Below are 72,089 nucleotides of genomic sequence, written 5' to 3'. Positions count from 1 at the left end.
AGCGAAGCATCGGGAGGACAAAGAGCAAATGGACAGACAAGAGAAAGAGCGTAGGCTACAAGTTTCGGGTCAATATGTTGTTCGCCAGCCGCTTTATCCTGTCCTTAATAATCCTGATGATGATTTTTATTTGCTAGATCGCTCTCCGCCCCCTTATGTTGGCGCATCCGCTCCGCGGCCGCAGGATTCTGACCCGGCTTCGGGTAAGGTAGACACACGGTCCATGTTGCCGGCCGAGCAAATGGCTGAGCTTCGGCAAATTTCCTTCCGTGCGCTTAAAGGCAAGGTATCTATGGAGGAATTATTTCAAATTTGGGGGCCATGGCAGGAGAGAGATAAAGTGTATTTTCTGGGTCATTTCGCGGATGAAGTGATTAATGCTTTCCGAAAATATTCTCATGTTTTTGAGCCTGACGAAGTGTCTTCGGATGCCAGAGCAATACGTAACGGTGCTTTTTCTCCCTCTAAGGCTCCTGAGGCGGCTCGGCGGCTGTTCGCCTTGCGGGACGAGGTGCTGGCCCTTCGAGAGAAAGCACGCCAACGGGTGGAGGAGGAGAAGCGGTCGGATTCAGTTGCGGCAGGGGGCCACTCATCCACCTCCCAGTCAGATAAGGATAATGTAGTGCATGCTAAACCGATGCGAGAGGCGGCACCTTTGTATGTCCCTCCGAAAGGAGCAGGGACTAGCTCGGACATTAACTCCGCCGATGCTAGGGGATATTTTGTGTATAATTGGGTTTATACTCCTTGGCATAGGGCCGATGTTATGGCATTAAAAAATGCATTGCCTGACCCCCGCAAGAATCCAGCGGCCTTCTATGAAGAAGTCGAGGGGGCCTTGAATTCTTGCATTATGACCTTAGCGGATATAGACCTGTTCTTTGGCCTTATCCTACCGCCGGATACATGGCGCTCTGTCCGAAAGGTAGATGATGCGGTTGCCTTCAAGGCCCGGTGGTCCGACCTTGAGGATGAGGATAGGGAACGGAAGCCCGCACAGAAACCACCCCAGAATATTTTAGATCTCCCTGCGGCTATTGTGGCTAAGTTGAAGACGATTATCCCCCCTAAAAAGATTGACTGGAATATGTTAGCTGCATGTAAACAGAAAGTTGACGAGTCAGTTGCGGACTTCTTTACGCGCTTTGAGGAGACGTTTCATGATTTTAGTGGCCAGTCGCTTACTGACGACACGGGCCGCCACCTTTTCGCGGACAAATATGTGGCCAATCTGCTGCCGGCAGTTGCGGCCCGGTTAAAAGCGAGTGAGAGTTCTTGGTCCTCTGCGACACCGACGGCCCTTCTGACCATCGCTCAGTATTATGAGCGTCAGGAGCACGAGGCGAAGGGCCAGGAGGAGAAGAAATCGAAAGATCTTAAAACAAAAGTGATGTTAGCACAAGTATATGGCCCGCCCCGACGGGGTAATAATAATAGAGGAAGGGGCGGATCTTATGGTCCCCCTTCGGGCCGATCTGATTTGAATAGGAACCAGTGTGCGTATTGCAAGCAGTTGGGCCATTGGGCCAGGGATTGCCCAGCGTTGCGTGCTTCGCGTCAGGGGCACACTCCGGGTGGGCCGAGAGGTAGAGGGGGCTTCTCGAACTTTAGAGGGAACTCCAACGATAATGCCCGTCTCGATACCGCTGGACAGCACCGAGATAGCTCAAATGTTTTTGATCGCCAGCATCAGTATCATGTATCGGACATCGATCACTCGGGATATCATGATTCTCCGCATGCATAGGAATGCGTAGGATGGGGGTCCGAATCAGTTGAGGTGCCGGTCGATCAGACGGGTCCTTATGTATCGGCTGAGGTTTTAGGTTCTACTGATCAGTTCCTAGTGGATACAGGAGCGACACGTAGTGCATTGTCTAGGTACTTGGTTCCGGGGGCTCCCCCATCCGGCTCAATAGTTACATCGGTAGGGTTTGACGGTACACTCTCCCGAAGCCCTCTTTCACAGCCCCTTGCGTTTAAAGTGGATTGTTTTTCTGCGCCTTGTCCATTTTTGCTTGCTCCGTACACACCGGATAACATTATGGGCCTTGATATGTTAAAGTACTTTAGGGCTACAATTCGTTGTTCCCCTGAGGGTGTGAGGGTGATTCTAAATGACAACTACCCCCGATCTGGGCGGATGTGTACGATCTCAGAGGATGCGTTGTTGGCTACCCTCCCCCAAGCTTTATGGGCGACTTCGGACACAGATGTCGGACAAATGGTGATTCCTCCGGTCCACATTAGTGTCCAGGAGGGGGCGGTGCTACCACGCCTCCCACAGTATCGTATTTCCCAGGAGGGCGAGGAGGCTCTCATACAGATTGTGCAAGACTTGATCGCAGTGGGGGTAGTGGAAGAAGTTCCCTATAATATCTGTAACAGTCCGATTCTCCCTATTCTGAAAAAGGACACGGATGCAAAGGTTTATCGGTTCATAATTGATTTGAGGGAGGTGAACAAGATCGTGATACCTCAGTACCCGGTGGTTTCTGATATCACGACGTTGCTTACCTTGGTCCCGCCTACGGCGACCGTGTTCTCGGTGATTGATTTGAAAAATGCCTTCTTCTCTATTCCCATTCACCCTGATAGCCGATTTCTTTTTGGGTTCACATTAAACAATAGATCTTATCGTTTTTGTAGAATTCCCCAAGGCTATACAGAAAGCCCTAGTATTTACAGTCAGGCTTTGAAACGACAGTTGGATTCCTTTGTCTTACTCGAGGGGGTCGCCCTCATTCAATATGTCGATGACATCCTGTTGGCGGCTGACACCCTGGAGTTGTGTGAGAAAAGTACGATAGCCTTACTTTCCTTTTTAGCATCCCACAATCACAAGGTCTTTAGGAAGAAATTGCAATTCTGTAGACCAAAGGTGACTTATTTGGGTCACCTTTTGTCTAAGGAGGGGCGTGCACTCACACCAGATCGTATACAAGTAATTTTGGACACACCGAGACCATCCACGCAGAAGGATGTGCGTGCATTTTTGGGTCTTGTTTCTTTTTGTAGACAGTGGATATTGGGGTTTTCACACATAGCTAAGCCATTACTAGCGCTCTTGACAAAAGACACGCCCATCCCGATCCCCTGGTCAGATGAATGTGACGCTGCTTTTCAGCAATTGCGACAGGCCCTTTGTTCAGCACCAGTGTTAGGGACCCCTGATTATGCAAAACCCTTTTCGTTGTATGTGCATGAGAAAGATGGATGTGCATTATCAGTTTTAGTACAGATGCATGGTGATAAGCAGCGCCCTTGTGCATACTTTTCGGCTGTACTTGATCCTGTCGCCCGAGCATTGCCGGGGTGTTTTCGCTCGGTTGCGGCGACAGCTGTGTCAATACGGCAGAGTGAAGGAATTGTATTGTCCCATAAACTGTTGGTGTTAGTTCCCCACGCTGTTGATGCCCTGCTTAATCAAACAAAGACGCAGCATTTGACCAGTGCCCGTTTAACGGGATATGAGTTGACGCTTTTAGCTCCTCATATTACGATAAAAAGGTGCGTGACATTAAACCCGGCCACATTGTTGCCATACCCCGAGACCCAGCCTGAGGCGCAGAAAGCGCATGATTGTATTCTTGTGACTGAGGAACAAACAAAGGGTCGTATTGATCTCCAGGATACGCCCTTTTCAGATGTAGATGGAGAGTTGTGGGTAGATGGATCATGCCTGAAGCTACCAGATGGTACGACTTCAGCAGCATATGCAATTACCACGTTACAGACGATAGTGGAGACAGCACGCATACCACAGAAATCAGCCCAAGCAGCGGAACTGATAGCGTTAACACGAGCGTGTGAGCTTAGTACAGGATTGTGTGTGAATGTTTACACAGACAGCCGCTATGCCTTCGGAGTAGCGCACGATTTCGGCCTACTCTGGAAGGAGAGAGGGTTTCTAACGTCACATGGGGTGCAGATAATGCATGGGGAGTTAGTCCACAATCTTTTAACTGCATGGACATACCCAAAGAAAATTGCCATTGTTAAGTGTAGCGCCCATAGGAAAGTGGTTGATAAGGTTGGAGAAGGGAATGCGTTAGCGGATCGAGTAGCACGGGAGACCGCGATGCAGCCCGGCACTACTGCCATGTATGTAGTGAAGTCACAGGTGGAGAGATGGCAGGATGCAAAGGAGCAAGTGCGAGAAATACAAAAGACCGCTTCTGACAAAGAGCGGGAACAATGGGTTAGCGAAGGAGAACTGGATGACGAGGGTTGCTGGAGAAATAAGCAGATGGATAGATGGAAGTTACCCACGGCTTTTGTACAACCTATGGTCCAGATGGCACATGGGCTAGCACATGTTGGAGCTTCCGCAATTGTGAAATTGCTTACCCAAGTCTGGGAGCATCCAGAGATTGCTAGCACAGCAAAGAGGGTGGTGCAGACCTGTATGATCTGTCTGAAGTATAACCCAGGGAAAGGTACGCGAACTCCAGCAGGAGGATTTGCGACACCCACTGCACCCTTTGAGGTTCTGCAGATGGATTACATCCAGCTTGAGCGCTGTAACAATTTGAAGTATGTTCTAGTAGTGGTTTGCGCCTTCAGTAAATGGGTTGAGGCGTACCCTGCGAAAGATAATACTGCAATGACTACAGCGAAGCTGTTGCTGAAAGAGTTTTTCCCCCGATACGGCGTCTGTAGACTTCTGTGGAGTGATAATGGCCCTCACTTTGTAGCAGATGTTATAAAGTATGTTTTGAAGGGCCTAGGCATCACCCAGAAGTTCCATGCCGTGTTCCACCCTCAGTCTGCAGGACTAGTCGAGAAATATAATGGTACACTGAAGCTTAAGATCGCCAAAATTCAAGCTTCAACATCTTTGACTTGGCCAGACGCCTTGCCACTGGCGTTATTGTCAATTAGGTCGGTGCCACACTCTCGAACCGGCCTTACACCTTATGAGATTGTATTTGGACGCCCAATGAATATTTGGGGTCCACCAAGGCCTAAGGCTGTGTATGATGTACCTTGTGTGATGATGAGTGATTATCTGGCACAGTTAACGGATAACTTGGTTTCCATTCATCAACAGGTCCGAGAGGCGCTCCCTGATCGGTCTACTGGCGAAGGACATGGTCTCCGGCCCGGAGATCATGTGATGATAAAGGTCTTCGACAGATCGAACAGTTTGGAGCCGAGATGGGTCGGACCTGAGCAAGTCCTTCTTGCAACGAGGACGGCAGTGCGAGTCTCGAACAGGAAGAATTGGATCCATTCCTTGCACTGTCGAAAGGTACCGCCCGGATTGGTGGAGTCTGTCGTGCTGACCGATCAACGAGAAGTCCTAGCGGCAGAGACAGGCTGTGCTGCGGGGCTAAACGACACTGAGGAGCTCTTTTCGGACCACACGACTTCTGGAGGAAGGCGATATCATCTGCGACCAAGGAAGTGAGGTTTCCAGTACCGGGACATACTGTCAGAACGGCCCTTGGGTTAGTGAAACGGAGAGCCGATGAGGCAAGGGGGGGGGATCAGCCCTGCATTAGTGTAGTGACACCCGTCTTGGCCCGCTGGTGAAGAAATCAACCGCTGCCCAAGGGGAAGAGTTCTGACAGACTTTTTTTTTAGTTTCAGGAAGATACCAGGGTATTGTTCTCCTTTGACATGGAGAAGAAGAAAATTCTTTGTGCACTGGGGTTCATGCTAACAGTAGCTATCATTGGTATAACCACATGGTTTGTGGAGGAGGCAACTCCTGCCCGAGAGACACTTGTGTTGACGACTCCAGTGCCTGCGGAGCACTACTTTTACACATTGCCATACCAAGAGTTGAAGCATCGACAATCCTATTTGAATAACACTTTCATTCAGATGCTGCATCACACCCACGTTGCTACAAATGCTACGAACTGTTGGATATGTGGGATGATGCCAGCCCATCAGAAGAAAGGAGGTACGCCATTCATACCCCTTCCTTTCTCTCACAATGGCTCTTGTAGAGCATGGTACACTCTGTTGTTTGCTACTCGAAAACCGACAGTGGGACGATTGCTTTTCAGACTTAATAAAGAATGCCATCAGGATAAGAGTGGATATCCACAAGCGAATGGAACAATTTGGGAATGGGAAGAGTACCGACCGGACAATGAATCCATTCCCTATATCTTCACGAATACCAGAGACACTGTGGGGAAGGAAAAATTTGTGATCCAAGTGGCCCAAGCCCAAGCGGACCTGTGTGTCCAGAGTGTGGGTTTTATCCCTGTCGGTGTCAGTGATTGTATAACCGTATTAAACATCGATGGGCTGAACAACAGCACCTTCCTAGCATCCCATAATACCTATTTCGTATGTGGAAATAAAGGTTATTACCGTTTGCCGGCTGGGTGGTCTGGAGTATGCTATGTATCATTCCTATTACCTCCTGTATTTCTAGCACCCGCGTCCTATCATAAGGATTTGAAGTTGTTGAATAATGTGACTGTAAATAGATATAAACGTACTTTATCGACTGATGATGTGGATCAGACTGATACTAGCTTGCAACAGTATATTGATTTCAACTTAGGACTGTTTTTCTTTGTTGGAGCTGCTTTGAATAGTAGGAAGATCCGAAGATTAACAAGAGTGGTAGAAGCTGTGACTAATCAGACTGCTGCTGCTCTTGGGAATATTACGGAAGAATTACAGGTTACCAGGATTGTTGCATTGCAGAATCGTATGGTGTTAGATGTAATGCTAGCTGATCGAGGAGGAGCCTGTAAAATTATTGGAAGTAGCTGCTGTGTGTTCATCCCTGATCATACGCCATCCGTTTATAACGCCATTAATAAGCTGCATAAAATAGCAGCTGAAATCCACACGGAAAACGGCACTTGGTCCTTTTCTGGATGGTTTTGGGCGTTGGTTACTGCCTGGGGATGGAAGGTCTTAACTGGTCTCTGCATTATTATAGCAGTTCTGTTCCTTTTCTGTATGTGTATTCAATGTGGACCATTGTGCTGTTCCGTATGCATTTCATTTTGCATTCCAGATAAGAAAGCTATTGCCGATGTTGCCCGCCAGAAGGGTCTAGCTAAAGAGGTTAAAGGAATGATGATAATTGACATATACGATGATTATTCTTGGAAACCGGATGTCTTCAGTAAATGCTGAAAGGGTCGTCTGTTGTAAATTAAGGCAGAATGTGATTAAGCATTCACTGAAAACATTAGTGTTTCCCTTTTATCGTGTCTTCCTCATTATGTTGGCCGAAGTCCGAACTCCATTTTGTATTGACATGCTGCCACGTGCTCACCACGAGGAGAGTCCGACCTCTGTGTTAGTTGCTCTTGTAATCTGCCTAGCAACAGTTATAAATAGCTCTCTCTCGTCCATCTGGCGCATGCCCAGACTTGACCACATCTGTTATAATTAGCTTTGCTTGACCATGTGTTTTCGCGGGCCCAAGGAGTGTGTTAGCTCCGCCCATGTATTGATTTGGTATCAAGAATGACCCTAAATGGTAATGTTCTTCGACTTCATGTGGTATCCACCCACTCATGAGCCCCTCTGTTGTGTATAAAAGGGGACAATGTACGCCAGTTCTGTGTGCTACTCCTTGCAATACTGAAGAGTGTTGTGTGGACTGTAGGACCACCCTTAAGGGTTAATAAACGTTGTTTTTGTACTTTGCAGTTTCCGTGCCAACTTCCTTATAGATTTCGTTACAGAAGAGCGAACCCTTGTCTCTTGCGGGCCTAGCTGGGGCTTGTATTCATCAGGATTCCCAAGACTACACCAATGCAGAAGAAACCTGAAGAGCACAACTCAGAATGTAATATGTTGGCACTGCATCCGAATCACCTTTGTAAGTACAGGTAGTGCAAATGCATGCCACAGGCAACCAGGCCAGCAGCCACTTACATGTCACAGCATCACACTACCAACATCACAGAGGCGAGCGCTGGCACAGGCTCTGTACACATACAGCCACTCCCAGCCAAAGTCAGACTCCCCAAATGCTCACCCCTGGCTTGCTGCTGATGCTCCTTAAAACGTGCATCCAGCTCAGGCTGTGTCACTGCCAAGATGCACCCCATTAGTGGTATCATACTGTGCTGTGTCAGACGCCCAGTGCGAGGAAGCAGCCCCAGGGTCATCTTCGCCACATTCTTTGCCAGCCGGCTGATGTTGTCCATCTCTTGTGGCAGTGGGTGCGCTGTCGGTTTGAGACCCCCAGGGCTCGCAACTTCTCTGCAATGGCCCTCCACACGGCCTTACGCTGGTGTACCTTGAGCTGCAGGCATGGGAGACAAAAGGGAGAAATGATCAGGGACACAGTGTCATGTACCGACATCTATCAGTATATCAGCAAGATACAAAATCATCACATATCCAACGATAGGTCAATCAGAGACTATAGTACAGCCCACATGGGACCCCTGCATGGGAAAAGCTGATGTTAAAGCATGCAGGTGTGAGTGGGAACACAGTCCCTGCACATCTCACACACATGCAGGATGCCAGCACTGAAACACCCAAATAGCCTGCCCACATCTCCAGTCCATTGTTGGCTTGAGCAACACATACATCACATGTCAACCTGTGTTTGGGGGTGGACTCACTGTGTCCAAGACTGCGCAGCCATCAATGTCCCTGTCCTGTGAATATTTGAATTTTTCATGGTGGTCACATGGATGGACATGATATCACAAATACAAAATGCCAATCACAAGGGCAGTTGTGTGCAAACCACAGTGCTGAGATGGACCATAGCTGGAGTGCAATGTGACAAGACTGATGTTCTACTCTGTAAGTTCAGTGAGTTGTCCTTGTCTTTGTAGGTGGGGACTGTGCAGGCCAGCTGGGCTCACACTGAGATGGACTACAGGGGCACACACAGCCATCCATCCAAGCAATCACTGTCCTGACTACAGCATAAACAAACTTTTGTGTCACTGTATGGCTGTCACCACAACACAGGTCACTCATACATAAATGTGCAGGGAGGGAAAGCTGTAGCATTGGGTACACACACCCTCCCACTGGAGACAGCATGTCAGGCAGTGCATGACACTACCCCACACTCCCAGCCACATACTGCATCAGTCCAACTACATGTGTGTCCCCCCTGCCCTACCCCACCACTGTTTAAGACTTACCATGACATATGGGGCACCATATAGCCTTGGGTACTGTGTGAGCACCTCATCCACCAGGACCTCCAGCTCCTTGCTCATGAAGGGACTGGCACGGATCTTCTCTGTCCTTGCCATCACTGTGGACAAGAGACAACAGCAGGGGATTTTGGTGGCGAGGGGCCTCAGGCAGCAGTCCCTGGAGGCAGCAGCAGGTGAGGGATCCCAGGCAGCAGTCTCTGGAGGCAGCAGCAGGTGAGGGGTCTCAGGCAGCAGTCCCTAGAGGCTGCAGCGGGTGAGGGGTCTCAGGCAGCAGTCCCTAGAAGCAGCAGCAGGTGATGGGTCACAGGCAGCAGTCCCTGGAGGCAGAAGCAGGTGAGGGGTCTCAGGCAGCAGGCTCTGTGAGCAATGGCAATGTGAGGCTCACTCCCACATCAATAGCCCTCTGGGGTCGTTTCAAAGGTGCCAAGCTGCAGCTATTGGTGGTCCAGGAGGGCCTCTTTCAAATGCATCCAATGACCGCCTCCGCGGTGGCGGAGCACGCCTACCGCGATCTTCAAAATTGCATCATGTCCCCACAATCATGGCTCCCATTGGCTGTAAGGGCATGCTCCATGGCGGTGATACAATGCTGGAGCCTGGGGTGCGCTACCGCGATGGTGCATCTTTCAAATCCAGCCAATGTACGCCTACGCGGTGGTGGAGCACGCCTACCGTGATCTTCAAAAATGCATCATGCTATCGAGCTTCGCATTGGCTCTAGGGCGTGCTCCATGGCAGTGAAACACCGCAGGGGCCCGGTGTGCGCTACCGTGATTTTAGTGGTGGAGCATGTCAACCGCCATCTCCACATGTCTCCATGCCTATGACTACCGCACTTGTGTGAATGGTGGTGCTGGTGACACACCGCCGGGGTCCGGCGGTAGCTACCGCGATATGGGTGCCATGCATTGACACAAGCCACAGCGATTTGGGTGGCGGAGCATGTCAACCGCCATTTCCACATGTCTCCATGCCTATGACTACCACACTTGTGTGAATGGGGTGATGGTGACACACCGCCGGGGCCAGGCGGTAGCTACTGTGATATGGGTGCCATGCATTGACACGAGGCACCACGATTTGTGTGGCAGAGCATGCCAACCGCCATTTCCACATGTCTCCATGCCTAAGACTACCGCACTTGTGTGAATAGGGGTGCTGGTGACACATCGCCGGGGCCATGCGATAGATACCACGATATGGGTACCATACAATGGCGATGGCCATCTGTCAAACATCACCAGTGCACAGTGCCAACAAGTTCAATGGCACATCATTGTGCACACGATGCCAATATTCAATTTACTCCACTGATGGCTACACATGCCATGTTTGTGTGTGTGTGACGTAGATTCGCCCCTACCCACTCACATGTCACTTAAGGATTTGATGTTGGTGTAGGCCGGACATTGTAATCCTGGACTGTACAATGTGTACACATGTCAATGTGTTGAGGTCCAGTGACAATCACAGCAATGTTTGTCTTGATGAATGATGATCTATTTAACATTGCCTCTCATGTCTGCTCATGAACACATTCGTCACTCCAGCGCCGGCTGTGGTCATTGTGTGGTGGATGTGTGCTAGCTTGTAATGACTCATTAGGTGTGACCAGTACAGCAACTAGGTATGAGACACTGGTTTTGATTAGCTACACATATGCTGGATGCTAGACTCCCAGGCGTGCACATGTGTACTGTGGCCATATCCCTATGTGCATTCACATTGCCCAAGGTGGTGTTTGAGGTACTTGTCTTGTGTAAGTTGACACGTGTGCCCTTTATCTAGCTGAAGGTGTCCCTCCATGTAAGCTGGTCTGTTAGTCACTATAGATGTCAGTCATTGTTGTCGTTGTGTCATCCAGAATGTGATATGTGGGGCACATCTCATGATGTATTGCATTTACATGTGTCCACTATCATCTCCACTAGGAGGAGGCTAAATTTGACTCGTCACTTGACGGTGCTGGAAGACATGGAGGATGTTGCGATCATACGGAAATGCCGCCTGGACAGAGCCACCCTGAAAACTCTTTGTGATCTGTTGGAGCCCCACCTGCAGCCACATAGGACATATCCAACAGCTTTCACCCCTACTTATAAGGTGATGGCATCCCTGCATTTTTTTCCACTGGATCATACCAGGAGACTGTGGCCAGCGCTGGTGGGATGTCACAACCGATGTTCAGCATGGTGCTGCGTTATGTACTGTCCGCCATGATGCTCTACAAGGACAGATACATCCATTTCCCCAGGGGTGCTGAATTGCCAGCTGTGAAGGGAGAGTTCTATCCCCTTGGACACATTCCCAATGTTGTTGGGGCCATTGATTGCACCCTTGTCGGTCTTGTGCCACCACAGGCAAGTGAGCACATCTATCGCAATCACAAGCATAACCGCTCCATCAATGTGCAGGTGGTGTGCCTGACAGATATGACCATCTCGCAGGTGTGTGCCAAATTCCCAGGCTCGCCCCCCACGACTCCTACATCCTGCGGAACAGCATAGTGACCCAGCTGATGGCTAATCTTCGTCCAGAGCGTGCATGGATTGTGGGTGACTATGCCTAGTCGTGTGGCGTGCTGTGTGTGTGACCTGCTGCCCTGAGCCTCTGCGACATTGCAATGTCTATTTGTGTTTGTCATACCTAGGTGACTCTACATATCCCAACCATCCCTGGTTGCTGAGCCCACTGTGGAATCCCAGGTCCCCGGCTGAAGTCCGCTACAATGAGGCCCATGGGAGGACACATTGTGTGGTGGAGCGTACTCTTGGCCTGCTCAAGGCACGTTTCCGGTGCCTGGACAAGACTGGAGGTGCACTGGCATAGTCGCCCAGGAAGGTGTGTCAGATTGTTGTAGCATGCTGCATGTTCCACAACCTAGCCATTTGCAAGCAGATTCCCCTGCTCCTGGATGGTGGTGAGGACCCAAGGCCCCAGCCTGCAAACCAAGCCATGTCCAGTGATGAGGACAGTGGAGAGGAGGAAGGTGTTGACCTGCGTGAACAGCTCATCACCCACTACTTCACTTGACGGTGGGTGTCAATGTGCAACATACCCATTGTCTGATGATATTGCTGTTTCCGTGAAGGGGCATGTAAAAATTGTGGTATCAGCCAGTTGTAGACTCAGTGGTTGTTGGAAATGTTTCTAGGACATGTCATTTGGGAACATCAACAGGACATGTATGTTGACACTTGGTGGCCATTGTGACATGTGCATGTTGGGTTATCCTGATGTTAGGGCTTGTGTGATGTCTGTGATGCCACACCCAGACCAGTGACAGTTGTTCTGTTGTGTTTCCATAGGTGACTTTGACTTCTCCTTGCCTACATACAGCCCATGCTCCTGGTACATTGTGATCACGTTGAAGACTGTACATCCTGCAATAAAGACGGAGCAGACACAACAACATGTGTGTGAGGATATTTTATTTACTATGGTGAGATGCGAGGGGGTGTACATTTCCATTGGGGGTGGGGTGGAGCAGTGAGTTGACAGTTGTGGTAGATGAGATAGTCGAGTAGTCACCACATTGCTGTGGTGACCCAGTCCAACAGACAAATGCCATTCACAAGGCAGTGGGGGGAAGGACAGTCCAAAGAGTCAATGCAGTGGTGGAGAGGGTTGCCATCATGGCTGGCTCCGTGACTGGCGTCTGGCAGGTGCTTGGCCTCCAGATACTCACAGGGTCTTCTTGAGACGGCCCCTTCGTTGTTTGGCGGGGGGCCATGCTGCAGGGCCAGTGGGGCCTGAGGACTCACCCCTCTCTGTGGGCGCAGGGGAGGATGGTGAACTGTCATTGTGCAGCCCACCAGAGGGAGGTGGAGGTGTTGTCTGTGACGCATGCCTGTCCCTCAGAACCGCCACTTGCTGGCCCAGGAGGTCCACAATTTGTCCCATGCGGGTGTCGATGGACCTCATCAGCAGGATGAGCTTGTGTAACAGATCGTCCGACCCGCCCGTTCGTCCCTGGGCCTGTTCATATGCACCCAGGACTCTGGTGCGGTGTTCCAGGGAGTGGGTCCCAGCCTCCTGGTGTCCCTGGGTGACCCTGCCCCTCCCACCTGCCCTGCTGCCACGGACCTGTTCCCTCACCACTGTGGGCACCCGCATCCTCTCCCTGCCCTCCTACATCGGTGGTGTGTGCTGGGCATCCTCTAGGACAGGGAGGGTGTTGCAGGCAGCACTGATGGTGGTGGTGGTAGTGGTGGTGGTGGTGGCCGCACAGGCCGTGACAGCAGGGACCTGCTGTGGAGTTGTTGTTGCCGCAGATGTGGTGGGGGTACGATGGGGTCCTGGGACCTGTTGCTCCCTGGCACACCAGATGGGCCGGCCTCAAGCTCATCATCCATGGAATCCTGGGAGTCCACATCAGAGAGTCCTTGTACCGGGGGTGGAGACTGGCTCTGCAGGTTGCTGGTGTTGTCCTCGGCAGTGAGTTCTTGGCCACCTGTGGGTCAGATGTGAAATGGTCATTGCAGTGCACCCAGCAAGCTTTGTGTTAGCTGTGTGTCATTCACTTTTTGCACACTGCACAATTGACATATCATCACATTGTTATGTTATGTTATGTTAAATAAATTTATAAAAGCGCACAAATACCCGAAGGTGTCTTGGCGCTAGGAAGTACAGCCACCGACTCGTACCTAAAACTGAAAGAGCCAGGTTTTTAATTGCTTTCTAAAGGCAGTCAGAGAACTAGCATTCCTAAGATGAAAAGGAAGGGAATTCCACAGTTTTGATGCACTATAAAAAAAGCTGCGGCCTCCCCAGTGAGCCGTACGAATTCTTGGTACCAGCAATAAGCGTGCCCCCATTGACCCAAGGTGTCTGGTCGGTTGATACCATGTGAAAAGATTCTGCAGAAATGACGGGCCTAGATGATGTAAAGCTTTAAAAACAATACATAGTGTCTTAAATTCAATACGCTGAGGCACCGGGAGCCAGTGCAAATTACGAATTTCATTGGAGACTGAACTGTATCTGGGGATGTCAAGCAAGAGGCGAGCTGCAGAGTTCTGAACCATCTGGAGTTTCTTCAGACACTGCTTCTGGGCGTTAAGATACAAACCATTACAGTAGTCCAATTTGGATTGAAACAACTGTCTTCCTGGTGTTTTCCGGGATGTAAGGAAAAAAATTCCTGATCTTCTTTATAAGAAAATGAGAAGCGGACACCACGGCATTGGTATGTTGGCTGAATGACAATCTATTATCCATCAGCACACCTACATTTTTTACTTTAGTCACTGGATTAGGTGGTAGACCCATCTCCGCTGGCCACCACAAATTGTTCCAGGAGGGCTGCAGACTGCCAAAAATCAAAACTTCCGTTTTATTGGAGTTAAGTTTAAGGCAGTGTGCTGTCATCCAACTGTTGATGGCACTCATGCAGCATCTAAACTGCGGAGCAGGGGAATTTTGGAGTTTATGTGCCGCTACCACGATCTGAGTGTCGTCGGCATATGTAGTCAGGCTGAACCCAAACTCCCGGATAAGAGGGGCCAGTTCGGAGACGTAGATATTAAACAGTGAAGGGCTCAGCGAGCTACCCTGAGGGACGCCTCAAGGTAAAGTATAGGGGTCTGAGTTGAAGCCATCAATAGATACAATAGATTGTCGATCAGTTAGAAAGGAGGACAAAAGTGCCCGCGCCACTTACCCTACCCCCAACTTCTCCAGACGGCCTTGCAAGAGAGAGTGAACAACCGTATCAAAAGCGGCAGACAGATCGAGAAGCACGAGAGCCGCCGCACCTCTCCCATCCATCACCCCTCTGATCTCCTCTGTTGCTTTGATAAGGGCGGTCTCCGTACTATGATCTTTGCGGAAACCGAACTGGGAATGATCCAGCAAACCATTAGCGTTGATAAATTGCGACAATTGAGTGTTCATAATTTTGTCCACTATTTTTGCCGGCAGAGGCAATCTAGCAATGGGTCGGTAGTTAGTGGGATTAGTGGCATCTAATGTAGATTTTTTTAATAACGGCAAAATGGATGTCTCCTTCCAGCTGGTGGGAAAGACACCGGAGGTAAACATCAGATTAAAAATATCTGTGAGACCTGGACTCACAAAATCTACCAGACCTTTGAGGAATGCCGGTGGACATGGGTCTGAAGGTGACCCTGACTTAGACTGATTTACATGCTTTCTTACTTCTTCTATAGAGACCGGGGAGAACGCGAATAAAGTGTGATTAATGATGTCAGCGCCACAAGAGTAAGAATCAGGGGCCTCCTTAAAGGCTTGAAAAATTTCTGAAACCTTTGATTTAAAAGTGTCAGCAATGTCATTACAAAATTTCTGATTGATCTTCCTGCCTTTATTGTTGGTGTAGCCAATTTATTAATCACAGCAAACAGTTCCTTGGGTGAATTAATAGCCAAATCAATCTGCTGTGAAAGATATTATTTTTTCTCTGAGATAAGACGTTTTTTATAATTCAGGAGGGCTTTTTTGTAGGCTAATTTACCCGGCTCATCATAGTTTAGACGCCAACGCCGTTCTAAACGGCGGCACATCTGTTTTTCTATTCGAAGAAGTTCAGAAAACCACGGGGCAGAAGGCGTAGTCCTATTGCCTGAGAGTGTTTTTGAGGGGACAGAGGCGTTAACTGTGCCCGAAATCCACTTAGTGTAGTTGGTAACAGCTGAATCCACCTGGTCCTGACAAGGAGGACGAAAGGTTTCCAAGTAGGTATGAAGGGTTGGCTTGTCCACTTTATTCCAAACTTTGCAAGTGGAGGCAGACCGTTTGGTGATACAGCTCTCTCCTGTCCTAAGGAAGGGAAGGCTGAACTTAATAAGTGAGTGATCGGACCATGGTAGCGGAAGAATTTCCTTTACCGCAAGGCCATAAGCTGAGGTCGTTATAAATCACTCCTATGTATCATGTTTTCACAGGACTCCTCCTAGATGAAGGGTAATTTTGTACCCGAAATGCATTGAGGATTATATTTTCTCGGGAGCCTTTAACCATTTGAATTTTGAAAAAGGATAATCTCATGAATACAATGAAGATTACAATACGGAGGGATTATCATCAATGAATTGTTTAGTTTCAAATTACAACCTTCATTTTGATTATATCATTGCAACATTGTTGCCTCCATAGGCTGTGCTATAAGAGGGACACCACTCAAGTCTGATTGGTGCAACTGACATCAGTAATCTCACGTCTTGGTTTAGAGGACGACTCCTCTTCAGCACGCCTAAAATAATATTAACTTTTCAAATTATTGGATCTATTTTAGGTGTGCGTGGTATTCCACATTGAACTATTAATTTAGCTAAACCACTACCACAGCACCCACATCAACATGGCTTATCAAGACATCACCAACCTAACAGATAACCGTGCTGACACTTTCGCTTACGGCGATGAAGAAGTACAACGGATTTACTCACTAATAGGAGAGATTGAAACGACCACAACAGGGACAGGCACTGCACAAAGCAACATCAAACAACTAATCTACCTCACCAAACCTGAAATTCATCAAAGACTGCACGCCAGCACTCTCATACAATATCATCGCGCACAACGCATCCCGAGGGGTCTAAGAATCTCATTGAAACCTTCATTGTGCAAAAACGACCCAAAATTTATTGAGAGGTGGGATGGCATACTAAATAAATGTTCATTGGATCTTATCCTCCTAATAATTGAAGAACTATCGAATATATTGGAGGAGCTCAACACTGAAATCATCCAACTTAAACGCGAATTGTCTTCCAAATTAACGCCTGAAGAGCTTACACAAACACTGTCAGACATAAATGAACAACTCAAAAAACACACGCAAGAAATTAATGAAAGGAAACTTCGGAAGATTCGCAGGGATACCATAGACTACAAGCTGGGAGAAGTTTACAACTGGGCTGAAATCTATGCACGCAGGCGACAGAACAAACCATTTGGGAAACCATCTGACACTGACACTTCACCCGCCAGCAGTGATTCAGATAATACCAGGAATAGACCTAAATACAGCACCCAAAGGGAGAACCCACCCACGGATCCGACTCAAATTTTTGAGTCTCCATCTACTTCCACTTCAGCTTTGGCATCTGCGGTTCCTTTTTTAGGAACAGGCCATCCAGACAGCGCAGACCCAGGAGGGGCAAGAAAAGGAACATCGACCGAACTTCCTATGGACAAGAGGGTGACAAAGAGTCAACGTTAACAGCTTCTGATAATCTTGTCATCAACATTTCTTCAATCTCTTTGGATCATCTACAAACCAAACTTCTCCAGAAAGGTTCTTCGTTTGTTCCCACCTACTCCTCCAATCATTTGGAGGCTGAAGTTAGTTTTCACAGATTCATGCGCTCTTTAAGACTAAGACATTTTTTAGATAACGTTCTCACTGAACCATATTCGCAACCTGACAACACCTTGGCTGGCTTAAAACTCAAAAGCTCATACATGGCCCCAGTGAGCCACAAAGTCCTTGATACTTTCAAAACTCTCGTTAAATGCGATTTACAAAAGATTTTCAGACAACACAAAATATCTCAACCGAATTTGACAGTCAAAGACAAAGCACTTGTAAAGAATTTGGCCAACAATCCTGACATCATATTCCTCAATGCGGACAAAGGGGGAGCCCTTGTTATAATGAATTCTGCTCATTACAACCGTAGATTGGAGGAACATGTACGAGACACCACAATCTATTCCTTACTGGATTTTGATCCTACATCTCAAATACAGTTGACATTACATAACATCGTGGACAAAGCAGTCCGTCTAGGCACCATTGGTGAGAAAGAACGCAAATTCTTTACACAAGACTTTCCAATATGTCCCACGTTGAAAATGTTACCAAAGATTCATAAAAATCTCACTGATCCACCAATGAGACCGATTGTTTCCACCCGGGGTTCTCTCCATGAACCCGTGGGTAAATATCTTGATACACACCTTCAGCCATTGGTACAGAAAATGTCTACCTACATCAGAGACACCACTCATTTTTTTAATACAATCCACAAACTCAATATGAAATGGGGTACAGACATGAATTTTTGTACCATTGATGTTACATCTTTGTATACTTCCATTCCACACAACGTTGGGATGGAAGCCATTGAATTTTTTCTACTGCAATCACAAACACCAGAGGATCACAAAATATTTTTACTTGAATTACTCCACTTCACCTTATATCACAGCTATTTTTGTTACAATAATCATTTTTATTTGCAACTCAATGGCACTTCCATGGGAAATTGTGCAGCTCCCAGCTACGAGAATTTGTTTATGCACAAGTTTGAACTTGACCACATCATCAACACTGATCCATGGAAATCACATTCACTTTTATTTCTCCGCTACATCGATGACATTTTTTTGATTTGGAACGGTTCACAACAACTTTTAATTCAAGCAATTGATCAACTCAATCTAATCGATGAGCGTTTAAAATTCACTTTCAATATCCATAAAACTGAAATCAACTATTTGGATGTATTACTATACGTCAAGAATGATCGGATCGAAACAAATTTGTACAGGAAAGACACTGACAGGAACAATTTGCTACATTTCTCCAGCTTCCATCAACCAGCTCTCAAAAAACATCTTCCATAATCGCAACTTCTAAGAATCAAGAGAAATATTTCAGAACCCACTCAACTCACACAACATATTTCGATCATGGAAAACCGTTTTGATGATCGTGGATATCCCAAAGAGATACTTACAACTTCCATCAAACGAGCATCCATCAAAACCAGATCCCAATTGTTGGGTACAAAAAGCAATATTAAACCATCATCCAGATCAGTAATGGTCTCCAAATTTTTTACCGAAAGCTTTAACATCAAGAAAGACATTTTGAAACATTGGCCCATGCTACAAGTGGAATCTGACTTCAAGAATATTTTTGAGAACAGACCCCTCTTTGCGTATGCAAGAAGCAAGAACTTGTTGGAACTACTGAATTCCAAACCTGTTTCCGACGCAGTTTTGTCATATAAAGGCACTGTACCTTGCCATAACTGTGGCAATTGCAATAACATTATCAAGGGGAACTGTATTCAACATCCCACACGTGGGTTCAATGTCAAATTGCATGTCACAGCCACTTGTGACTTCAAGAATCTCATCTACATGCTCAAGTGCCCCTGTGGCCTCGCCTACATAGGCAAAACAGAGAGAAAAATCAAAGTTCGATTAAATGAACATAAGAGTAATATTCGCAACAAGAATATGAAATCCACAGTGGCTGCACATTTTCAAGCTCAAAATCATAACATCAGCCAGTTGAGATTCTTGGTGTGTGAAATTGTACCCATTAAAGCTGGCAGAGACAACCGGAAATTCTTACTCCAAAGAGAGTCCGCATGGATTTACAAAATGAACTCACTGGTGCCGCACGGACGCAATGACCGCGTTGAATTTAGTTGTTTCTTGTAAACAACCAATGTTCTTTGTGCAATGTTCCTGTCTTTTTCAATCTTCTTTTCAACCTTTTTTCAACTTTTTCAATCTTTTTATCATTGTGAACTTTAGTAAACTTTTTTGTTTTCAATCAATCACTATTCTTCACCCTTTCGTTTTCAATTTTTCATTCTCCCACTGGCCATCTTTCTTTTCATCCGTTTTTCACGCAATTCTAGCCTGAGCGTAATTCATATTCACACTATCTCATTTTCTATTACTTGTATTATATCACACCTATTTACATTTTCTTTTACCTTTCATTTTTATATTTTTAATACTTTTTTACATTTTTCTTTTCATCTGCTTCAAACTTCATTCACCGTTTGTTTTTTTTACCATTTAACAGTCACTTCTTACTTCATTCTCCTTGTAATTTTTACCTTGAGCTGTTTGTCTATCAGCGCTATTACTTCCTGTCTAATTTTCAGTTTATCGTTTGCCATTGAATGCATTGTTCACCCTTGGTTAATGTTTTTATCACGCAATGTCACTACTGATTGATTCAGGTATCTGTCATCTGCACCCATTACACTGGTTTTTTCACAATGTATCAACCGCTAACTTTACTAACACGGTTCTCCCTATCCAATATGGCCGACACGCCGACCACTCATATTTAATTGATCCTTTTTCACTGTTTACGACCACAACCGGCTACGCCTTTCATGTGCCTGCTTCACGGGTACACGCTGAACTTCTCGTTAAACTTCACCGAGGTACGTCTTTTCTTCCGCTAGAGTTGATTTCACACCGGTTTACACGCATATTGTCTATTCTATCACAGGGTGATAAGTTTTGTTGTTCTCGAGCACATCTTTAACGTGGACACACCACGTCGTTTTTGGATTCACTGGCATCACTTTTTCTAACTCATTTAACCATTCTTTAATACTGACAGTTCATTTCATCTTCGTCGTTTGTTTCACTTTTGAAATATCGCTAACACACAAAGTCTTTCTTCGTTCATTTTATTTTCTGGGAACATCGCTAACATACAATGTTTTTCACTTTAACGTCACTATACGTTCACTCGGATACGTTCTGACTATCTATTATCCCACTGAACAGGTCGTTATAAATCACTCCTATGTATCATGTTTTCACAGGACTACTCCTGATGAAGGGTAATTTTGTACCCGAAATGCATTGAGGATTATATTTTCTCGGGAGCCTTTAACCATTTGAATTTTGAAAAAGGATAATCTCATGAATACAATGAAGATCACAATACGGATGGATTATCATCAATAAATTGCTTAGTTTCAAATTACAACCTTCATTTTGATTATATCAGTGCAACATTGTTGCCTCCATAGGCTGTGCTATAAGAGGGACACCACTCAAGTCTGATTGGTGCAACTGACATCCATAAGCTGAGGAGAACACACCATCCAACGTGTGTCCCGCTATGTGTGTCGGTGACTGCACCAATTGAGTGAGTCCCAGTGATCTTAAAGTGTCTAATAACCCCAATGTGTCTTTATTTTCTAACTCTTCCAGATGGAAGTTAAAGTCTCCAAGAATCGTAAAATCTGAATTTAAAAAACTGGCTCCAGCAGAGTATCTAGGTTAGTTAAAAAAGTGTTACGAGTACCTGGAGGACGATAGAGAAGAATTCCCTTAAATGTCACTTTGGGGTTGAGTGAAAACTAGAAATAAAGAGCTTCATAAGAGGGGGTGGACACCGGATAATGTGTGACCAAAAGATGATCCCTAAAAATAATAGCTACTCCACCTCCTCGTTTAGAAACCCTATCTACTCTAATTGCTCTGAACCCAGCTGGTGTAGCAGTAATAAAGTCGGGGTCTGATGCTGCATCTGCCCAGGTTTCTGTTATGAATAGTATATCCAGACCCAGGCTTTCTATGCTGTGGGCCATCTCGTATTTATGCTTACCCAGTGATCTGGCATTAATAAGGCCGCCAAAAAGCATAGTTTGTTCATATGCAATATCATTCATTAAAGGCTGAGATAATTGCAGAGCCGAGATGAGTTGTGGGTGGGGGAGTGCAAATCCACAAACACAACGTGCCATGTCAACCCCAAGACTCATAGCACAACAGTTATCCCGATTATCCCTACATTGCTTGTCCAAGGCATGCAGGTCGCCGCTAGTATATTTAATAGTGGGTACGGGCCGCGGTTCAGAATTAAGGGCCCTAGGCACGAACTTGGCGCGGACGGGCGCAGACGGGCTTGCCTTAGGTGCACCTTTGGCGCGCCAGCGGCGCACCCGCTGCGCGCGTCGGCACCATGGGTGCTTTAAATCCCTTCCGATGGACGTCTAGAGAGCGTCCTTACCGGAAGTGGGTTGGCCAAAGTAGTGTGAGCTAAAGGGTCCGCCCTCCGCTCAAACGGCACGTCAGCCGTGGCGGAACGGGGCGGCCCTAAAAAATCAGCAGAAGACAGTGCAAAATAATGCAAGGAGGAGCAGAGCAAGTTTTAAAATCAAGTAAGTCAGTGCAAAGATATAAGGTAGCTCAGTGCAAGGATAGAACAAATTGAAAACCCCCTAGCGTCAACAGCCCTCCCCAGCATGAAATGACAAGTAACAATGTTAAAACAAGAAAAACAGCTAAAAAATGATTCGGTCAGTTGTGCGAGGTGCGAGCAGGGCTAAATAAGTCCCCTGCGCGTCCGCACCATGGGCGCTTTAAATCCCTTCCGACGGACGTCTAGAGCGCGTCCTTACTGGAAGTGGGTTGGCCAAAGTAGTGTGAGCTAAAGGGTCCGCCCTCCGCTCAATCGGCACGTCAGCCGTGGTGGAACGGGGCGGCCCTAAACAATCGGCAGAAGACAGTGCAAAATAACGCAAGGAGGAGCAGAGCAAGTTTTAAAATCAAGTAAGTCAGTGCACAGATATAAGGTAGGTCAGTGCAAGGATAGAACAAATTGAAAACCCCCTAGCGTCAACAGCCCTCCCCAGCATGAAATGACAAGAAACAATGTTAAAACAAGTAAAAACAGCTAAAAAATGATTCGGTCAGTTGTGCGAGGCGCGAGTAGGGCTAAACATTGTTGACTGTGTGCACTACTGTGCTTCCTGATATGATGCAGTGGTACAAGCATTACTTGTCCATGGTGTGAGGTGTCATGGCATACCATACGAACCGTGCACAATTGAGGTTACATGGACTTGTTGCCATCTAGGGCCTGGCACAACATGTGTTTAATTGAGGAATCATAGTTTATTTGTCTGACCTATCAGACATCACATCTGGCCATGTACTGACCATTGTCAACTCCTGCATCCCTTTGACCTGTCATGTGCATATCTTGATTTGTGCCACCACACATGCTTTCATATTTTTCAAATGGTCCTTGTTGCACTTGCCCCATGGTGATGCACATGTAACTAGTTGCTGTGCATGATTGTGCCCTGACTTTCTTCTATCTGTGCATTGTTGTGTCATACTTTGGTGGTTGTGACAGTTTCCTTAGCTTACCTGTGTGCACACTGTGCTTGGTAATGGGGTAGGTATGCCTCTTTGTGCAATGAGAGGGCTGGTGTTGTCAAATGGCACCATTTAATTTGTGAAAAATGGGAGGGTGCACATTCTGGCTACCTACCTGTAAGTTTGTTTGGTGTACTGAAATGGCTTCCAAATGTTACTGGGTAGGGTGGGGAGGGCTCCATCCCGCTGAGGTGTGGGATAGAGGGCATGTTGGGAGTAGTAGTGCAGCCCTCCCACCCCCAAACACCCTTCCAGAGAAAATGGCTACCTACCTGTAAGTTTGATGAGGGTTGTGTAAAGGCAAACACATGCTTCTGGGTGAGGTGGTGGGAGGGCTCCAACTTGCTAGGCTGTGGGACAGGGGGCATGGTGAGAGTAGTGGTGCAGGCCCCCCACCCCCAGACACCCTCATTGTGAAGATGGCTACATACCTGTAAGTTTGTTTGGTGTACTGCAATGGCTTCCAACTGCTCCTGGGTGGGGTGGGAGAGTGCTCCATCTTGCTAGGCTGTGGGACAGGGGGCATGGTGGGAGTAGTGGTGCAGGCCCCCACCCCATACACCCTCATTGTGAAGATGGCTACCTACATGTAAGTTTGTTTGGTGTACTGCAATGGCTTCCAACTGCTCCTGGGTGGGTTGGGGGAGGGCTCCATTCTTCTGAGGTGTGGGACAGAGGGAATGTTGGGAGTAGTAGTGCAGGCCTACCAGCCACAAACACCCTCCCAGGGAAGATGGCTACCCACCTGTAAGTTTGATGATGGTTGTGTAATGGCTGACACATGCTTCAGGGTGGGGTGGTGAGAGGGATCCATCTTGCTAGGATGTGGGACAGGGGGCATGGTGGGAGTAGTGGTGCATACACCCCACCCCAAGACACACTCATTGTGAAGATGGCTACCTACCTGTAAATTTGTTTGGTGTACTGAAATGGCTTCCAAATGTTACTGGGTAGGGTGGGGAGGGCTCCATCCCGCTGAGGTGTGGGATAGAGGGCATGTTGGGAGTAGTAGTGCAACTCTCCCAGCCACAAACACCCTCTCAGGGAAGAAGGCTACCTACCTGTAAGTTTGATGAGGGTTGTGTAATGACTGACACATGCTTCTGGGTGGGGTGGTGGGAGGGCTCCATCTTACTAGGCTGTGGGACAGGGGGCATGGTGGGAGTAGTGGTGCAGGCACCCCATCCCCAGACACCCTCAGTGTGAAGATGGCTACCTACCTGTAAGTTTTTTTGGTGTACTGCAATGGCTTCTAACTACTCCTGGGTGGGGTGGGGGAGGGATCAATTCTGCTTAGGTGTGGGCCAGGGGGCCTGGTGGTTGTTGTAGTGCTGTCTGCCTGTGCAAATGCCCCCATGGTTATGTTGGTATGTTTGGGGTGAATGGGAGTGGGTGAATGTTGGATCTGTGAGCCATGTTTTTGTGAGTGTGTAGTGCTGATGGATGGCATGTCTCCTAGGTGGTGTAGCTTTGTAGTTGTGCAAGGCAGTACATTGCAGAGTGGCGGTAGTCATTTGTTTGTACTTACCAGCCTCCACTCCCCCGGCTACTCCTGTGAGACTCTCTGGATGCAGTATGGCAAGCACCTTCTCCTCCAATTGTGTGAATGGTTTTGGTGGAATGGGAGGGCCACCGCCAGTCCTCGGAGCCAGCTCATGATTCTTGCTCCTCCTCCACCACCCTCTTCAGATCATGCCAATGCTTCATGATCTCCTTTTTTGATCTTGGGGTGGTCCCTACTGCATTGACCCTTTGGACTATCCTAGCCCACATTTGTGTCCTTGTGGCTAATAGTGTCTGTTGGACCAGGGTACCAAAAAGCTGTGGTTCCACTCTGACTATCTCACTCTCAGTGAATTTGGGCATTTTCTGTGTGGCCATGGTGTGTGGTGTGCAAAGTGATTGTGGGTGCAGGAGTGTGAGTGGTGGTTGTGGTTGTGCTGTGTATGGTGTGTGTTGTGCAAGGGGTTAGTTGTGCTGGTGTGGAGGTGGTGGTGGTGCTGTGTGTGGTGATGTTGTTTCCTTTGCCTCTCCTGTCAGCTGGGGAATGTGTCCCTTCTCGCCTGGAGTTTTGCAAGGGATTGTGGTCAGGGAAGGGGCTGGTTTTATACTCAGCTATGTGGGTGTGTCCAATTGGGCTGTTGCTGACAGGTGTGTTGACCTTGGATTTGTATTTTTTGTTTTGCCAAGTGGTTGTGTTATTGGGGTGTGTTTCGTGTATTTGGGCAGCATGGCTAGTTTTCCGTGTGCACTTTTTGGCCTTCTTGTAGGGTTTTGGCTTCGTCCGCCATATTTTTGACGGTTCGTCCGCCATGGTGGCTGTGCTTCAGCTCTTCCGCTGGCTCTCCCATTCATCCCATTGTGCGACTGCGGTGGTTGGAGACGGCGGTACGTACCGCGGGCCCGTTGGGGATATTCTAATTTCCCGTGCGGCGGCTCCGCTATACTTGCGGCGGCTTGTTGTTTTTCACGATTCCCATTTTTTTGGCGGTTAATCCGAATTTGGTCTTCGTTTTTCCACGGCGGTTGTTTTCCGCTTCCATGGCGGTCTCGGTGCTTTTCCACCCGCCATCCTAATGGGCCTCTTAGTCTCTATTTTTATTTAGTTCTACAAAAAATATTTACTATTTTTAGTTGGTGAAGTTTATTTCGTTGATGTTGTTTTGTTGAGGTCTATAGAAGCTAATAAAAGAAAAGTATTTGTTTTGCTTTTTTATTAATATTTGTAGTTTTCATTAGTTAACTGTATTTTTCGTTAAGGTATATACTTACTTTGTTTTTTATTGTTCGTTTATGTTGATTTTGTAGTTGTTTTGGAAGTAAATCATTGTTTTGAATTTTCTAAGTGGAGTTTTAGTGAAGTTTAATCTGTGAAATATTAAGACAAACATACTATGGTTTTAGTTAATTTGTTTATATATTTTTTTCTTTTAAACTAATTTTATTTATTTGTTTAAAAGTTTGTGTTCTTACCTTTAATGAGGGTTTTTCTGATTAGTTGTTTGTGTAGTTCCTTTTTGTTCTGTTCTCTGTCTTGCAAAGGTTCATACTTCTTGAGTGTTTGTCCGTTTCACAGTAAATATTGTGTTAGTTAATTGATTGCTTTTATAGTGTTTATTTAATCAGTTAGAGTTTTCTGTTGGTTTTTGTTGGTGTAGTTTAAATTTGACAGTTAGAATTTAATTTGTTTAATGTTAATTATGTTTATTTAATGTTTGTTTTTATTTTGTTCAGGAGTATAATTAAAATATATGTTTAAATACATGTTATATATTTTTTATATATGTAATATATATGTTTGTTTATTTTTGATAGCTGTGATTTGTTGTTATGCTGTAGTGTTTATTTATTTGTTTTTGGTTTTTCAGTGTATTTGCTTGTGTTTTAGTTTTATTAATTTTGTAATTGTTTTGTGTTTTAAATGTTTGATATATGTTATTTGATTATATTATGGAAAATAGTTTATTATTATGTTTAAATGTTATTTTTTGGTTTGGTTTATATGTATTGTATCAATGTTTGTGTTGTGGAAATTATTTATATCAATGTTTTTGTTGTGTTTTATGTTATTTTAATTTTATCGATATTTTTGTGGTCATTTTTTTGTTGTCTATAATTTTGTCATCTAATTTTTTTTACAATATTTTTTATCTATGTTTGTGTTATTTTAGTTTTTTGTATTGGGTGTCAATATTTTTGTATACGATAATAATGACTTGATCATTTTGTAGTTCAATATTATATGAGTCGATGTTGTATCAGTGATCCATCAGTGGCACTTCTGTGTGGTGTTCCTCTGTAAATAGACTTTCACCAGCTCCTGGTTTCAAGATGAACTTCCTTATCTCAAAACACGAATGTATTTCTGCTGGGTTCCATGTTCACATTGTTACCTACTGCTGTGGGCCATTCCTTGATTTGGCATAAATGGACTTTACCTTAAACTAAGCACGTGCTTTGACTCCACTTCTGGAACTGTAGCTTCTGTGTGGACCACTTTAGTGCTTGCTACCATCCTATCCAAACATGCGGTCCCACATTACAACACCTGTTTGGAAGGTTTCTCACTCTAATTCCTTCCTAGTAATATGTATGTGACAGCACATATGCTTTGCCTAGCAGCAAGCAATGCCTCCAAAATATCCACAAATTACTACAGTGCCTGGAAAACCACAGGGTAATGAAACAACCTGTCTCCAAGAGAGTGATGAAAAACTAGAGACATTTTCTGGCCCCTTGCACAAATGGTGTTAGAAATATGATATACAGGAAACTGTGTTTTTGAATTGCATAGGTTACACCTGCAGAGTGTCTGTTGATGCACGTGTATACCTCAAATAATGAAGGAATTGGATGAGAATGTAGTCACTGGTGTTAAAATAACAAATAACCCCATTTACTATCAGTGCAATGTTAGAGACAGTCCAACGAGAGCTACTGGATTGGGCTATCTAAAAGGAATTAGAGGGAATGAAGATTAGATAAAACCGTCTGACAAGGAAAAAGTGGGAAGACGCTGCTATGCACAGGGCCTTGACAAAAGCAGATCTATGTATCCTGCCCCAATAGAAGGCCTTCTGGCGGCCTTATAGGCAGAATAAACAATTAAACAAGAACCTCCTTATTTTTTATGTCTGGCGTTAACCAAAACCTTTTGATTTTACTAAAATTATATATATGATAAACTTGCATAAAGGTGCTTTCAGTCACCTCCCTCCATTCATTGGTCCATTCTTGTACCATCCACTTTTTGCTTTCACCCACTACAACATTAAGCATGGGGATAGATGGTGTCAATACGTTGAGCCTTCCTAAGAAGTCTCTCCACGATCAATGGGTCAAGCAGAATAAAGCTACCAAAGACAGAGATATTCTCTCACTGAAGGCAAATAAGTGACTTTCTATCCCTAATTCCAAGATACAATTATTCTCAGGTGGCACTCTCATGATACACTTTCGGTCATGCCATCCACTCTGGGCACATTCCTGTAGGAAATTTTCCATGGCACAACGGTGCATCTTCCTTGATACAATTTGTCCTTGGTTTCCAGGCCTACTTCTGTGTGAAGCACAACGACCTTCAGCCACTGGCTAACTTCACTTTGTGACTGCATTTAGCTATTTCACAAAGAGCACATTCACACACAATGTAATTCCCTTCAGTGCCAGTGTTTTGGTTTTTACATTAGTATTACTTTAGTGTTGCCTTTGTTTGTTTGTAAAGCTACCAGGTGAGAGCACAGGGCACATTCATGCTTTATCAGTTCCTGTCTCCTGCCAATGCTGTTGGAAATTCATTTGGAAGTGGCCTTTGTTTATTTATCTGACTGCAGCTCTGAATATAAACTCATGAGGGTGCTCTATTTTTTCAAACGTGTCTGTTTACTATTCTTTCTTTCTTTCTTTCTTTCTTTCTTTCTTTCTTTCTTTCTTTCTTTCTTTCTTTCTTTCTTTCTTTCTTTCTTTCTTTCCTTCCTTCATTTTTTCTTTCTTTCTTACTCTCTTTCTATTTTCTTTCTTTCTTTCTTTCTTTCTTTCTTTCTTTCTTTCTTTCTTTCTTTCTTTCTTTCTTTCTTTCTTTCTTTCATTTCCTATCTCTTTCAATCTTTCTCTCCTTCTTTCCCTTTCTCCTCTTTTTACTATTTCTTTCTTTACTTCCCTCCCTTTTATTTCCTTTTATCATTGTACTTGCCTTCCACTTCCTTTGCATCTTTCTTTCTTTCTTTCTTTCTTTCTTTCTTTCTTTCTTTCTTTCTTTCTTTCTTTCTTTCTTTCTTTCTTTCTTTCTTTCTTTCTTTCTTTCATTCATTCTCTTTCTTTCTTTCTTTCTTTCTTTCTTCCTTTCTTTCTTTCTCTTTCTTTTTTCTTCCCTTTTCTTTCTTTCTTGCCTTCCTCTTTTTGTCTTTTCTTATTTCCCACGTTCCTCTCTCTTTCTTTCTTTTGTGCATTCCTCTTTCTTCCTTTATTATATTCAACCTTGCCTTCCTCCTATTTTTCTTTCTTTCTTTCATTCTTTCTTTCTCACCTTCTTTCCAAAATGCAGCAGGATATCAGCTAATGCCGGACCAATTCTTTTTTCCAAGTTTGTGTTAGTCAAGGCCTTTTAGTTTTAATAACATTATGTCTATTACATAATTACCTATTGAGGTCTTTGGACAGACTTTGTCCATTAGTCTGTGGATCAGTCATGCACAAGTTTCTCCAACCGAGTCCAGCATGTATCAAGGAACAATGTATCACCCAACTTCAGCGACTGGCTGACTTTACTATGAGTCAGGCTTGCTGCCCTTTCACAAGAAGAATAGCAGGACACAAAGTACTCCCCATCAGTGTCAGAGAGTACTATGATAACGTGTGTTTATTTTTAGACCAAGACATTTTTGTCTGAAGCCAATATTGTGTTTAGATTGGCAATGGCCCAGCGGCTTTCTGAACAATAAAGTTTTGCAAAAACCATAACACAACAAAACAAGAATTTCCAAAATACTGGCAGCCAATGTCAGGCCTACTGTCTTTGCCAAGGCTTGTTTCTTTGTCTCTCAATTTGCATGCCCCTCCTCCCCACTTCTATTGACACTGGAAATATTGGGTCAAAATAGTTTCCATTCCCTCTACCCATGACCAGACAGGCCTTTATTCCTCTGGGCAGGTCCCTAGTAGACTAGAGCTGTAGACGCTGTTTTTTAAAGACCTGATACATCTATCACTTTTCCCACCTCCTAAAAAGGGCCAGGCCCATAAGTTCGAGACCTGTTCTAGAGTCACAATCCGATGTTCTTTTTCTGCAGCATGAAAGTGTAAAGAGGAGAAAGTTATTAGGGAAAGTATCAATTAGCCAACAATTCCCTCAGATACATAACTCACGGACAACTACTTAAGCTAGTTAATTAATTACAAGGCCAAAAATAGAGATCATAAAGACACCTCAAAATGAGAGTATATAAGTACAGAGGAATCAGCATTAAGCCAAATCTGCGCATCCAGTTTAAACAGTGCAGCATGAGCAATATGATTAATTCAAGAACTAAAATACAGAAAATCAGGAAGCATAAGTCCAAATTTCCCTGCATCGAGGGTTGGGGAATAAAAGCATTAATCTGTCCCTACTCTAGCACTAAGGTGACATCCCTAAATGAGCATTTTCAAGAGGAAGGATAGATGGTGTCAATACGTGGAGCCTTCCTAAGAATTCTCCCCACGATCAATGGGTCAAGCAGAATAAAGCTACCAAAGACAGAGATATTCTCTCACTGAAGGCAAATAAGTGACTTTCTATCCCTAATTCCAAGATACAATTATTCTCAGGTGGCACTCTCATGATACACTTTCGGTCATGCCATCCACTCTGGGCACATTCCTGTAGGAAATTTTCCATGGCACAACGGTGCATCTTCCTTGATACAATTTGTCCTTGGTTTCCAGGCCTACTTCTGTGTGAAGCACAACGACCTTCCTCAATCGTCTCAAACCACATGACTTCTTCTCTCCTGGCCTAACTAGTAAAACAAAGACATTACTCTATCTAAGGAGAGCCCTTCTTTCACCTGAAACACAAAAAGTGAGAACGAACAAATTCCACTGAACACATGAAATTCAGGCTGTTAATTCTAAAGTGGGAGTCTCAGGGACTTGCATTTCAAGCCTACGAAATTTAGCTAACATAAGTATGCATCATGTAAGCTTTACAAGTTCACATAACATTAAGCACTTTCAACTAATGCATTTAACTATGTATGAAATGACATAATTAATATGCACATCTAGTACATGTATAATTGTCAGTTGCACAGCAGGAGTTCTTCATGTTAATTTTTTCTGCTAGTTACATTCATTTTCTACGTTGATTCCCCATGTTGCTTATCAATGGCCTAAAATACACCACATTTCATGTTAATATGTTCCACAATTCTAACACTTCAAGTTAATACAACAAATTATTATATGCGGCTGCGCTCTATGTGTGATTATGATGCACCTCTACAAATTAGATAAGATATATGCGCTGTCCTGTGCTATCACTCCATTGGTTAATTGCATTAGGCACAGGAGGCTTCAAGAGAGAGAGGAAGAGAGGGATGGGGTGGGAAGGTAGAGATAAAGCACTCAGGGATAGAGGAAGAACAAATGGATGGAAAGAAAGAGATTACACAGGTAGAATGGAGTGGCGCAATTTAGAATCCATCCTTTCATGTCACATAAGCGCAATATATACATGCACTTGACTTTGTGTACACTGTGTGCCTTACCTTTATTAATGTGATGTAAAGCATTTAAACGCAATATTGAAATATAGTCACTGTAGACACTATAGATTTATATATGTGTGTACATTAATGTCTACCTTAAATATAAAGACATGTAATTCTCATTCACATTTACACTTGCTTTTCAAGTTACATTGCATTTATTTTGAAAGTGACATTTGCATATATAAATGTGAATGCATTTTTTCATGTTATACATTTATTCTGAATTTACACGTGCATGTAAAATCATATGTTTGAAGTGCACATTGAAATGCTTAGCTAAAGGTAGCCTGACTAAAGGCCATAATATTAAAAATGTACTTAGCTTGGTCAGCGTGTTCTTTCTTTTGCAGGTGCCTTCTCAAAGTTTCATTAGCTAGAGAACAAAGTATTGTTGTCTATATTAGTTTCTTGATAGTGAGGCCTGAAAAAAGAAATATTGGCTAGAATGAGAAGACTTACTGAGCAGAAGAAGAAGCCACCCCCTCCTACTCATTACGGTTCATGAACAAAGAGATGTTCAAGGTTGCAGTAACTGTCAAAGTTCTGTGGGATGAAAAATTCGAGGAATGATGCAAATGCATACCATTAGAAGAGACATAATTGGTTCCTGGTGGAAAGAGATATGATTATTGTGAAAGTTTCATTGGTTTTAAGTAGTGTTCGCACTGTTAGAAGTTGGAGCTGTGTCCCTTAGACGTGGTGGGGTACAGACCTCCCTGCATCTTTTATTCTTGCAAGTGTGAAGCTTCTTGCTAAACACTTATTTCAATTCTGAAAGTCTTCTACTTGAGTCTTCACTATGCTGACACCTTCCCACATTTCCAAATTTTCTTGAGCCCCCGCTCTATAATCTATTCTTATTTAAACCTAGAGCATAGATTAGAAGCTTCAGAACTTTTTAATGTTTAGGAGAAATAATTGGAGTTCCTTTAAGGAAATCTATTTCTCAGTTTCTGTCTTGTTGTGTCTGTGGCTATTTTGGTATCCTATTCTACTGGGACAGAACTATGATATTTTAGCTGGCCAGATGTAATCCTGTATCTTTTTAATATCCTCTTGACATGCATATGTACTGGACGGATGGTTAATTAGTAGTAAAACTATTTACCTTCGATTACGGATTCCTCGTCCTCATTGTGGCTGGAAATGGGCCTCAGAAAAGTTGAATTTATTTGTGATTGCTTACTCCCTTGGCCTCTCAGTCAACTAAAGAGATTAATCAGAAGAGAAACGGTAAATCATGCTCCTGCATGCTCTCAGAATTAAGGGGCTCATTACGATGGCGGAACGATCGCCACTGCCGGACCGGCGGTGTTGATCGTTCCGCCATCACAATGAGATTTACCCACCGCCATATTAGGATGGCGGTTGGTATCGTGAAGGACGCAAATTACGTCCGCTGCTATTCCGTCAGTGGCAATCGTAACGATTGCCTGGCAGGCAGAGCAGGGCCACTAATATGGTGGTGATGCCAACCAGGTACCGTTCGCCATATTAGGATGTGGGACATGAAAGGCCTTTCCATGGTGGCGATGCCACCATGGAAGGCTGGCGGGGAGTAGGTCTAGGGGCCCGATGTGGGCCCCCCATGTGTCTGGGGTAGGTGGGGTGCACTTGGGGGTACCTATGGTACAATTTTAACTTTGCGGCGTGTGCCGCTGTCAGCAGCACCCGCCGCAATGTTAAATTGCAGAATGCGACCGCCATGGTGGCGGTCGCATCCTAATTCGTGGTGTGGGACTGCTGCATGTTTGGCGGCCGGTCCAAACACCACAGGGATGGTGGGTGGACTCAGGTCCGCCCGTCATCCTAATGAACCCCTATGGGAGGAGGGCTAGTTTGCGCACTTTTGCCAGGGCTGCTTTTGCTTCCTCTGCATGTCCATGTCTGTACCTAATAAATGACAGAAAGCCAGGGCAGCGTTTTTAAATGTGCATTGTTTGCACTGTTGTGCTGAGTGCACTAAACAAACTGACATAGGGACACGAAAGTTCACAAACAGGAATGCAAACCATGTATTTTTGTTGACGAGGACTCTACTATATTTCAGCCACGGCCCGTGCAGGTAAGAGCTGTGGGGCCGGGTGGGGGGAGATTTTAACAGATGATGACAAGGGAAAATTATTTACCATCTACACACTAAAACTAATCATTTTTGACTGTGGAAACAAATGTATTACTCATATAACTATAACAACAGATACATCCTCGACATTTTAGGGGAAATGGGATTACTCAAGGCATAGCAGGTGTAAGGCACATGACTTGGAAACAATCAACTCAATGATTTGTGAATAGCATTTTTACTAAAACGATCTCTACTGAGACCATTTATTGAATAGTTTAAACTAGAATAAAGCTTTAAGTATGTAATTAATGGTGCTACTGAATCTCCTTATTTCACCTCGTACTTGCTACACACATAGGACTATAGAACATTATTAGCAGGATTGACGATCACCTGTTAACTCTTAATTAATTGTTGCATAGCAAAAAATCACTCTCTTAAATGCCCTTGCCTGTCCCCAAGAGGCAAACACATGAAACGGTCTGTTTGACAAACATTTTCCAAGTAAGCCAGGAGGTGATTTATTCTCCTGCGTGACTAGTGTTTACATGTCTCTACACCTTTGGCGAGTGCTTATGGTTCACTGTTGCATGTAATTGTTTTAATGTAGATTTAGAGGGGTGTGTGAGAGCTTGCATGCATAATCCATCTATCTCACGCTCTTCCTGCAGGATACAAGCATTGCAGCTGTTTGACTATTATAATACATAATCAACAATTAATCTGTATATGAAACAACTCCACTATTTATAGTGGGCCCTTTGTTCATGCCACTCCTGCATGTCTTGGGCCTCCGTTTTCAGCAAACCTTTTGTACACATATATAGCTGCTTACATCTGGAGGCCACAGCCCAGGTTAAAGTTTTATTGTTGTATGGTTTATGTGCAAGACTCCTTAACAATATTATTTACGTGAAAATTAGACTCCAAAAGATGTCAATTTGTATCATGCCAGTTGTTAGACCTGGCATCCTTGGCGTGTTTTTCCCTGACTTTTTGCCTCTACCTCCTGTGCTTTTGATGCTGTGCTGGATTTCTTTTTTGCTGGTTTAGATGCTTTGAGCACTTTGCTAGTGCTGATCAGTGTCAAAATGCAAGTACTCCCTGCGTAAATTGATATTGTGATTGGTTCTCCCTGATTGGCATATTTGTTTTACAAGTAGGTCCCTAGTAAAGTGCACTGAGTGTACCAGGGCTGGTAAATCAAATGCTACTAGTGGGCTTGCAGCGCTGATTTTGCCACCCACATGAGAAGCCCGGAAAATATCTCTCAGACCTGCCACCGCAGTGCCTGCGCGGTTTGTTAACTGCAATGTCGACCTGGCAAGTGCGCCCACTTGCCAGGCCCTACCCTTCCGTTTTCTTGCACATAGGACAGCCCTATAGTAGGCCCAAGTTACCCCCCTGGGCAGGGTACAGTGTATGTGAAAGGTACGACATGTACTGGTGTGTATAACATGTCCTGATGGTGAAATACTGCCAATTTCGGTGTTCACTATTAAAAGGCTATCTTGCCCATAGAACAGAATGAGGAATGCTCTGTAATATTTTACAAGCATATCTTCCCATAGGACTAAGATAGACAATTGGAGTCTGGTATCCCTGGACTCAGAATTTAATAACACATCTTTTAGTAAGGATGGTTTTTAAATTCTGTGTTTGAAAATAGCACTTTTAGAAAATGGCTATTTTCTTGTTCAACCTTTCTGTGTGCCTCTGCTTGGTTGTGGATTGACTGACTGGCTTTGGAGTGACAGGGGCTGGGGTGTCTCCAGGAGTCTGGGTGAGTCAGCACTAGGCTGAATAGGCCTGATCTGCATTTGGAGTGGTGGGAGGAGTACCACCCGTACCTGAATAGGGCTGTGCCTTCCTTCCACAATACTGACTCCACCCCCCTGTGGGGGTGTCTGGATCCAAGGTTCACACTGACTGGGCTCAGAGCCCCTTGCACAAAGGGATCACAGATATTTTGGGGTATAAGTATTAGACCTAAACCCCCTGAACTTCAGACTATTGCAGGAATCAAGAGGAACCTTTGCTGAGGAGATGAGCTGAAGAAACTGAGGAGAAGTATTGCCCTTGCTGTGTGTCTGAGGTTGGCCTGCAGCTCCTGTTTCTGCCAATGAAAGGAGAAGAACTTTGTTGTGTGTTGTGTCCCCTGCTTGCAGAAGGACTTTGCTGTGTGTTGTGTCCCCTGCTTAAAGAAAGTTTCCAAGGGCCTGAAGAAGAGCTGGCCTCCTGTTTTGAAGTTCCAGGAACAAAGGGACTTCACCCCCAGCTCCCCTGAACTTCCTTGCTGGGAGTTCTGACCTGCCAGGAGGTACCTGTAATTGTGTTTGGGCCTCTGGAGGTTGTTTCTGCTGTTGGGAGCTGGATGAAACCAAAGAGAAGGAAGAAATCCTGTTTCCGACACCGTCGATGCCGCTGCTTTGAGGCCGCAACCTGCACCGAGGCCCCGGAAGCCGCTAGTGAAGTGAACGATGCAGCGCCCGGCCTGCTCCGCAGCTCTGACGCCCTAAGACGCCCGCCGACACCGGCAGTGATTGGCCGTGACCGATGCCAGCGCTCGCATCGACTCCGTCTTTGCCAGCACCTGCATCTTGTTATCGCAGCGCTGATAACCTCCGAGGGTGACTCGAGAAACTTGCCCACATCACATCATCACCGGCCCCGACATCGGCCATCTTCGACGCCTTGCATCATCACCGGCTTCATTTTCGAAGGTACTGCTGTTTGGGTTCTGTGTGACTCCGCGTCTGACGCCGCGATCCTCGAGGGCAGCACCGTACTTTGGATTTTGTGCTGTCCTGACCTTGTGATAGCCTCAGTTGGTGCTATGTGATTTCTACAAGCTTATTTTTGCAATATCCTTTTTAAAAGACATTTTTCTGAGTATCTGTATGTTGGTTTTTTGTCATTTTGGTCTTGGTTAGTTTAGATAAAGATATTTTATTTTTCTTAACTGGTGTGGTGTTCATTTGCGGCATTTTCACTGTGTCACTGTAAGTGTTGGTACAAATACTTTACACATTGCCTTTGGGATAAGCCTGTCCGCCAGTGCCAAGCTACCAAGGGGGTTATCTGAAGTGTGACTAGAAGCAAAGGTCCTCATTTGGACAAAGGTTCCTACCTCTGCCAACAAGAGACCCACATTTCTAACACCAGTGTCACTTCGTATGTCCTGCAAATTTAATGCGAATTAGGCGATAGCACCATTTCCAACAAGTTTGCTGGTGGGAAGTTGTATTTTGATGGAGCAAAAGGGCTAATATCAGTAATCTGTCAATGTTACTTAGTAATGGTAAACCATGTGAATAAGAATCCTAATAATTGTATAACATCTGAGAAACCCACATGCTTTTTAGTATGTATTATTATAAATCATTGTTATGCCTTTTGATAGTGTTAGCTTTATCATTACCTAGCTGACCTTTTGATGAGGAGTGGGTGTCATGTCTTTTAGGATAGTCTCATCATGTATAGATAGATATATTATATTGTCCCATCCACATGACAATAATTATTCTAAACAGTTGACCTTTTACCTAGTAGCTTGCTCCTGTCTCTTCGACGCCAGGCTCTAAGTATTCTATCATATCCCTGTACCTGATGTACATAAACATGTCCCCAGGCTTGGCATAATTAATCTGTGTAAGGTTCACTGCTTTTTTCATCCTTGGCCAACAGCCAGCTGTTCATGATCACACTTGTTTAGAAAATAATTGGTGAGCTGTTTTCAAAACACTTATGATTGTTTTCAAAACATCGATGGCTGTTTTAAAAATATATTGAGTCTAGAAAAAAAACATGGAGTGACCACTTTAGTATAAAAGACCCTCATGCACCCCTACAAATTAGAGGAGAATTCCTTCCAAGCTGAGTAGGGGGTCCTGCATGCTGAATCTTCGACATACAGTGGTCTGACATCCCTTGTGGGCTGTCATCCACGACGCAGAGATAGGGTCCTTCGTTGTAAACCACCAGGTGATGGGGCTGGTTCTTCCCTAGGAGTTTCTTGGCTACAGATACATATAGCTATACACACATACACCTACACATCCAGGTAAGGCTAGGTCCATTTTAGCAAAAATACTTAGGGTGTGCATTTTTAGAAAAATGCAAGTGCTACTGTTTTTATCTGAACTGAATATGTCCATCTTATTAGCACTACGGCATAAAAGTATCTACTATTTACTATATTGGTACTAGCATTCTCTTTTGTATGCTTCTGTCTCCTGAGTAATGCAGCACATATGTTTTACACAAGATTGTCGCTGGCCCAATAAATACTTATTGAAACTACCTAATCGCCAACCTGTGCATTTTCTGAGAGAAAGTAAGCATGAGTTTCTGAGCGAAATGTACTGTACTGTTTTCCATGATCCCTGAGGAATCAGGATTATCATGTGCAGTGGTTGCCAGAGACTACATACACCACTGTAGAATACAGGGAGGTGGTAGTGACACTGTAGAGCTAGCTGGTCTAATGACTGACATTTCCAGTGGGGGTGTCCAGAAGCGGCTGGGACTCCAAGCCCTAAGTATAGGTCAACCAAAATGCGCAGGTCCTGGGGAACTCCAAGGAACTATACAACAGTACATGGGTGCATCACTCTCTGAGTAAGTCTGTAAGTGGGTGCATAAGTACCTGAATCGGTATGTGAGTAAGTACATGAGTATCTGAGTGGGTACGTGACTGGATGTATAAGTGGGTATGTGAATGGGTGTATAAGTGTCTGACTGAGTTTGTGAGTGCTTACATGAGTCTGTGACAGTGACCGGCGAGTGTTTACATATATATATATTTTGATATTTCTACCAATATTCGCGAAGACTTCAGGATAATCATGATGTCCCTGTAATGGCACATGGGGGGCCGAGCTGGCACTCATGGTGTCATCAGGAATATCACATGCGATTAACAAAATCTATTTTGGACACATTTCTTGGGACATTAATACACCCATTTCTCAAACAAGAGGTCAAAGTATCTCCACCATGACCCCTTATGTTAGCTTTCACACAAATCTTCAGTCCCGGGAACTGTTCCTGAATGATAAAATAGCGGCCGCAACTTTCTGTTCAGGTAGCGTCCAGCCAATCACAGCAGTCCCGGTGGTGCATGCATCAGCGATTAATCTCTGAACCATCGCTAAATAACCACAGCCAGAGATATCACTATAATTTTTGGCTTAAATTTCTCAAAAACAACTAGACGGATTTGCCCCAAATAACAAAAGGCGCAATCTGCGGTAACAACATCAGGGGTTCCGGTTTGGAAACTAGGTCCTAATTATAACTATCTACTGGCGACCGCCAGTAGGTAGTTATAGTTAGGACCTATTCTCCATAGGAAATCCGCAACATTCTATTCCCAATAACTTTGGCCCGGTTGACGAATCTTTGTGAAATTTTCAAAACATTTGCCCAGCTCTGGTCTGCTCCTATCCTGAAAGTTTGGGGGTGATTTGTCAAGCGGGGGCCGAGAAAAAAGGGGGGTGCCAAAATGTGTTTTCCCCATGCAATTTTCCATAGGAACCTTTAGTCGCAGCTACAGCCCGAACTGCTGAATGGAATTACACCAAATTTGGCAAAGAGGTAGCCCTTGTTTCAGACTTGTGCCTTTTTGTTAAATGGTGTAAATCTGTTCAGTAGTTTTTTAGATAGTAAAGGAAAACAATATATATATATCTGGGCGGAGACTAACCACACATCTAATCGTGAGATCTGATTGGCTGTCAGCACTTCATCCAAGAAGTGTTGGCAGCCATCTTGGGACCAATATACATGATAGCACCTCATTAAAAAGCATTGTAGTTAATAGAAGGTTTTAAGACTTTAGTTACATTATAAATCATATGTTGATGATACCATACTCATTTTAGGAATTGTGGTGTGTTCTAAGGTGATTTTACCATGTTAAAAAGCCTTCTGCTGGGATATCATGAATCATGTTTGAGAGAAAACTATTTTCTCATTCTTTTCCCACAGAGGTTTGGAAGGTGATCTATAAGCTAAACTGAGAGCATATTTTCTGTAAATTCACATTATCTTTCTCAGTCATGTGAGAATGAAGTCTGACATTCTCAGTAAAACATGTACATCCAACAAGGGCAGAGACTGACAGTTGATTCCTTTGTGTTCTACTACAGCTTCCCAGAGTGTTCTAAAGAACTAGAGCGCTAACAGTCCTACTTATGACAAACGTATGGCACACCTGAAGCCATCTTGATTGGAATAGAGTGGTAACTCTTAAAACATTTAATTTAAAAAGGAACAACATGAGGGGGTTCATTTTGCCATAGAAAGTATGATTAGTGCTGCAGAAAGGAAAATTAGGGCACATTTTGAGTGACTTCTCAAATCCTCTTCTGTTTCATTAAAAAATTCTGACATGCAGACTGAAACATGCACTTTCAAAACCAGCAGCAGACTTCCCTAGTGAGCAGTAGCTTTACTACAGTGATCTAATAAGCAATTAGAGTGCTAACATTCTGAATTTATGGCAAATGTGTGACACATCTGAATGCCATCTTGATGGAATCAAAGTAAAAAACTGAAAGTATTTCCTAGTGAGGAGACTGTAGTAAATGAGGAAATTAGGAAACTAAATAACAAATATGTCTTCCAAGATGGCCACCAGAGACAAAAGAGCCCAAATGTAGAACACATATCACCCAGATGTAGCCCAAGTATAGCCCAATGACAGAATGTTCTAAAGAACAACTAGAGCGCTAACAGTCTTACTTATGACAAAAGTATGGCACACCTGAAGCCATCTTGATTGGAATAAAGGGGTAACACTTAAAACATTTAATTTGCAAAGGAACAAAATGAGGGGGTTCATTTTGCCATAGAAAGTATGATTAGTGCTGCAGAAAGAAAAATAGGGGCTTCTCAAATCCTCTTCTATTTCATTAAAACATTCTGACATGCAGACTGAAACATGCACTTTGAATACCAGCAGCAGACTTCCCTGGTGAGCAGTAGCTTTACTACAGTGATCTAATGAGCAACTAGAGTGCTAAAATTCAGAATTTATGGCAAATGTGTGACACATCTGAATGCCTTCTTGATGGAACCAAAGTAAACAAGCAGTAAAAATGCAATAGGTCTCGCCCTCCTTTAAGTTAAAGCAATTCTGTTTGTATTTAGGTGGCTTTTTAGCTTTGCTTTTATTAGTGTTTTTCAAACTTTCATGTACATAACATGCATATGTGTGCATATAAGTATATGTATGCATGCATTTATATTTGTATTTATATAGATATGCAGATTATATATATGTTTATATATGTATGCATATATATATTCACTGAAAAAAACATAGGTTTCAGACATGTTATAGTTAGGAATTAGCATTTAAAAAACCTTAGAAATTCACTGAAAAAACCATAGGTTTCAGGGCTGTTATAGTTAGCTGGACATTTCATTTGTACAAAACCATTGAAATTCCTCCGTTATAGTTAGTTCTGCAAACTATAACTCGTGCGCCTGCAATCCACTGCTGATGATGTCACATATTACATCATTCATGACATGGTCAGTGACATCACTGATGACATCTCAAATGACATCACTGATGACATCACTGATGACATCATCCAGTGAATGTGGTTTGGTTCGTTATTTAAATATGTATTATATATATAGCAATCTGTATTGAAGAATGATTGGATATATAAATATCTGGATGGAGGATTTAGTAGCAGTGTGATTGACTGTTTACTTGACTAATTTATAGTGTCTCGCTAAATATATTGGATAGTGACTAAACTGTGTGAATATCTGTATCACTTTGTCAGTTGTTGTGTAAACTGCTGCACCAGTTGGTTACTAGGAATACGAAAATCAGTATTAGTTATTGATTAGTTAACTGAGTATTTGTATGGGAGAGTGAATGTGTGTGTGGTTCGGTGGGGGGGGGTGTGACTGCCCAAAGATGTGTGAATATTTGATTCAGTAGGTATATGAGGTTAAGACTACATGTTATAACAGTTGTTTGGGTATGTGAATATCTTTATTGGTGTGGTGATGAGCAAATATATCTCTCAATGGTACATGTCCAACAAACTAGAAAAATAAAAGGCAGTGTATGTGACAGTTGTTGCATATAAATAAGTATACATAAGACTCAGGGATTGTATGAGTGACTGAATGGATAACTGTATTCTTGTAATAGTGATTTTATAACACACTAAGTATGAGTTACTATCTATATGAATAAATGAAGTGGTGTTTGTATAAGTGTGTAGCTGAGTAAATGTAAGTATGATCCATTGTTTGCATAAGTGAGTAGGATGACTGCATAAGTGAATAGGATTTGTGCTGGTGTGTAATGTCGATATAGGTGTATAAGTATATTTGATAGTGTTCTATTGATCATTGACAGCATGTATGAGTGAATCTATAGGTAAGTGATTAGATGTGTGTGTAGATCTAGGAATCACTGAGTGGGTTTTTAGAAACTTGTATTGGTGTGTCAATGGATTCAAATATGGTACTCTGTATTTTACAGTGAGTGATGAAAGGTTATACTAGTGTATGATGAGGTGTATCTGATTATCACGTGGATGATGTCATCAGTGATGTCATCAGTGATGTCATTTGAGATGTCATCAGTGATGTCATCAGTGATGTCACTGACCATGTAATGAATGATGTAATATGTGACATCATCAGCAGTGGATTGCGGGCGCGCGAGTTATAGTTAGCAGATCTAACTATAACGGAGGAATTTCAATGGTTTTGTACGAGTGAAATGTCCAGCTAACTATAAAAGCCCTGAAACCTATGGTTTTTTCAGTGAAAAAAAATAAAAATAAATATATATATATACAAGTATATATGTATATATATATATGTGTATATATATATATATATATATATATATATATTCACTGAAAAAACCATAGGTTTCACACACGTTATAGTTAGGAATTAGCATTTAAAAAACCTTAGAAATTCAGTGAAAAAACCATAGGTTTCACACATGTTATAGTTAGCTGGACATTTTACTCGTAAAAAACCAATGAAATTGCCCCGTTATAGTTAGTTCAGCTAACTATAACTCGCGCGCCCGCAATGCACTGCTGATGACGTCACATATTACATCACTCATGACATGGTCAGTGACATCACTCATGACATCACTGATGACATCTCAAATGACATCACTGATGACATCACTGATGACATCATCCAGTGAATGTGTGTTTTTCTGAAAATTAAATATGTTTTATATATGTATATCTCAAGGTCGATGGAAGAATAAATGGGTATATAAGTGTCTAAATGGATGATTTGTTTTTGAAAAATTGATTGTGTAACTGACTGATTAAGTGTATCTCTCACTTTGTGTATAAGTGGCTGCATGGGTTGGTGAGTAGCTACATGGGTGTCTATATAGGTTATTAGTTGTTTTTTTGAGTATCAGTCTGAGTGTCTGTATGGTACGGTGGGGGGTATTACGTAGTGCATAGATGCATGAATGAGTGACTCACTGTTTGTATGAGTTGAAGACAGCATGTGTGCAGGACTGTATGGGTGGATGAGTGTGTGTATGGGTGTGTTAGTGAGTGAATGACTGTCTCAATAGTGTCTTCAGGAGTAACTACATATGTTTTAAACTAGTATATGTGACTATTGGTGTATATATGTGAGTATATGTGAGAGGGAGAGATTGAAAGAGTTCCTGTATGAATAAGTATGTGTTTCTATAAGTGATTGTTTAAAAGACTAAGTATGTGTAAGTTTCCGTAGAAGTAAGTATGGTGGTGTGTGTATTACTGTATATGCAAGTAAATGTATGTTTTATTCTTTATTAGCATGAGTGACTATGTGTGTGAGTAACTCTATGGATGAGTGGCATTGTGTAACAGGATGTATAGATGTATGAGTACATATGATGAGTGAGTACATGTATGAGTGACTGTATAGGACTGTTGGTGAATGAGTGGATGTGTATGTGGATCTTAGAATTACTGAAGAGGTTGTTGTAACTGGTATTGGTATGTCCATTGTTTTGAAATTTTTAGTCTCTATTTTTGAATGTGTGTATCAAAGCTTATATTAAGGTGAGAGGAGGTCTGCCACTCTATCACAAGGATGATGTCATCAGTGATGTCATCAGTGATGTCATTTGAGATGTCATCAGTGATGTCATGAGTGATGTCACTGACCATGTCATGAGTGATGTAATATGTGACGTCATCAGCAGTGCATTGCGGGCGCGCGAGTTATAGTTAGCTGAACTAACTATAACGGGGCAATTTCATTGGTTTTTTACGAGTAAAATGTCCAGCTAACTATAACATGTGTGAAACCTATGGTTTTTTCACTGAATTTCTAAGGTTTTTTAAATGCTAATTCCTAACTATAACGTGTGTGAAACCTATGGTTTTTTCAGTGAATTTCTAAGGTTTTTTAAATGCTAATTCCTAACTATAACGTGTGTGAAACCCATGGTTTTTTCAGTGAATTTGCAAGGTTTTTTAAATGCTAATTCCTAACTATAACGTGTGTGAAACCCATGGTTTTTTCAGTGAATTTGCAAGGTTTTTTAAATGCTATTTTTTTTTTTTATTCTTCATTTTTTTCAAACATATTTTTAATTTAATTTTCTTATCTTTTATAAAGACTATGCTTAAATTTTTAAAATCCTTAAATATTTTTTTTATATATATTTTTTAAAATAAACATGTAAAATTTATTTCCAGATTTTTTTTTTTTTTTTTATAGTACGCGTACCGTAAGCTCACGGTAAGCGTACGGTTTACGCAACGTCCGTAATCTATCTACGCTGCTTGCGTATAGTTACGTACTTTGCGTAGCCGCACGTACTGCGCGTGGGACGCGTGCGCGCTTACGCAACACGCGCACGTTACGCGGAAGTGCCGGGGAGTGACTGTTATGCGCATGCGCGCAAGCACGTGTCTTTTTTACGCGCACGCGTACTTTTTGGCGTAAGCGCACCGTAAGCGTACCGTAAGCGTACGGTAGGTCATGTGATCATGAAACACAACTTTTGATTGGTTGAAACTACTTTCAGTTCTAGAACTCTCCTACACCACACCCATTCCCCTCATTTCTGCTTGTGATCCCTTGGGAGAAGGAGCTGGTTTGTCTTTGGGATACGATGGCAGAACAGCAGAGCTCTTCTGAGAGTGAGGCTAGCACCAGCAGCACTGTCTTGAGGCAGAGAGCGAGGAAAGTAAAGCCTTCTTATGTTTGGGATTATTTTACTTTTCCAGAAGGCCAGCAAAAGGTGAATGCACCCTTAGTTACTTGCAAGCTGTGTAAGCGTGTACTTTCTAGAGGTAATCCTAACAGGAAGTATTCCTTTGGGAATCACACCATGAAGAGACACCTCCAGGATGTACACAGAAGGACACATGGTCATCTTTTTGGAGGTAACTCTTCAGAAAGACGAGCCAGTACATCCACAGCAGCTCAGCCTGGACCATCACCTGCAGGGCAGACTCCTTCTTCTGCAGGTCAGGTGAGCCCTTCATCTGTGGGGGGAGAATCTCCTTTTGCTGGCCCTCTGGAAATTAACCCTCGGTTTGCGAGGGTTGAAGTACGGTGCGCCACTTGTCACGATCTAATTACTTATAGGGAGACCAGTGTTTCCCTGGTGAACAGTAAAATAGATCAGCACACTTGTCGTACCGTCTAATATTCCCAATCTTTCTTTCCTCTGTCCCTGCATGAACACAACGGTTCTTTTAAGAGCCAACCTTATCTTTCATCTTTTTTTTACATATGTTTTTAAAAACTTTTTTTTATTTTTTTTTACCGTACGCGTACGGTAAGCGTACCTTTTTTTTATTTTTAAAAAAAAACACTAAAAAACATTTATCACATTAGAAGGTCCTTGAGAGACTACAATTATTATTATTGACTTACCATACTCACTCAAAAAAATATTTATTCATTTGTTTTTTTAAAAATAGTTTTTAAAATGGTTGTAGTTTCCGAAAATTTTCTATATCGATCTGAAAAAAAAGAAAAAAGTATTAATATTTTTAAACCATTTTATAATACAGTACACATATTTACATTTTTTACCAAAAAATATTTTTGCCTTATTTTTGCTGTTTTCAGAATATATTGCATTTCACTATAAATTGTGAAAGCAATTGCATTCATCATTTTACAGCGGGCAAAAAAAAATAACAATCTCAAAGATTGTATTAAAAAAGCCCAGAATCTCTTCTCACTTAAACTTATCATTACAGAAATGCATATTATTCTAAAAAAATATCATCTAAAAACAATACTTTTTTCTTTAAAATACCGTCTGATATGTTTGTTTCAGAAGTATAATCACAAAATTATATCTCAAATAACTCCAAAATACATCTGATTTTATTTCCTTTAGGCCAAATAGTATTTTTTTTTTTTTCCTGGAATACATTTCCAAGGGAAAACCATTAAAATTCTAAAGTTTAATCTGTCCAGATCTCACCAATTCTCTGTAACATTTTGGTTCACGAAAATTTTTTGAATAATTTATTTAGTCCACAATAGAATTGCTTACTTTTCCACATGGCCAAATAGTAATTTTTTAAATCATTTTTGAAAAAATTTCCAATGGCAGTCCAATAGCATTCCAAAATTTAAAATGTGCAGAAGTTACCGATTATCTCTAAATTATTGGTTTTTCAAAATTGCATTAAAAATTAAAAAAGTCCACATTACAATTGGTTATCTTTCCTTTAGGCCAAATGATAATTTTAAAAATCTTTTTTCTACAAAATTGCAATGGTAATCCAGTAAAATGGTAAAATTATTTTGTCCAGATCTTGCCAAATCTCTCTAAAATTTAGGTTTCAGGAAGATTAGATAGGAATTTGCTAAATCAAAAGGCAAACGTTGTTTGAAAATCAATTGGGAATCATTACACAGTGTCCAGCCTTTTTCACATTTTAGATAAACTGTGTAATGTCCAGAAGTAACAGTAGGTCCATCATGGAAAATTATTGCAACAGTTACAAAAGTTTTTCCTGAAATTGATAATTGCTGTCCTGTAAACTTCTTTATTAAAGTATCCAATTTTGATCCATCAGCTCTACATCGTTGCATCATTAAAATTACATACTGTCCGTATTCCCTTAAAATTAATGTTGATAACATGTCAGAATTACACTCACCACATTTCATGCTATGATTAGCATCTTTAACTAATTTTGCAAAAGTGACTGTTTTACTCTCTGGCAATGTCAAATAAATAAACCTTTCATTATCAACAATAGAGCCACATATATTATAACAATTATCACAACTATGTTCCCATTTATAAGAGAGACCAAAAAAATGTCAATGGGAACTCCTTCTTCTTCCACTACCTGAAGAAAATACATCAAAAATTCGTGTGCATCTTGCTGTTCATTTTGAGAAAACTGTGTTCGTCCTGAACATACATCTAAAAGTTTTCTAATATCAGTAGCACTTTCTATTTGAGTTTTATCTTTACTCAGCTTTTGAAAAAGGAGACTGAGCTCTGAACAGAATCTTTTTCCCTGATTTACTATTATCTGCTCTTGCAAACTTTCCAGATAAAATGCAACATTCAGCACTACATTAGCGTAGCAGTTGACACCAGAGCTATTTTCAAAATGACATCCTACAACCTGTTCTTCATTGTCCTTTTTCTTTTTGTTTGCAATTACATCACTCCTCTTTTTTTTCCTCTTCTCTATATCTTCATTACAGATATTCTCATTTCTCCTTTTACGAGAAACTACACGTTTCTCCAACACAGGATACTGACCTAAATGAGGAGCATAGCTTCTTCTTAATCTATTATACTCCTTTACACAGTTTATCAGCACTAACTTTTGAGTCATCAAAGTCTATCATGAATAAACCTGATAATGTTTTGACTCGTGACAAAGCTACATATGCCATACCTTCTTTGAACACAGTTGAACCAATGTTCACAAATGCACAATCTACAGTCAATCCTTGAGACTTGTGGATAGTTACAGCATATGCTAGTGAAAACGGAAACTGCTTCCTACGTACATATAAGTCTTTCACAAGCATGAAACGAACTGAACAACGACAAATGTCTTTAACTTCCTCTATCTGATCAAATTTTATTTTTAAACATTCAATTCCATCTTTTTTCTGATAATTAATAAAACCCACAACTCTTCCCATCGCTCCATTCACTAAGCCTTTCTCAACATCCAAATTTCTCCTTAAAAACACTCTACAGTTCATGCAAACATATAGATTTTTTTCTAATCCTGCTGTTTTGGAGATGTTCTTCTCTAGTGAGTCCAATTTATTTTTCAGTTTGCCTGTTACTGTGACAGTAATTCTTCCATCCTCAATTTTGTCCACTGCTTCCAATTTTCTGATGTCTTCCTTTTCCAATTTCAAAAGCTCCTCATTAAATATTGAGCATTCACGTAGAGTTGGCATTAAGCAGATGACACTTTTGTTTTCTGCAATATTCTTGTATATTTTCTCTGCAACTATTTCTTCCTTTGGAAATAAATTATGTAGCAGCCGACTCTGTAATGCTTTTTTCCCAACTTCTGTGAGTAGTCCAATCCTGATATCTTTCAGAATACTTCCATATTCTTCATCGTTTGCTTGCCTCATATTAGTTGTAAGTTCCTTGTACTCAAAGAAGGACCAAATATTTGTATTTCCAATGCTTCCCAATGACTTCTTCGTGTCTTCATGTGTCACAGTATTAAACACTGGTTGTCCTTTAACTGGAGTAAGTTGCAAAAGATCCCCAAAAACTATGACGTGTTTTCCACCAAATAACACGTCATAGTCTGTCTTCAAAATTTGCTGCATTCTTAAATGCACAAAGGCAAGCATTAAGTTTGATACCATGCTCACCTCATCAATAATGAGAACTTGCATCTTCTTCAATACTCGTGAAACTTCCAAGGATGCTTCTCCAGTTAGCTTGTTGAATTGTATTTTGTTCTCATGCTCCACTGGTAACATTAGCAAACGATGTAAGGTGATTCCTTTTATGTTATATGCTGCTAACCCAGTTGGAGCAGTAACCACACAAGACAAAGTAGAATCCGTTTTTTGCTTTAGGTAGCTTCTGATGACTTTAATTAGGAAACTTTTTCCAGTGCCAGCTTGTCCGCTTACATACATCCTGATTGGATGAAATGATGTGCATGAGCACTCTTTTTTGATATGTAGAAATCCGTGATCAATTTTGTTTTTGATCTCTTCATAAATTTGTTGCTGCTCTTGATTCAGTTGTCTTTCCAAATTTTCTAAGTCTATAAATTCTTCTTGAGCTTGATTCATAGCCGTTTCCACTTCATTCATGGCTATTGATGCTTCATTTTCAACGATTGGTTGTCCTAGGGGATCTTGACTGAGTGTTCCTGAACTTTGGCTGTCCTGAGAACTGTCTCTAGCTATTTCTGCTGCAATTGTAGTTTCCTGTTCAATTTCTTCATTTAACATTTGCAGATAAGTTGAGAATGTACTGCATTGTATGCTGTCTTTGCAAGCATTAAAAGAATCTTCATAGCTCTGGAATTCTCCCAGTAGTTCATCCTCTGTACGCCATGGTTTAAACAACTGTAAAAGAGCCAAGTAGTAAAATTCTTTCTTGTCGGTAGTGTCGCAACTCAGCTTCCGGTGATTTATCAAACTTCCTTTGGTTTGCTTCACCAAACATCCTTCTTCACCAACAACTTTATATTTTCCACTGTTGATGTCTTCTGCAGCTTTCCGTGAATAAATGTAGTTCTGTAACACTTCATAGAGACACATGTTCTCCAGATGATGACTTCTCTTGGGATAATATGTGTCCAACATGTTTGTTTTCAATATGTCTGTACTTTCTGGGTCATTCTCAGCCAAATATTCAATTTCTCCAACAGATTTCAGTACCCGATTTCTCATTGCTGCAAGGCCTAAACTTGCCCAAATTATTCTTCTTGACTTCGAGTAGAGACTTGCAGAAGATAACCTATCTGAACATTCGTAGGATCCAATTTCTCGATGCGATAACATCTTCAAACTGAAACTGTACAGCTTCTTACTGACAGTCTTCTCGTGAGAAATCTCTTCCCACATTTCCTTCAATTCAGTTTTTTCTGATTTCGTAATGTAAGACGTTACATATCGAGCAACAGCAATGGAATTGTCAGCAACATACTGTATATCCATGTTAGCGTTCCACATGGATAAAATGACTGGGTTGTAGTCATTTATATTTTTTGATTCTTCTTTTCTTTTAAGGTTGTAGGTATTCTTAGGTGATTTTCTTGTGATAGTATGTCTCACAGCTGACATAAAACTGTTGACTCTTCCATTTGTAAGAACAGGTCTAGGAAATCCAAATCGACATTTAGTGTAGTATTTTTCTTTGCTCTTGTATTTCCGTCGACAGTATTTTCCACACCGATGACTTTGGAAACGTAGAACTTGCTCCTTTAACTTGTTCTCTTCTGTGCTTTTAGGTATAGCACATGTTGCATATTCTTCAATGTAAGATAACACTGCTTCATCAGTATCTGTTCCAAACTTTGGGGCATCCTTGATCCACAGCAGCATATGAATATGAGGAGCACCTCTTGCCTGGTACTCTTTTCTCCAAAAGAAATCCACTACTTCTCCAAGGGGTGGATTTTTTTTATTGCAGATGAAGGATATCATAGCCTCAAATCTATGATTGAAATATCTGCAAACATTAACCGGATCCAATGAGCACAGTTCTCCTGCTGTCTTGTATTCGATGTTTTTAATGTTTGAATTGCCCTCTCGTAGAAAATCCAGTAAATCATCCCAAGCGTACTCGGCACAGCTTAGGGTAAGGAACCATGTTGGTGTTCCTAAATTGCGTAACATGCATTTTAGTTCACCATGGCGTCGGTACCAATATTCATTTGTCCCACGCTGACAAGCCATCAGATTGATCAGTTGTGTTTCCAAATGATCATCTCGGTGCTGCACTTTCTCCATAAAATCCTTAGCAGACACATTTTGTAAATGTACTCCACTTTTTAAAATGTGATTTACTGCATAAGACAGTGCAGACAAGTCGCTTTCAAATAAAAGATGGAACAAATAAGGAATACTTTGTCGAAATCTGGGATCTTCAGCATATAGTCTTGTAGTTCGATACTCTGAAGCTGGAATCTGTTCTGGACGTTCATCGTATCGTCCTCCTTTTCCTTTAGGAAACAGCTGGGGAAAACATCGAGCTTCCAAGCTCTCCTCCCATACACTCACGGGATTTCCTTTTGCTTTCTTCATCTGAAAGAGATCAATATTGTCTCCCATAACTTCTTTCGAATGGAGAGGATGTATGCTAAAATGTTCATAAATTTCTTCTTCCTTTGACTTGTCCACTTTTTCAATTTGTCCAGTTGGTGTTTCTGTGTCTCCTTGTAAATCTTCTTCTTCTTCTTCTTCTTCTATATAAATTGATTCATACCATTTGTTATTTTTTTTCAAATACAAATTTGCTCTTTGTACTTTCCGCACATCTACCAGCTCCTGCCAAATCTTCTTATTCTTTGTAGGTACACCATTAACCAGAATAATTAATGGTTCAGTTTCCAAAGTATCCGCATCAATAGTTTCCATATTTTTTTTCAAATCCAAGGGCAAATAGACCACTCTACCTTTTAAACCTCTCAGTAAATCTGAAGGAGGTAATTTACCAGTTTTGGGCTCCATACGTACTATGGTCTGGAACGGATGAACACATTGAATGAGTATAGACTCATATGTATTTAATTCAGAAAGTTCAGCAGGAATAGCATCCAATTCTAAATTATTATGTACAGCTCTGGTCGGCATTCTATTTTCCTCTAACTTGTTGTAGCAGTATTTACAAATACGCTGATCTTCACCCAATTCAAAACAATTTTCAAGAAATATATATGTGGCAAAATCCATCCACTTATAATTATCTTCATTTTCACTCTTTCTGTAGAGATCAACATTCCTAGTTTGTTTTCTATAATGAGTTCTGCGGCAACAAATACAAGTAACATTTGGTCTTTCATTAGAGATTATTGCAAATTTTGTTATGTGATCATTAAATGTCTTACTTACACAAGGTTCTACATTCTCTTCCACTTCTGCCTCATTTACTGTGTCGTTCTCTGCACTGTTTTGTTCAGGACCAAAGTAACAAAACTGAATTTCATCAACAACCTTCTCTACATCTGATACCGTTCCTCGGAACAGAGCCCTATTCAATTCATTTAACTTTATTGCTGGACTTTTGGCAAAATACAACCGTCTCACAAACTTTCTCATTTCAGTATGATGAACAGCCAGCATCCTAAAATGATGGAAAACACTATTGCACACTTTTCTAGATAGACAAGCAAGAGAATGACCCTGCAAACCAGTATTCTCTCTCACTCTGCATGGATCCAGACTTTGAAGCACCTTAATCTTTTGTTTTACACTTTTTTTACTATATTCTCTTAGAAACTCTCGAAATCTGTCAATAGATTCCTGACGCACAGTGCAAATACTACTACAATTCCAAGTGTACACTGGGGCTTTAGGACGTCTCCCCATTGCCTCATCTGCCATCACTTGTACCTCATCTCTTGGAACCATTATCTCCTTCTCCATTATGCAACCATTTTTTACTTCGTATGAACGACCTCTGGTGTCAACTGCATGCAGCAAACTATTACTTTGAAAATAGCTCTCTTCATTAAAAAAAGGTTCACTACTTGAACTATGCATCCACTTTCCTAAAAACACTTTACAAAAGTTTGTTCTGTTCACTACTCTTTTGCTTTTGCTTTGTGATTTCAGTACATTAACCATTTTATCTAATGTACGCATCCTATTCAAAATTAATATGAATAGTTTCCTTTTTAATTCTAATGCTTTTGCTGCAATGGCTTCAATTTCTTTTTTTCTCTTGTAATATTTAGCCTTTTGCTTATATTTCTTTATATCCTTTATCAAATTGGACATAACTCTTCTCTGAAACATTTTTCTACGTATCTCTTTAAATGCTGTTTTTCTGTTTATGTTAAACTTTTCAATTGCAGAAGGTATATTTGCATTAACTAAATTCTCATTTTTTGCTGTTCTCTATGTTTTGTTACATTTTTCCGAGAACAGACATTTTGTACATTTTTCTTTGTTTTGAATATTTTGTTTAGAAATTGTTTTTTTTGCTTACCAGAAGATTTTTTCTTTTTCCCAACATCAGCATCTTCTACTAACTTTGGTCCTCCAGTTGTCTTCAAATATAGTTTTTTTTTTAGCGTTTTTTGAACTCGAGATTTTGTAGGCATCTTAAATTTTGTTCACTGTTCTTCAGTAATACCTGAAAAAAACTAAAAAAAAAATCCTTTATTGTATTTAAATATATTACTACATTTCTTTTCACAATAGTCACAAAACGAAATTTCTTTGCCAATTTGAATGCACACAAACTGCTCTTTTTTTTGGGCAAGTGAAAATCTCTTTTACAAACTGTCACATTATGAAACCAAGCTGTTTTTTCAGACCACCACCATGTGCATCCTCGGTGACTGCCTTCACTCCAGCAAGGGCAACCAGCCTTAGTGATGCTGAATGTATTTGCATTACAGACTGAAACCTCAAAACCCCACTCGCTTCTAAATACTGTGCATGATTCCACATGGCAAGCACATGGGTGTGTGCTAAGCCTCTGCTTCTTCCCCCAAAAATTCGCTCCCCCTTTCCATCTACTGCAACTGTGAAATCACCAGAGCAAGACGCAATAAATCTCTGCCTATAATTCTTCTATGCACACAGAGTCATGTTTTCACATTAGTGCCAAAACGAAATTTCTTTGCCAATTTGAAAGCACACTTACTGCTCTTTTTTTTTCGGGCCAAGTGAAAATCTCTTTTTACAATTTGAAATCACTTTTACAGACTGACACATTCTGAAACCTTTTTTTTAAATTTATTTAAATGCACATGTCCAAGCTGTTTTTTTTTCAGACCACCACCGTGTGTATTCTCTGTGACTGCCTACACTCCAGCAGGGGCAACCAGCCTTAGTGATGCTGAATGTATTTGCATTACAGACTTAAACCTGAAAACCCCACTCGCTTCTAATTACTGTGCATGACTATACATGGCAAGCACATGGGTGTGTGCTAAGCCTCTGCTTCTTCCCCCAAAAATTCGCTCCTCTTTTCCATCTACTGCAACTGTGAAATCACCAGAGCAAGACGCAATAAATCTCTGCCTATAATTCTTCTATGCACACAGAGTCATGTTTTCACATTAGTGCCAAAACGAAATTTCTTTGCCAATTTGAAAGCACACTTACTGCTCTTTTTTTTTCGGGCCAAGTGAAAATCTCTTTTTACAATTTGAAATCACTTTTACAGACTGACACATTCTGAAACCTTTTTTTTAAATTTATTTAAATGCACATGTCCAAGCTGTTTTTTTTTCAGACCACCACCGTGTGTATTCTCTGTGACTGCCTACACTCCAGCAGGGGCAACCAGCCTTAGTGATGCTGAATGTATTTGCATTACAGACTTAAACCTGAAAACCCCACTCGCTTCTAATTACTGTGCATGACTATACATGGCAAGCACATGGGTGTGTGCTAAGCCTCTGCTTCTTCCCCCAAAAATTCGCTCCCCCTTTCCATCTACTGCAACTGTGAAATCACCAGAGCAAGACGCAATAAATCTCTGCCTATAATTCTTCTATGCACACAGAGTCATGTTTTCACATTAGTGCCAAAACGAAATTTCTTTGCCAATTTGAAAGCACACTTACTGCTCTTTTTTTTTCGGGCCAAGTGAAAATCTCTTTTTACAATTTGAAATCACTTTTACAGACTGACACATTCTGAAACCTTTTTTTTAAATTTATTTAAATGCACATGTCCAAGCTGTTTTTTTTTCAGACCACCACCGTGTGTATTCTCTGTGACTGCCTACACTCCAGCAGGGGCAACCAGCCTTAGTGATGCTGAATGTATTTGCATTACAGACTTAAACCTGAAAACCCCACTCGCTTCTAATTACTGTGCATGACTATACATGGCAAGCACATGGGTGTGTGCTAAGCCTCTGCTTCTTCCCCCAAAAATTCGCTCCTCTTTTCCATCTACTGCAACTGTGAAATCACCAGAGCAAGACGCAATAAATCTCTGCCTATAATTCTTCTATGCACACAGAGTCATGTTTTCACATTAGTGCCAAAACGAAATTTCTTTGCCAATTTGAAAGCACACTTACTGCTCTTTTTTTTTCGGGCCAAGTGAAAATCTCTTTTTACAATTTGAAATCACTTTTACAGACTGACACATTCTGAAACCTTTTTTTTAAATTTATTTAAATGCACATGTCCAAGCTGTTTTTTTTTCAGACCACCACCGTGTGTATTCTCTGTGACTGCCTACACTCCAGCAGGGGCAACCAGCCTTAGTGATGCTGAATGTATTTGCATTACAGACTTAAACCTGAAAACCCCACTGGCTTGTAAATACTGTGCATGACTATACACGGCAAGGACATGGGTGTGTGCTAAGCCTCTGCTTCTTCCCCCAAAAATTCGCTCCCCCTTTCCATCTACTGCAACTGTGAAATCACCAGAGCAAGACGCAATAAATCTCTGCCTATAATTCTTCTATGCACACAGAGTCATGTTTTCACATTAGTGCCAAAACGAAATTTCTTTGCCAATTTGAAAGCACACTTACTGCTCTTTTTTTTTCGGGCCAAGTGAAAATCTCTTTTTACAATTTGAAATCACTTTTACAGACTGACACATTCTGAAACCTTTTTTTTAAATTTATTTAAATGCACATGTCCAAGCTGTTTTTTTTTCAGACCACCACCGTGTGTATTCTCTGTGACTGCCTACACTCCAGCAGGGGCAACCAGCCTTAGTGATGCTGAATGTATTTGCATTACAGACTTAAACCTGAAAACCCCACTCGCTTCTAATTACTGTGCATGACTATACATGGCAAGCACATGGGTGTGTGCTAAGCCTCTGCTTCTTCCCTCAAAAATTCGCTCCTCTTTTCCATCTACTGCAACTGTGAAATCACCAGAGCAAGACGCAATAAATCTCTGCCTATAATTCTTCTATGCACACAGAGTCATGTTTTCACATTAGTGCCAAAACGAAATTTCTTTGCCAATTTGAAAGCACACTTACTGCTCTTTTTTTTTCGGGCCAAGTGAAAATCTCTTTTTACAATTTGAAATCACTTTTACAGACTGACACATTCTGAAACCTTTTTTTTAAATTTATTTAAATGCACATGTCCAAGTTGTTTTTTTTTCAGACCACCACCGTGTGTATTCTCTGTGACTGCCTACACTCCAGCAGGGGCAACCAGCGTTAGTGATGCTGAATGTATTTGCATTACAGACTTAAACCTGAAAACCCCACTCGCTTCTAATTACTGTGCATGACTATACATGGCAAGCACATGGGTGTGTGCTAAGCCTCTGCTTCTTCCCCCAAAAATTCGCTCCCCCTTTCCATCTACTGCAACTGTGAAATCACCAGAGCAAGACGCAATAAATCTCTGCCTATAATTCTTCCATGCACACAGAGTCATGTTTTCACATTAGTGCCAAAACGAAATTTCTTTGCCAATTTGAAAGCACACTTACTGCTCTTTTTTTTTCGGGCCAAGTGAAAATCTCTTTTTACAATTTGAAATCACTTTTACAGACTGACACATTCTGAAACCTTTTTTTTAATTTTATTTAAATGCACATGTCCAAGCTGTTTTTTTTTCAGACCACCACCGTGTGTATTCTCTGTGACTGCCTACACTCCAGCAGGGGCAACCAGCCTTAGTGATGCTGAATGTATTTGCATTACAGACTTAAAACTGAAAACCCCACTCGCTTCTAATTACTGTGCATGACTATACATGGCAAGCACATGGGTGTGTGCTAAGCCTCTGCTTCTTCCCCCAAAAATTCGCTCCCCCTTTCCATCTACTGCAACTGTGAAATCACCAGAGCAAGACGCAATAAATCTCTGCCTATAATTCTTCTATGCACACAGAGTCATGTTTTCACATTAGTGCCAAAACGAAATTTCTTTGCCAATTTGAAAGCACACTTACTGCTCTTTTTTTTTCGGGCCAAGTGAAAATCTCTTTTTACAATTTGAAATCACTTTTACAGACTGACACATTCTGAAACCTTTTTTTTAAATGTATTTAAATGCACATGTCCAAGCTGTTTTTTTTTCAGACCACCACCGTGTGTATTCTCTGTGACTGCCTACACTCCAGCAGGGGCAACCAGCCTTAGTGATGCTGAATGTATTTGCATTACAGACTTAAACCTGAAAACCCCACTCGCTTCTAATTACTGTGCATGACTATACATGGCAAGCACATGGGTGTGTGCTAAGCCTCTGCTTCTTCCCCCAAAAATTCGCTCCTCTTTTCCATCTACTGCAACTGTGAAATCACCAGAGCAAGACGCAATAAATCTCTGCCTATAATTCTTCTATGCACACAGAGTCATGTTTTCACATTAGTGCCAAAACGAAATTTCTTTGCCAATTTGAAAGCACACTTACTGCTCTTTTTTTTTCGGGCCAAGTGAAAATCACTTTTACAGACTGACACATTATGAAACCACCATGTGTAACTACAACAAAAACAATTCCCATTTCTATTATTCATTTCTTAAGTTACCACATACATCCCCTCTCAAACTGTAAACTCACCTTTAAAATTAGTTAGTTGTGAAAGAAATGTGACACTCAAACAGCAGATTATCAGAGCCAGGATCTCTGTTGTGTTCACCTCTCTCCTCTCAGCAGAACCAGATAATGGCAAACTTTCCCTCTATTTTTCCACACATATACATGTAAGTTTCAAATCTCAGTGCTTCCCCCTTTTTTTCAAATGTAATGACACATTTCTATTGGTTGAAAACCAACCCTTTTCCAAAAGTACCCTGCCCCCAACTTGACTTCTGCCTAGTACCCTTCCCCCAACTTGACTTCTGCCTGCTACCATAGCAACAGCTCATGGAACACTGCTGTGTGCAGTTAGGTCAGAAGTTCGACACACAATGTTTCAATTCCACAGAGCAAGAGTGCTTGACTTTTCAAACCTAACAGCAAATCCATAGTACTGTTCTTTGGTTACACATTTTTTTGTACCAATACAAAACATGCTTCTATTAATTTTCACATACAGCCTAGTTTTTTTTCTAGAATGGTATGAAACAGCCAATCAGTTCTTTTTGTTTTGTAAAAAATATGTATGCCTCCATTTCCAAACTGTCTTTCTTTTCGTATTGCCATTCTACTGAAAGACACCTCCTGAGTGCATCCAGTTCTCCTTTGAAGATGTTCACAGTGTGGATTGTAGGGCACAGCTATGTCTTCTGGAGTGAAAAGTTTGCAGAGAAAACAGATATGGTGAGAGACCTTGCTTTGCCAAATGTAGACATTAAATGGATTGGTCAGAGAGGGTTAAAGTGGCACCAATTGATGCCATTGGTGAAATCCTTCATTCAAATCCAACACCCTGACCTCATAATAGTGCACTGTGGTGGCAATGACCTAGGCACTTTGACTGGGGTAGGTCTGGAAATGCTTATGAAGGACACCTTTGCACAACTGTTTACACTTTTCCCTAAAACTGCCTTTGTGTTTTCCAACATATGCCAAAGGCAAAAATGGAACTGGTCCAATCATTTCTGTCCACAGATTGACAAAGCAAGAAAGCACGTCAACAAATCTGTTTCTGCTTTCCTCCGTGACTATGGTATGGGTGCCATTTACCACAACAACTTGCGTTACGACATGCAAGACATTTATAGAGGAGATGGTGTGCACTTCAATGATGAAGGGAACAGAGTCTTCCTCTTGAACCTTAGACTCTGCATCGGTACTTACTTGTAGGTACCACTAAAAAAATGACTCCATAAACACAACAGCTCTTTTTAGAGCTCCCTAATTTCTAAACTCTTAAATCTGCTTTTCATTTATTTATTTTTATTTTTTTTACCGTACGCTTACCGTAAGCTTACCGTACGCGTACCCCGTGATTTTTTTTAAAATCAATAAATGTTTTTTTTGTACTTTTCTGTCCTTCTTTGACCCCCTTACAATTGTTAGGGGGTCTGTAACTCTCCTCATTGCCCCCTTTCCTTGTTTTCACTCTTTTTTTTCAGAGTGAAATACACAAAATGGCGGCCGCCGCTTCCTGGTTTCGGCCGATTCGAATGTTTACTAAGATCTAAGAGCCAATCAGAATCGCGCTCGCGCACGCCACCGTACGCTTACCGTAAGCGTACGGTAAGCGTACCGTAAGCGGGCTCAGATATATATATTGATTTAAAGGCTATTTTCTCAGAATCTACTGAACAGATTTACACCAAACCTACAAAAGGCACTTCCTTGACCTAGGGACTACCTCTCTGCCAAATTTTGAGTAATTCTGTTCAGCCGTTCGGGCTGTAGCTCGTTCTAAAGGTCCTATGGAAAAATGCATGGGAAAAACGCGTTTTGGGACCCCCCTTTTATCTCAGCCCCCGCTTGACGGATCCCCCCGAGACTTTCAGGGTAGGAGCGGAGCATAGCGCCCCACCTATTTTGAGAAATTCGCTAGGATTCGTCGACCGGCGCCAAAGTTATTCAAAATAGAATGTTGCGGATTTCCTATGGAAACGTGGTCCTAACAATAACTACCTACTGGCGACCGCCAGTAGGTAATATATATATATATATATATATATATATATATATATATATATATATATATATGTATATATATGTATATATATAGGTATATACACATACACACACCAGTGGGTGAGATTGGTTCTTCTCTTGCTCTCTATGCATTTGTATTCCATCTGTCAGATTGGCTTGAGGATGAACTTGCCTACTTTTTTACTGCTAAGAACCTCGGTGTCTACAAGAAGCCTAAAACCAATATCCCCACCAGAGACCTTGAGGTGTGGTTGGAAGCCATCCTGCAACTTGAACGACTTTTGATAGAAATGCCATCGTACACCAAAGTTTTGCAAAGAAAGCTATTTGGTATATAGTCATAAACAAGGTGAATGTTAGCAGGACTATGGAAACGTGAGGAGATGACTATTGGAAAAGATGGTATGAGCTACATTGTATGATTGAAAAGACAATATAGCAGGCAAAAGAGTACTGCCAGAGGAAGATGGTAGCTCATCAAACAATCTGTGCCTTTGCAGGTGCGATTATTAAACATAATGTGCATCATCACTATGTGGGTGTCTTAGATGGGGTAACTAAACTGGTGGCATGTTTCAATACTGTCATGCAAATTGTGCTCATGATGCACCTTCAGTTCCTAATACTAAGGAATGTATAGTAATGCCCACCCCATTTGTTCTTAAATCTGCAAAAAAATATTCATCTTGTCAAATACATTTGTTCTCTCCCCTTCCTTTTCTCCTTCTCAGAATCATCACAGATCCATCCATATTTTCTAAAGTTAATGAGGCAAAGATTCATTTCTCAGCAAGCTGTTGTGATTGGAACATAGCATAGCATAAAATCCCAATGAATTATGTCATCTCCACTCTATCCAGCTGATTATTTTGTATGTGGTGCAATTTTAACTTGATTTCCTAAGCATTGCATAGTATCAAACCCAGACCATGAATCCTCGATTCTCCCTCACCCGTCCATCACATGGATTTCTAATAAATTAGCTAAGGATAATGCTGCCTTTAATCATTCTGAATGCATCTGCACAAACACTGCTACCCAGCTAACAAAGCTTCCTCCAGTAAAATGTTAACGTGCTACAAAAACAGAAAAGGAATAGCAATGCCTAGTATTTTAAATAGGAGGTTTTTTTCCACAATTAGAGATCAATTTTTGCTAATCTTTTAATAATAAGCATTTATTTCCTGAATTGTCAGCCTTGGAAGAACGTTTGTGCATGGATCAACTGCTCCTTCACATTATACTCACTCACGAAACACCACATCAGTGTTTCCCAGTGAATAAACCTAGTTTCCAGCGCAACTCTTTCCCTGCCAAGTAATAAGGACATAGTTGAATCCATTGTCTCCTTTCTGCATCAGATTTTGAACCACTCTCTATCATGTGGCACTGCTCCTTCCTTACTAAAGAGCTATTTTTGCCTCACTCCTAAAAAATCATTGGACCTCTCCTAAACCATATCAACTCTCTCCTCAATGTAGGAACCTTCCTCAATCAACTCAAAATAGTACAAATCTTTCCCTATTGAGCACTCTGGTACACATTACTATTTATAATTACTCCTGCATGATCAATCTACCTTTCAACTGAACAATAATTCAGAAACCATTCACTATTAAACTACAATATCAGATCAGCTAGAATCAGATCCAGCCAGACCACAAATCCATTGTCAGACCATGCTTTAGCAGGGAGATTTTTACTATTTAGTTAGTTGGCAACATCCTTCTAACCAATGATCAGAATTGGCCCACGGTTTGGTCCTTTTCTTGGCCGTTGACTTAGTCTACTAACGTGCTCTGATCCAGACCCTGGAAACATGCCTATGGTTTTTAACGCTGGTCTACAAATGTTCACCAGCTGCCAGAAACACATTCAGATTTGTGCTTTAAGACCTCAAAGCCTTCCTGTCTCCTGCAGAGTGCTCCTAGTCTTCACCCTGTCCTTCATCATCTTGAATCTCTACATGGACCTGCTTGGAATGCTACATACTGAGCAGTATCAATATCCATTAATAAGACCTAGCAGTATGTATGATGCACAACTCTCCCGGGAAATCTAAAAAAAATTTGAATTAACTCCTCCTGTTTGCTGAATTCACTTTTGGTGGTTTTAGGACTCTGCACACTTTAATAATGCTAAACTATGCTAGAGAGCGTGTGCTCTCTGCCCAAAACATAACACCCAAATGGAACATTTACTTTGCTTCTAAGTCCGTATTAAAGTTGTACTACATGTATCCAGTGCCTGTAAATTAAATGCTGCTAGTAAGCCTGTAGCACTCACTGTGCCTCTCACTTAAGTAGCCCATTATACTTGTCTCTGGCCTACCATTGCAGGCTAAGTGTGCAGTTTTAAATTGCCATTTCAAACTGGTGAAATAAACCTTTTGCCAGGCTTAAATGTTTCTTTTTAATACATATATAACCTGTAGGGAGGCCCTAAATAACCCTTAGGGCAGGGTGCAGTGTATTTAAAATGTTGGACATGTACTTTTAACTTTTACATATCCTAGTAGACAAAAACTCTTAAATTCATTTTTCATTACTGCAAGGCCTACCTCTCCCATTAGATAACATTAGGTTACCTGAAGGCATTTAATAAATGATATCTGATTGATTGGCAGCAGAAGTAGCAGATAGAATTATGGTGTTTGCACTCAAATGAATTTTAATTTAGAATCATCTTTAATGGTAAAGTCGGATTTTAAGTCATAGTTCTGAAAAAGCCACTTTTAGAAAGTGGGTGTTTTCTTGCCCTAACCATTTGTGGCTTCTGCCAGTGTCCTGGGTCACTTGACTGTGAATGGCTCTGCTGTTGATGTTAGTGTATTCCTGTCAGATAGTGAGGTAAAGGGAACTGGGTGCAGGCAGAATGGGCCATCCTGCCTAGATGGCTGGGTGCGGAGCTGTACAAGTTCCACTTACTTTTCAATTTCAAACGGCTTTGCCTACAGCACATACAAAGGAACCTGCTGCTTGCTGTTTATCACCCCAAACCTCTTGAAACCTTGACACGGGAAAATAAGAACTTTCCAGAATCCAATGTGGGGGTAGTAAATGGAATCCCCACACTTCCACTTGCTGGCACCAAGTATAAATATTTGACCTTTAAAATACCACTGCAGTACACGCATGGACTTGTGAATATTACAGAAGAGGACCGCCTGGTTCCCCAGAGGACTTACATGCTACTTGAGGCCTCCATTGTACTCCAGAAGACGGACTTGTTGCTTCCAGGGAATTGTCCTGGCATTTGAGGCCTGGCTTGTTCCCCCAGAGGACTGCCCTGCTTTCTGTGAAGAAAGATTAGGCCTGCTCCCTTTATCCCATGATAACCTGAATGACTCCAAGTGTCAGTTGGCTGACCTCCTATTCTGAGATACAGGGACACAAAAAGCTCCAGAGGCCTCCCTGCAACCGCCCAGCTGGCCTGCTGCAATTTGACCTACCTGAGCCCTGCTGGCCTCTGCTAGAGTGAGTAACTGATCCCCAGGAGGTGCCAGCTCCCCAGCTCTTGGTTCCTAGGATGGCATCGCAGTGCACTCACCTCCAAGAATAGGAGAGTTTCAGATTTTTTTGTGCTCTTCGTAAATGGTCCCACTCTTGCCCGTGACAAACGTTTATGCAAATCTTCAGTGAACCCAACTCATCCTGGTACATCAATGACAGGCAGCGCAAGATCTGCACTTCGCATTACAGCAGCAGCAGCATACGGTGACCGTCAATGTGAAGCTCCAGTAACAACCGTCTACAACGACCAACTGGATCTTCATGCTACAGGGACGACCAAAGCCTCCTTCACCACAAATGGACTTCAAGAAGCTAACTTTTTCCGATGGACTAACCTGGTCCCTGTATCCACCTGTGCTTCATTGTGGCCAGCCATAATCTATGACTTTCGCCTCGTCTAGCACAACCAGATGACTGTGAGTGGTGCTTTGTGCTTTTAGGCACTTTATCTACATAAATCTTTGAAACTGCATTTAACTGGTTCTACTCATTGGACTTTTAATATTTCTGTCTCATTTTATTTATTACAATTTAATCTTTTTTCGAAATTGTTATGGGATTTTTCTTGTGTTGTGTTTTCACTGTATTACTGTTTGTGTGCTGCATAACAACTGTACACTTTGGTCTAAGTTTGAATGTTTTGTGCTGAACTACCATAGGTTTAAGGATTGATTGTGGCCTGAGTGGGAAAAAATCCCAATTTCTTACATTCAGCATCAAAAAATCCTGCCTCAATTTATCAAATCTCTACCTAAAACAAAATCACACACGACATCCTGCTGCTATCCAACACCTCCAGAAAACCTCAGTTCTATTCTAGGCACATGAAATTAATCTGAACAACTTCACCAGCCTAATATAGCTGGCGTAAAATCCTTGAATATACCCTACACACGGAACTCCTCTTCAGAAAGGTATCATACAAGATATCTTGATTATCCCTGTTAGACCTGTTAGTCTTGGGGTGGTCTTTCCCATCTGCATTCTTACCTCACTTTAGTGCATGGGAATCTCCGCTTGTATGGACTGCGGTCCTGTTTGCAATCTGTTTTAAATTTGTTTTAAAAAACCACGATCTTTTCCTGATTTTACCATTTGTGGTTTGGCTAAACTCCACCTGCGGCACTGCTTGCACTGATTGGGTGGCTTTGCCCAATCAAATAGATGCGAGGTTGGGAGGATCCAGTTGTGTCCCCCAGCAATTTCAGACCGGTCACAGCATCGATGCGCTGCAGGTGCACCACAGGCGCACCAAGGGCAAGCCCATCTGCACCCGTCCTTGCCATGACAGTGCTATGCGCCAGGCACCCTGTTCATCCAGACACACACCGACAGGTACTCTCCCTTAAGGAACTTCACTCACTGAGAACCACTATAAACCCATGTATTAACCAGGTCTGGGGCCCAGTTCATAGTTGGTTCTGTTGTGAACACTGCTGCTACAAAATCAAAATTGAGGGACACACTGCAAGGCCCCCCTCTCACACTTGTAAATTCCTCAGTTTGAACTGCCGCTCTTTAGTAAAGCACTACTCTGACGTATTTGACCTGATTCAGGAGAAAGGACCCGATGCTCTATTTTTGACAGAGACTTGGCTTACCTCTGCCACGGTAGCTGAGCCACTAATGGCGTTACCTCAGGGCTATTAAATAATGATTCAGAATAGAGAGGATGGCGGGGGAGGAAGTACAGCGATCATCTGTAAAACCAAATATACCGATGGTCTCACTAATGAGAGGATCTCAGATTTAAAAAATTTCTGAACCACAATTTTACTCTTACAGGGCTGCTCATCTATCAGCCCCCAGACCTTTAAAAAAAATTGAGAATTACTTACCCAGTCTATTACCATCCTGGCAACTGAATCCGCTAATTTTAATATAGTGGGGGATCTTAACCTCCACTTGGAAGACTGCCAGGATGGTGAGATGAACAATTTTTTGCCAGACCTGGCAGCCTGTAAATTACTAAAATACGTCCCCAGCTCAACACACTCTGCTGGCCACCTTTTAGATCCTGTGATCCCTAACATATTTTCCATTAAAGTCCTTTCTCCCCTCCCGATGGCATGGACAGACCACTATCTCCAATTCCATGGCACTTCTTGGTGATAATTTACCCTTGTGCAATTATCCTATGCTCATCTTAAAACGCACTTGGCATAAGTTAGATGCCAACCTTCTTGCAGACACTCTGCGCTCCCAAACGCCCCAACCGTATGGTGATGTTGAAGCAGCTAACAGCTGCTTACATGAATGGCTCACACACTCCCTTGATAAACATATCCCTGCTAAACTTACGCCCTGCTGTAAAATCCATACTAGCCATTGGCTCAACAACACCTTAACCCAGATGAGAATTTTGTTTTAAAGTGCTAGAACATGCTTGGAGATGCAAATACATCAATCTATCATCGCTCTTTAGCTCACTTCGCCACCTCAGTTCAGACCCATCTATATGCAAATCAGTCTTGACCATGTGTCTCATGGGACCAGTCCAACCTGAACTGCCAAGCCAGGTCTACCTGGAACCGGAAACAAGCATCCTGGGACCGGTTACCGGGTAACACCCCTCATCAGCCAGGCTAGCTTGAATTCAGTGGCAAAGTGAGCAAGGGACCCACTTCTGGGCAAACCCTGCCAACTTAGGGCGAACAAAAGCAAACACAAGGAGATGATGGACGGAGCGCTGAAACTTTTCAGACACTCACCTCCAATCACTGATCTGGGTTGAATCCATCATTGTTCTTTAGCTCACTTAGCCACCTCAGTTCAGACCCAGCTATATGCAAATCAGGCTTGACCCTGTTACCCCAAAACCGGTCCCTGGATGCTTGTTTCCAGTCCAGGGCTTGACAGTTCGGGCTGTACTGTTCCCATGAGGCACAGGGTCAAGACTTATTTGCATGTAGCTGTGTCTTAACTGGGGTGGCGCAGTGAGCTAAAGAACGATGATGGATTCAACCCAGATCTGTGACTGGGGGTGTGTGTCTGAAAAGTGTCAGCACTCCGCCCATCATCTCCTTGTGTTTGCATTGTATACCGCTAGACAGCGACACACAAAGTAAGCTTAGGTGTGATTTGATGGGCCATCATGGGAGGGAGGAGCTCTACTCAGCCTCACTTATACCTCAATAGGCTGTTTTCTGTCCCCACACTAAGGGCTGCATACCCATGTAGTGAGCCCGGAGCCAGGGCAGGAAGGGAGGACCTCTCTGCACTTTGGAGATCCTTCTTTGAAGTCACCCCCGCTTCAAAGGCATTTCGGTACACTTCTAGACATCTAACCACTCTGCCAGGAAGAGGAACTGCTGTGCTGCTGAAGGATTGCCACTCTGCAGGATTCCCACCTTGCTGTGGTCCACTCCTGCCTGCTACTCTCTCTTACCTGCATCACTTAAACTCCAAGGGCTAGCTGACTGGCCTGCTGATCTGAAGTCTCAGGGACATAGAAGACTTCCAACCTGCCTGCTCCAACACTTGCACTCCATAGTCTGAGTCTTCCCTGCCAAGGGATGTCACCGCAGTCCTGGACCCTCGTAAGTGGGCCTAGGTGTTTGCTCCAGTGCAACCAACGCATCTTCTGCTGTAAGAGTAGAATAAATGCATTACTGCTGTTGCAGGAATGGGATCATCACATTGCACTCAGAGCCAGTGCATCACCCCCGTAACCGCCACTACAGAAGCAACGCATCGCTGCCACTGCTTTAAGAAGATCAATGCATCAACTCTGCTGCATATGCAAAACCCAATGAATCGCCTTCAAAACAATTGCATCTTGGAACCGGCGCAACCCTTCGGAACCGTCGCATCCCCGGCATTGTGTGGAGAACACCGATGCATCACCCCAACTGCGTGGGGAACAACAACACATTGCTCGGCTGCACCCTGCATCTTTATCAATACAAACCAAGAATCAAGATACTTTTGTTCGGCCGGTCTCACAGGGTCCCTGTATCTGGCTACGCTCCATCAACATTGTCCTGAACTCTTGACTTTGTCCCGCTCCGTCACAACCAGATATCCCATTTAAGTGCTTATTGCTTCTAAGCGCTATTTTGCAGTTATTCCTTAAAAATGTATATCTCGACTTCTACTTATTGGATGTGTCATTTTGTTCTTGTTTTATTTATTAAATTAGGTTCTATTTTTCTAAAGTGATGTGGATTCTTTCTTTTTGTGTGGTGTTTTCACTGTCTAACTGTTTGAAGTGTTGCACAAATACGTTACATACTTCCTCTAAGTTAAACCTGACTGCTCTGTGTCAAACAAACTACCAGATAGTGAGCAAAGGTTAATTTTGGGTTGCCTGACGTTTACCCTGACTTGGATTATTGCTGCTGTTTGACTTAGGGTTAAACCCCCAGTCAACCAACAATCCAATTTCCAACAATCCCTAAGTGCTGGAGCTATGCAACGTGCCCAGAATGTGGAGAAAGATTACGCCCATTATCACATGATTGGTGATAGAATTTGGCCATAGACATACTGTGTTGGATTAATTCAAGTCCACAACCCTATACAAAATGGTCAGTATGACTGGATGTGCCATTCATATTTATGTCCACTATGGTATACATTATGGGGCAAAGATCAGTTCCCTTCAGCCATTGGTTTACCTTACAGTGAGTAAATGCATTCAGCTATTGCACTATGTAGATGTACGCACAAAAAATAGTCTCCTAGTACAATTTTACAAAAACACATTCATAAACCTTGGCAAAGCCAAATGTTTTCAGACAACACCACGATTTTGCCAGTGTTTCTTTGTACAAGCAGGCAGGTGGTTTGTGATATTGTAGTCCATTTGCATCTCAGTGCCAGTCTTGCCCACTTTCCATGGCTGGTGATATGAGCTCCATTATCGGTCTGGGCATGCTACAATTCTGTCTCTGCTACTCTACCCAGAGCAAGGGGCAACCACGTCGCAAAAACCTCCCCAAGTTAGCACCTCTTGGGAGCTGCTCTATACTGCACCTTTGTCCTCTCTGAGATCCCAAGGAGTCTTTCAGACCAAATAGATTCTTTCCTCAAGATACACTGGCTGTGTGTGGCTGAGTGATCTGGGTCCTGCTCACTCACCCTGTGCTGTGGTGCAGCTACACCTCAGTTAAATTCTACAGGTCTGTCATGTCCTGGGCATTCGCTATTGTCATGTCACCGTGACAGTTCCCAGTCCAGCTTTTCTATTTCCATCACTTGACACCATTAGACTTTACTAATTCCATTCTGTGTCTGGTGTCAGACTTCCATTGCCTTCATAAAAAGTTTGAAGTTTTAATGACATGCCGAAATGGTTGCATTATCTCTGCCTACTGTCTAAGATGATGTGTTGTTCTTGTTTAAAATGCTGGCTGCCCATAATCAATAAGATAATCAAGATAACACATTTGTCTCAATGATTTTTTGTCTTGTTGATGCTTTAGTGTCTGCAAGTGCTACATTTGTTTTCATAAAATTAGTTTCTATAAAAACTCAGGAATCAAGCTATAGTCTGAGAGGGATTTCATGTTAGCCAACCAGCCTCAGAGATGACATTGGGGACAGCACGTAAAAGTGGCCTTCAGTTTGTGGCTGTGTATTTTCCAGCCCTGAACAAGCTGTGATAGAGAATATCTGACTTGAAATTTCATTACAAAAATATAGGTATCCTATGTGATCCATCTTCAGAAACTCTAACAAAAGGCTTGCAATCACTGCTTTAGCTAGAATTAGCATTTACGCTTAGAAAGAGCCTGAGTGTGTTTTGAAGCTTTGAATTCAATAAACATGTTCGGAATTTATCTGCTGTTCATGCTGACCATAACACACAGAATTGCATTCATTTTTACATTCCATGTGGTTACCATTCATAGTTTATGCACTAGATCATGGTTTTCAAATAAATATTTCAAAAATACATAGCTTGTTCTTAGTGTTATTTTGAGTGTGTTATTCCTTTGCGTGAGAGGGTCTGGAGTCCCATTGTGTCCCTGAATTCACCTAGGAGGACCGATAGGTACCAGTAAGCACTTCGGGTGCAGAATTGTTCAGTGGATTGTGTATGAATTGCAGTCCACTTGGATTTCTAATTTCGATTGGAGTACTGACTGAGTCCTTGTGCCAGGAGGTTAGAAATCTAGCCCCTTTGGCTGTGATATATCGTATCCCTCCCAGTGATGTCCAATAAGCAGAGCTCGCCTCACTTGAATAGCTAGGCTCCATGAAACTACTAGGTAGGGACAGGGTTGAAGTGGCATATAGAGTTATCAAGCAGTGCCCGATGGGATGGTCTGATGGTCTGATAAGTCAGTGTGTCGGTCATTGTCTTATCTGGTTGTGGGCCTGTTTTATAGACTGCGTTTTACTGCTGATTTCCCCAATATTAAAGCAACCATTGCTCAAATGCATGCAGTCTTCCATAGCTTGCAAAACACTTAGGCAGCCTTTCTTTAGAAGTTCAACTCTGCCCCACTCTGCAAACTTGGACAATTCTTTTGCTATTTGATTCACTACAGCGGGCCAAGTTTCTTTTGGTGCCTGTGCCTGTTTTCTGTTCCAGTCCAGCCCCGGGTAGGGACAGTCTTGTCAATGGGCATGCCTTCCCCAGCCAGTGCAACCAGCTTCATTAAGCGATGATGGCCTGCCACTGCAATACCTGTATGCATTTAATGGGGCACAGAGATATGGGTACAGGTGTTTGCATCAAAATGGATTACCACTGCTATACAGTGGAAATGTGCTCTGAGTTTATGCCGTGCCACTTTGGCAGCCTTCTAATGCTTTGGGTACCCAGGTTTAAATAAACTTCCCAGTGCCAATCACTATCTAAAACTATTGCATCTCAAGCTGATTTAACATACACAAACAGCGCAGGCAGCAATGAGGCCATGAAAGATTGTGTTGAACTTCCCACAGTTTTAAAAGACTCCCTTACCCCTTCTCATTGAACGCCTCACAAAGACCCCGCACATTCTGGAACAATTTTACAGGTGAATGCATCACCCCCTGACCAAACTGCACTGATAGCCTCCCCCTCCTGCACCACCCTCTGAACTCCCCAAAGGCCTGAGAAAGATGTTATCAACCTATAAACAACTCGAGCACAAAACTACCTACACTACAAACTTGGCCACCTCCCTTCCATCATGCGTTTCATGTCACATGTGTGCATTTTTTTACTGTTGTAAATTACAATGCTTGAAATGTCAGAAGTAGGCATGGTGCACTTAAATAATTTACAAGTTCCTCGCAGAACACAAGTTGGTAAATATATTTGGTGACAAAAAGTAACGAAGCTCCAGAAGGATATTACGCGATTCAGCAAAGAAAAAATATACCCTTATCTAAAGGATGACTACATACCTTCAGGAGACGACTATTCATCTGATGATAGTACCTACTCACGCCGGAGAACTAACTCTAGTTCCGAGATGCAAGGCACTTACCTATACAATCAACAACCTAGAAGACCAGCTAACACCATGTATGGTTATGGCCAACCACCCTATCAAGGGCCTATGCCCTTCCAGGGTCCTCCTCCATTTCAAGGACCGGTTCCATTTCATGGACCACCGCTATGCCAATACCCTCAAGGACCACCACCCCTTTCAACCACAACCTTTTTTAGGCAGAGGCTGGGGCAAAGGGCGAGGCAGAAGAAGAAGAGGCGCACAGAACCAATCGAAACAAGTACAATGGCAGGATCAGTTGCAACAACAACCACTGCACATGGAATTGCGGAGTCACCAGGAGAAGAAAAACTGATCGTAAACGTATCAGACCGCCCCCTTACAATTACAGAAACAAATATCCTAAAAAGAGGCCTAGGGTTTGTGCCCACCCCAAAAGCGGACCATTTTCGTACAAACTGTGAAATTCAAAAAAATTTCAGAAAAATCCGCCTTAAGGCCCACTTTGGCAATCAACCGAATTTACCTCCAACTTACACTGGCTTACGGAAACCTTCAACTTTCACACCAACAACTAGCATGGTACCACCAGAAGTACTAATCTTCGAAAAAGCAGTGCTAAAAGAAATATCTGAGAAGCGCCTTATTTCGAACTTTTCTAACACCACCAATGCCGAAGCTACAGCCATAAAAACATTATCCAATGATGCCTCCATAACCATCAAGGAAGCAGATAAAGGCGGTGCCATAGTCATTACGGCCAGCATTGACTATTGGACGGAATGTCTACGCCAATTACAGAACACCAACTACTACACACCCCTTACCACAGACCCTACCCCACGCCTCTCTACCAAAATAGGCTCGATGGTTACAGCGGCATTAAACCAAGGTTGGATCTCCAAAAATGAAGCAGAATTTCTAATAAATGCAAACCCAAGACTACCCTAATTCTACACGCTCCCAAAAATTCACAAAGGGGTCTCCCCACCCCCTCGGAGACCAATCGTTTCTGGCATAGGGTCTCTCTTGGAACCACTATCCAAATTTTGTGATCATTTCCTACGCCCACTAGTTCGGGCCACCCCCACATTCCTCCAAGACACCAGAGACGTCTTGAAACTTATTGAAATAACAAATATGGAGGGCCCGCTACCAGATGTACTTCTTACACTGGATGTGGAGGCCCTCTATACAAATATCCCTCAGCTTAACACACTTGAGGGAGCGGAGACGGTGTTGCTCAATACCAACTGGGACTCACCAACCCCTGTGAGTTTCATCATGGAGTGTGCTAACATCGCTCTCACTGAGAACTTTTTTCAATTCGAGGAACAGCTGTTCCATCAGACCCAGGGTACTTCGATGGGCAGTACCTTTTCCCTGAGCCTGGCATGTCTTTACATGTCAGACTTTGAGGCAAGGTATGTGCTCACGAATACCAATCCTTTCTCGAGTAACGTTCTCGTATGGAGACGTTATATCGATGATATTTTAATCTTTTGGAAGGGCAATTTAGATATGATCCCAAACTTTCTATCGTGGATCAATAACATTAACCCCTATCTAAAATTCACTGCAAACTGTTCAGAACAGGAACTACCATTTCTCGACCTGACAATCATTAAAAAAATGGGAAAATTGGAGACCATCACCTACAAAAAACCTACTGTTAGCCATTGTCCCTTACAATATCACAGTTTCCATCCAAAGGCACTCAGGGAGAACCTTCCATACGGCCAGTTCTTACGTATTCGTAGGAACTGTAGTCAGATAGAAGACTATAAAAAACAAGCATCCGAGCTTAGCATTAACCTAGCTCAGAGATAATATCCTGCTCGCATCATCAGCAATGCACAAAAACGAGAACGCAACACCAACAGATCTAGTCTTCTTGAATCACAGACTAAACCAGAAACAGACCTCATAACATGTGTTACGACCTTCACTTCTGAGTCTAATATGTTAAAAAGAATCATTAACAAACATTGGAGAATACTTGATTCTGGCGACCTGTCCTTGGACAAGCCCAGGTTTGCTTTCAAACGCACAGCCAATATCAAGGACCTACTTATTAATACCAGACCTAAAAAACCAGCCCCTAAAGCTCCTACCACCTTATGGAACCTACCTCCGGTCAGCGGC

At 42.4% G+C, this 72,089-nt stretch overlaps 1 protein-coding gene across 1 annotated transcript; it reads right to left on the bottom strand.

Annotated features, from left to right (window-relative positions):
• Positions 1 to 20,253: 20,253 nt before the first annotated feature.
• On the bottom strand, positions 20,254 to 57,238 carry LOC146797509 (uncharacterized). The gene is made up of 3 exons (XM_085627615.1): positions 56,651 to 57,238; positions 50,706 to 53,402; positions 20,254 to 20,310 (listed from the first exon to the last, which is right to left on the bottom strand). The coding sequence occupies exons 2-3, from the start codon at positions 52,320 to 52,322 to the stop codon at positions 20,254 to 20,256; spliced, it is 1,674 nt and encodes a 557-aa protein (XP_085483741.1). The 5' UTR covers positions 52,323 to 53,402; positions 56,651 to 57,238.
• Positions 57,239 to 72,089: the final 14,851 nt, after the last annotated feature.

The sequence above is a fragment of the Triturus cristatus genome, chromosome 9, assembly GCF_964204655.1.
Source record: "Triturus cristatus chromosome 9, aTriCri1.1, whole genome shotgun sequence".
In the NCBI taxonomy this organism is placed as follows: domain Eukaryota; kingdom Metazoa; phylum Chordata; class Amphibia; order Caudata; family Salamandridae; genus Triturus; species Triturus cristatus.
The sequence above is the reverse complement of the archived record's forward strand: the minus strand, read 5'-3'. Positions and strand labels throughout refer to the sequence as shown.

Excerpts from the sequence above, each read along its gene's own strand:
- LOC146797509 (XM_085627615.1), bottom strand. The coding sequence starts at position 52,322 with ATGTTTCAGAGAAGAGTTATGTCCAATTTGATAAAGGATATAAAGAAA. Across the intron at positions 20,311-50,705 it reads CAACTGGACAAATTGAAAAA|CGGAAGAAAAGACGTACCTC; the intron begins GTGGACAAGTCA and ends AATCAACTCTAG.